The sequence below is a fragment of the Odocoileus virginianus genome, chromosome 4 (assembly GCF_023699985.2).
Source record: "Odocoileus virginianus isolate 20LAN1187 ecotype Illinois chromosome 4, Ovbor_1.2, whole genome shotgun sequence".
Taxonomy (NCBI): Eukaryota; Metazoa; Chordata; class Mammalia; order Artiodactyla; family Cervidae; genus Odocoileus; species Odocoileus virginianus.
In genome coordinates this window covers 68,007,362-68,079,450 of record NC_069677.1, presented here as the reverse complement: position 1 = coordinate 68,079,450, position 72,089 = coordinate 68,007,362, and the positions used below count along the sequence as shown (strand labels likewise).

At 44.2% G+C, this 72,089-nt stretch overlaps 1 protein-coding gene and 1 non-coding gene across 4 annotated transcripts; one reads left to right on the top strand and one right to left on the bottom strand.

Moving 5' to 3' along the window:
* Positions 1-37,049: 37,049 nt before the first annotated feature.
* Positions 37,050-71,710, bottom strand: RBP2 (retinol binding protein 2). Of its 3 annotated transcripts, none has more exons than XM_070465900.1 (5): positions 71,517-71,710; positions 63,420-63,542; positions 47,537-47,715; positions 38,820-38,921; positions 37,050-37,304 (listed from the first exon to the last, which is right to left on the bottom strand). In XM_070465900.1, exons 2-5 carry the CDS (start codon positions 63,490-63,492, stop codon positions 37,254-37,256), a joined length of 405 nt encoding a protein of 134 aa, XP_070322001.1. In that variant the 5' UTR covers positions 63,493-63,542; positions 71,517-71,710; the 3' UTR covers positions 37,050-37,253. The 3 variants fall into 3 exon arrangements, with proteins under 3 accessions (XP_070322001.1, XP_020760740.1, XP_020760739.1); XM_020905081.2 differs by lacking the exon at positions 71,517-71,710 and adding an exon at positions 70,759-70,812; XM_020905080.2 differs by lacking the exon at positions 71,517-71,710 and adding an exon at positions 70,573-70,796.
* On the top strand, positions 43,544-43,677 carry LOC139034931 (small nucleolar RNA SNORA33). The gene has a single exon (XR_011487500.1). It is a non-coding gene; the product is annotated as a small nucleolar RNA SNORA33 (small nucleolar RNA).
* Positions 71,711-72,089: the final 379 nt, after the last annotated feature.

Sequence of the window (72,089 nt, the reverse complement as noted above, 5' to 3'; positions counted from 1 at the left end):
ATATTATATATTATATATTTTATATTATAACATAAAACAGCTTCAGGGCAACCCCTCTAAAAATCCCCAAACAAGCTCAGTCCCTTCAGTCAAGTCCAACTCTTTGGGACCCCAAGGACTGTATCCCACAAGCCTCCTCTATCCATGGGGATTCTCCATGCAAGAGTACTGGAGTGGATAGCCATGCCCTTCTCCAGTGGATCATCCCCATCCAGGGATCGAACCCACACCCCTTATGTCTCCTGCATTGGCAGGTGGTTTCTTTACCACTAGTACCATCTGGTAGCCCTAAAAAGTTGGTATCTGGTCCTAAAGTTGTTAGCCATATTCTCTCTTTGCATAAATACTTTCAGCCACTAGGCGGTGCCTAAGTACTTCTCAGTGGCCGCATTTTTGTTCTTTAACCACAGGGAGTCAGCTCTAAAAGTCTTTAAGTGAATCTTTCTCAACCTACTGCAGAGTGAGCAGATCATTTCCTTAGCTGATTCAGATGTATTATGATGTGCTGGAAAACCTGAGCATTCTCTCACCCTGTGGAGATTAATTACCTTGAAATATTCATTGGATTAAATGTATTTAAACATGCACTGTTAAAGCTCAGTGCTGCAAAATGCCATACTCAAGATCTATACTGTGGGCATTAAATAATTAACTTTCCTGTGGGAAAGCGAGGGAGAGAGAGAGAGAAGAAGAGGGGAGGAGAGAAAGAGAGGGAGAGACCGAAAGAGAGGGCTTATCTAGTACCAGGCCATGGGTGAGACTGATAGTCGCCAAGTCTAAAACTTTCCCAAATCGGCTAAATTCTGGATTTCCCAAATCGGCTAAATTCTGGATTACCCTAATATTAGACTCATGTGAGCTTGGGAAAAATACTTAACCTCCCTAAGCCTCAGCTTCCTCATCTGTAAATTAGGAATGATAGCCCTCAGAAGTATTAATGCCTAATATGTGGAAAGCCCTGGGCAGCTTTGTCTAAAACATTGTAGGCACTCATACAACACAAGATTCAGGGTTTTTGTTGTTGTTGTTGTTGTTCCTTTAGATGCAGAAAAGGCCTTAGTCCTGACTCTGTGGCACTCTTCATCTTCCTTCCCTGTGTTTCCCCTTGGCTCTAGGAGAAGCGTTGGAGAATGATTGTTAAGTGCACAGACTCAGGAACTATACTTCCCCAGTCCATGGTCCAGATCTACCACATACCCGCTATGTGAACTTGGGCAAATTTCTAAATTTCTAGTGCCTCAGTTTCTTTATCTATAAAATGGGATAATAATAGTACCTTACCTCAGGGTTGTTAGGCAGATTGAATGAGTCATCACCACTCAAGTCATGAGAGCATGCATGCTGCGTAGTTAGTGCTCTCTAGATGTTGTTATTCCTATTATTTCAGGTTCAATTCAGGCTTCACAGGAATCTGTCTCATAGTTGGCCTTAACATGCAGGGTATGGGGGTGAACTGCCTCCCAGTGTCCCATCCCGTCTGTCTCAGGGCCATACGAAGATCTTAGAACTTCTAGAAGCCCCTCTGCAGACCTACCTTTTGCATGTGGCACATGCTTCCTGCTCTGAGCCTTCTCTTTTACTCAGTAAAATATCCCCGCTCCTTAGCCTGGTTTGTGACTGCTGTAGAAAATGGAGCAAACCAGCTAATTCACACTAAGATGCTAATGGCTGACTATAAGCTCCAAGGGAACAGAAGTCCCATATGTCTTATTCACTACGTATCCCTAGTACCTGGCAGGTGTCTGAAGGTAGAAAGTGCTTAACAAATATCTGCTGCATGACTATCCTTAGTTGAAAGGCAGGCATCTTGAATCATGGGATTCAAACACTTAGTTGAAAGGTGTGCATCCTGAATGATGGGTTCTCAGACATCTTAACAGGCTGGAGAGGAAATTGGGAAAGACAGGGAATTCTTACCTGTGTCCCTCAGACTGCAGTGTCTAGGGGAACTTCTACTTCACTTAAGTACACAGCAGTATTTTTTTTAAAAACTTTTTATTTTGAAATAAATTTTTGGAAACAGAAAAGTTGCCAAAATAGTCCCCATCTCTCAGTTCCCCTGAAAGTAAATGCTAACACTTTATCTAGACATAGTCCAGTGATCAAAACCATGGACTTGACATTGGTACTATGAACGTGATGATTAGTGCTATTAATTTCTATTAATTAAACTATAGGCCTGATCTGAATTTCTTCCACTAATGTAGAGCTCATATTACATTTAGTTGCCAGGCCTCCTAAAATCTTCTAATCTGTAACAAGTTTCTTAGTCTTTCCCTGCCTTTGGTGACTGTGCCACTTTAAAGAACACTGGTCAGTTATATTGTAGATTATCTGTCATTTGGGATTTATTTGATGTTTCTCACTATTAGATTGAGGTTATGGATTTTTGACAGGAATAGCTCAGAGTGATGTGACCTTCTCAGCATATATATCTGGAGGTATATGATATCAATATGCCTTATTACTGGTGATAATTAACCTTGAGCAGTTGGTTGAGGGGGTGTCTTCTGGGTTTTTCTGGTGTAAAATTGCTATTTTTCCCTTTATAATTAATAAATATCTTGGGAGAAACACTTCAAAACTATGCAAATATTCTGTTTATCCTCAAACTTTCTCATACTAATTTGAGCATCCATCAGTAGGTTTTGCCTGTAATAACTGTTGCTGTGGTGTTTTCCTAATCATGATCTTTTACATTTATTTTTTTAAACTGAGGTATAAATTGATTTAAAAGATTTTTTTACGGTTTTCATTTCTTCTACATTTATTTTTTGGGAGTCTTCCCTATAGAAGAGTCATCCCTTCTTCTCATTTAATTTACTTATGCAATAAAAATTTATATTAACGTGGAATCATGTGTATTTATTTTATTTTGTAATACAGTCCTTACTTTAGTTATTTCTCATTTTGTTTCAGTTTTGTTAGATGGGGTTGCCTTTAAGTTGATTGTGCTTCTTATCACATGCTCCATTTTTTTGAGCCTTCCCATAAAGTCATTTTGATCCCTGGGTCAGGAAGCTCCCTGGAGGAGGACATGGCAACACACTCTAGTATTCTTGCCTGGAGAATCCCAGGGACAGAGGAGCCTGGAAGGCTATGGTCCATAGTGTTGCAAAGAGTCAGACACAACTGAAGCAATTTAGCATGTATGCATGCAAAAGGTCATATTTGGTAACCATAGAGATCACCTGGGCATATCCCATATTGTATACTGGGAGGAAGGTCCAAGAAAGCAGGCTGCTGTTAGGGGTGGTTGGGCTTAGAAGCCAGGTCTGCTGGATGCCTGTCCTGTTCCCTGCCAATGGACCTTTTGCCTCTCCACATTTCACAGCCTTTGTTTACCAAGAAATTCATGTAACCCCATGCATCCCTCCCACTTCTGATTCCCAGGGCTCAGCCAGTCCTGGGGAGGCTGGGAGGCATGGCTCTCTCCACTTCTACCTGGCAACTCCTGGACCAAAGTGTCGTGAAGGACTAAACTTCTTTGGTGGCTCTGCATCTTCCCCCAGCTCCTGGCAGGCAGTCAATACTTTGGGAAGGTAAACCTTTAGATTATCATTATTGTTGTTGTTATACAACTGTAAAAGTGTAGCATCTCACTTTTCAGCTAGTGTGGACAGCCATAAGCTGAGAAGCTACAAGTTGGCTGAAGGAAACAGGCATGCAAGTGGGGCTTATCTTCAGAGACCCTGAGATCATTTGAGCAAACGAGATTATACATATAATCACTGTCCTTTCATAATTTGAGGTTAAGAGTCATAACTCATTTAATGTGAACGTTTAAAATATGTGAAAATATTTTAAGATTCTGTTTTGGTGTAGTTTCTTTTTTTTCAGTATCAGGAGCCTCAAGAATAGAAGGACTGACAATTGGATATCTTTATGTAAAAGCACAATTCTTGACCCTTATGTGACTCTATATACAAACATTAGCATAAAATGGATCATAGACTTGAATGTAAGAGCCAACTAAAAGACTTCTAGAAGAAAATATAAACTAAGACCTTAGCTACCTTGGGTTAGCAAAAGTTTCTTAATAGGACACAAAAAGCATGAATCATAAAAGAAAAAATGATTAAATTGAACCTCACTAAAGACAGTGTCTTCAAAAGACACTATTAAGAAAATGAAATATCATGGTCTAGTCTGGTAGAAAATGCTTACAAAGCATATATCTAACAATAGATTGTATTTAAAATACATGAAAGCTTTCTCATAACTCAATAATAAAACAAGCAACCCAATTAAAAATAGGCAAAAGGCTTGAACAAATACTTTACTAAAAAATATATACAGATGGCAAATAAACACAATAAAAGATGCTCAACATTAGTCAAAAACATAGTGAGGAGGGAGGAGCCAAGATGGCGGAGGAATAGGACAAGGAGACCACTTTCTCCCCTACAAATTCATCGAAAGAACAATTGAACGCAGAGCAAACGTCACAAACAACTTCTGATCGCTAGCTGAAGTCATCAGGCGCCCAGAAAAGCAGCCCATTGTCTTCGAAAGGAAGTAGGACAAAATATAAAAGATAAAAAGAGAGACAAAAGAGCTAGGGACGGAGATCCGTCCTGGGAAGGGAGTCTTAATAGAGGAAGTTTCCAAACACCAGGAAACCCTCACAACTGGCAGGTCTGAGGGAAGTTTTTAAATCTCAGAGGGCAACCTAACTGGGAGGGGAAAAATAAATAAAACCCACAGATTACGTGCCTAAAAGCAACTCCCAGCAGAAAAGTACCCCAGACGCCCGCATCCGCCACCAGCAAGTGGGGGCGGAACGGAGAGGAGCGGGCAGCATTGCTTAGGGTAAGGACTGGGCCTGAGTGCCCTGAGGGCAATCGGAGGGAGCTTTTGTGAGTTACCAACTTAAACTGTGGGACAGCAAAAGAGAGAGAAAATTAACCGGCCCGAACACATTGCCAGCCGTTCACTGAACAAAGGAACCGAGCAAGTCCAGAGGAGCTAGCCAGCTGCGGACCAGCCCAGCCCCCCCCCCCGGAGGCAGGAGGCAGGAGGGAGGGGAAAGGGGCAGGCTTGGCCCCAAGGACTGCATCCCCTACCACACTGCAAACAGGCCTCCAGTTTCTAACCAAAGACTTCCTGAGATTCTGGATGGTCAACATCCGCCGGGAGGGTCGCGGCTAGACACGGGGCGCACGCACCCGACCGGCGCAGGCGGGGACTGGGGCTGGGGATGCGGAGGGGAGAAGGCATACACACCCAACTGGTGTGGATGGAAACTGAGGCTGGGACCGCGGAGGGGAGAAGGTGTGCCGCACCCGGGGAGAGTGCGCCCGTCAAGCTCCTGGCTGCCTGAGCTGCTTGGGCCGGGGAAGGCACAAAACACAGGTGCAGCCGAGTCCGCGCTTTTGTGGAACACCCGAGGGCTGGAACCACGTGCAGCGCAGGGCACGCTCCATATAGAGCAGCCGGGAGCCTGAGCAGCGTAGACGGGGAAAGCAGCGCCAGACCCTCCCCGCAACGTGACGGAACTAGCAACCTGAAGAGGAGACCACCTCCACCTGCCTGTGTCAGGACGGAAATTAGGCACTGAAGAGACTGGCAAACAGAAGCCAAATAAACAAAGGTAACTGCTTCAGAAGGGACCGGTGCAACAGATTAAAATCCCTGTAGATAACACCGACTACACTGGAAGGGGCCTATAAATATAGAGAAGTGTAAGCTGGAACGAGGAGCTATCTGAAACTGAACCAAACACACACTGACCTCAACAGCTCCAGAGAAATTTCTAGATATATTTTTACTTTTTTTTTTAATTAAAAAAATTTTTTTTCTTTTCTTTTTTATTTTCTTTTAAAATTTCCTATTACTCCCCCATTACTCCTTAACTTTCATTTTCATAGATTTTTACAATTTTTTTAATTAGGAAAAAATTTTTTTTCTCTTGCTTTTTTTTCTTTTTTCTTTTTCTCTTATTTCCTTTTAAAGTCCTCTATTACTTCTCTACTACTCCTTAATTTTCATTTTCATTTCACTATAACCTTGCAAAAAAAAAAAGAGAAGCCCTATTTTTAGACCGAACTTCATATATATTTTTAAATTTTTTGTGTTCTTGTTTTTGTTTTTAACATTGTATTTTTAAGAGTCTAACCTCTACTCTAGATTTTTAATCTTTGTCTTTCAGTATGTGATATAAATTTTGGACATTTAAGAGTACAATATTCAGTTCCCATTTTTATTCAGGACTGTGTTGATTACTCTCTCCCAATTTTGACTCTTCGTTTTCTACCTCAGAACACCTCTATTTCCTCCTTTCCCCTGCTCTTCCCAATCCAATTCTGTGAATCTTTGTGGGTGTCTGGGCTACGGAGACCACTCTGGGAACAGACAGCTGCATAGATCTGTCTTTCTCCTCTTGAATCCCCCCTTTTCTCCTCCTGCTCATCTCTATCTCCCTCCTCCCTCTCCTCTTCTTCATGTAACTCTGTGAACCTCTCTGGGTGTCCCTCATGGGGGAGAATCTTTTCACCATTAACATAGAAGTTTTATTATTAGTGCTGTATAGTTGGAGAAGTCTTGAGACTACTGGTAGAGTAAAACTGAAATCCAGAGGCAGGAGACTTAAGCCCCAAACCTGAGAACACCAGAAAACTCCTGACTACACAGAACATTAAGTAATAAGAGACCATCCAAAAGCCTCCATACCTACACTGAAACCAACCACCATCCAAGAGCCAGTAAGTTTCAGAGCAAGACATACCCTGCAAATTCTCCAGCAACGCAGGAACATAGCCCTGAGAGTCAACATACAGGCTGCCCAAAGTCACACCTAACACATAGACCCATCTCAAAACTCATTACTGGGCACTCATTGCACTCCAGAGAGAAGAAATCTAGTTCCATGAACCAGAACACTGACGCAAGCTTCCCTAACCAGGAAACCTTGACAAACCAATCGTCCAACCCCACCCACTGGGAGAGACCTCCACAATAAAAAGGAACCATAGACCTCCAGAATACAGAAAGCCCACTCCAGACACAGCAATCTAAACAAGATGAAAAGGCAGAGAAATACCCAACAGTTAAAGGAATATGAAAAAATGCCCACCAAGCCAAACAAAAGAGGAGGAGATAGGGAATCTACCTGAAAAAGAATTTAGAATAATGATAATAAAAATGATCCAAAATCTTGAAAACAAAACGGAGTTACAGATAAATAGCCTGGAGACAAAGATTGAGAAGATGCAAGAAATGTTTAATAAAGACCTAGAAGAAATAAAAAAGAGTCAATTAAAAATGAATAATGCAATAAATGAGATCTAAAACACTGTGGAGGGAACCAAGAGTAGAATAATGGAGACAGAAGATAGGATAAGTGAGGTAGAAGATAAAATGGTGGAAATAAATGAAGCAGAGAGGAAAAAAGAATCAAAAGAAATGAGGACAACCTCAGGGACCTCTGGGACAATGTGAAACACCCCAACATTCGAATCATAGGAGTCACAGAAGAAGAAGACAAAAAGAAAGGCCATGAGAAGATACTTGAGGAGATAATAGCTGAAAACTTCCCTAAAATGGGGAAGGAAATAGCCACCCAAGTCCAAGAAACCCAGAGAGTCCCAAACAGGATAAACCCAAGGTGAAACACGCCAAGACACATATTAATCAAATTAACAAAGATCAAACACAAAGAACAAATATTACAAGCAGCAAGGCAGAAACAACAAATAAGGGATTCCCATAAGGATAACAGCTGATCTATCAATAGAAACCCTCCAGGCCAGAAGGGAATGGCAGGACATACTTAAAGTAATGAAAGAGAATAACCTACAACCTAGATTACTGTACCCAGCAAGGATCTCATTCAGATATGAAGGAGAACTCAAAAGCTTTACAGACAAGCAAAAGCTGAGAGAATTCAGCACCACCAAACCAGCTCTTCAACAAATGCTAAAGGATCTTCTCTAGACAGGAAACACAGAAAGGTTGTATAAACATGAACCCAAAACAACAAAGTAAATGGCAACGGGACCACACCTATCAATAATTATCTTAAATGTAAATGGGTTGAATGCCCCAACCAAAAGACAAAGACTGGCTGAATGGATACAAAAACAAGACCCCTATATATGCTGTCTACAAGAGACCCACCTCAAAACAAGGGACACATACAGACTGAAAGTGAAGGGCTGGAAAAAAATATTTCACACATACGGAGAACAAAAGAAAGCAGGAGTTGCAATACTCATATCACATAAAATAGACTTTCAAATAAAGGGTGTGAAAAGAGACAAAGAAGGACACTACATAATGATCAAAGGATCAATCCAAGAAGAAGATATAACAATTATAAATATATATGCACCCAACATAGGAGCATCACAATATGTAAGGCAAACGCTAACGACTATGAAAGAGGAAATTAATAGTAACACATTAATAGTGGGAGAATTTAACACCCCACTCACAACTATGGATAGATAAACTAAACAGATAATTAACAAGGAAACACAAACTTTAAAAGACACAATGGACCAGCTAGACCTAATTGATATCTATAGGACATTTCACCCCAAAACAATCAACTTCACCTTTTTCTCAAGTGCACACAGAACCTTCTCCAGAATAGATCACATCCTGGGCCATAAATCTAGTCGTGGTAAATTCAAAAAAATTGAAATCATTCCAGTCATCTTTTCTGACCACAGTGCGGTAAGATTAGATCTCAATTACAGGAAAAAAAATTGTTAAAAATTCAAACATATGGAGGCTAAATAACACACTTCTGAATAACCAACAAATCATAGAAGAAATAAAAAAATATCAAAATATGCATAGAAATGAGTGATAATGAAAACACAACAACCCAAAACCTATGGGACTCTGTAAAAGCAGTGCTAAGGGGAAGATTCATAGCATTACAGGCTTACCTCAAGAAACAAGAAAAAAGTCAAATAAATAACCTAACTCTACACCTAAAGCAACTAGAGAAGGAAGAAATGAAGAACCCCAGAGTTAGTAGAAGGAAAGAAATCTTAAAAATTCGGGCAGAAATAAGCACACAAGAAACTAAAGAGACCAGAGCAAAAATCAACAAAGCTAAAAGCTGGTTTTTTGAAAAAATAAACAAAATTGACAAACCATTAGCAAGACTCATTAAGAAACAAAGGGTGAAGAACCAAATTAATAAAATTAGAAATGAAAATGGAGAGATCACAACAGACAACACTGAAATACAAAGGATCATAAGAGACTAATACCAGCAGCTCTATGCCAATAAAATGGACAACTTGGAAGAAATGGTCAAATTCTTAGAAAAGTATAACTTTCCAAAACTGAACCAGGAAGAAATAGAAGATCTTAACAGACCCATCACAAGCAAGGAAATCAAAACTGTAATCAGAAATCATCCAGCAAACAAAAGCCCAGGACCAGATGGCTTCACAGCTGAATTCTACCAAAAATTTATAGAAGAGCTAACACCTATCTTACTCAAACTCTTCCAGAAAATTGCATAAGAAGGTAAACTTCCAAACTCATTCTATGAGGCCACCATCACCCTAATTCCAAAACCAGACAAAGATGCCACAAAAAAAAAAAAAGAAAACTACAGGCCAATATCACTGATGAACATAGATGCAAAAATCCTTAACAAAATTCTAGCAAACAGAATCCAACAACATATTAAAAAAATCACACACCATGACCAAGTGGGCTTTATCCCAGGAATGCAAGGATTCTTTAATATCTGCAAATCAATCAATGTAATACACCACATTAACAAATTGAAAGATAAAAACCATATGATTATCTCAATAGATGCAGAGAAAGCCTTTGACAAAAGTCAACACCTATTTATGATTAAAACTCTCCAGAAAGCAGGAATAGAAGGAACATATCTCAACATAATAAAAACTATATATGACAAACCCACAGCAAACATTATTCTCAATGGTGAAAAATTGAAAGCGTTTCCCCTGAAATCAGGAACAAGACAAGGGTGCCCACTCTCACCACTACTATTCAACATAGTTTTGGAAGTTTTGGCCACAGCAATCGGCCAAAGAAGTAAAAGAAGTAAAAAGGAATCCAGATAGGAAAAGAAGAAGTGAAACTCTTGCTGTTTGCAGATGGCATGATCCTCTACATAGAAAACCCTAAAGACTCTACCAGAAAATTACTAGAGCTAATCAACGAATATAGTAAAGTTGCAGGATATAAAATTAACACACAGAAATCTCTTGCATTCCTATACACTAACAATGAGAAAACAGAAAGAGAAGTTAAGGAAACAATACCATTCACCATTGTAACAAAAAGAATAAAATACTTAGGAGTATATCTATCTAAAGAAACAAAAGACCTATACATAGAAAACTATAAAACACTGATGAAAGAAATCAAAGAGGACACAAACAGATGGAGAAACATACCGTGTTCATGGATTGGAAGAATCAATATTGTCAAAATGGCTATTCTACCCAAAGCAATCTATAGATTCAATGCAATCCCTATCAAGCTACCAACGGTATTTTTCACAGAACTAGCACAAATAATTTCACAATTTGTATGGAAATACAAAAAACCTCGAATAGCCAAAGTAATCTTGAGAAAGGAGAATGGAACTGGAGGAATCAACCTGCCTGACTTCAGACTATACCACAAAGCCACAGTCATCAAGTCAGTATGGTACCGGCACAAAGACAGAAATATAGATCAATGGAACAGAATAGAAAGCCCAGAGATAAATCCACGAACCTATGGACACCTTATCTTCGACAAAGGAGGCAAGGATATACAATGGAAAAAAGACAACCTCTTTAACAAGTGGTGCTGGGAAAACTGGTCAACCACTTGTAAAAGAATGAAACTAGAACACTTTCTAACACAATACACAAAAATAAACTCAAAATGGATTAAAGATCTAAATGTAAGACCAGAAACTATAAAACTCCTAGAGGAGAACATAGGCAAAACACTCTCCGACATGAATCACAGCAGGATCCTCTATGACCCACCTCACAGAATATTGGAAATAAAAGCAAAAATAAACAATGGGACCTAATGAAACTTAAAAGCTTTTGCACAACAAAGGAAACTATAAGAAAGGTGAAAAGACAGCCCTCAGATTGGGAGAAAATAATAGCAAATGAAGCAACAGACAAAGGATTAATCTCAAAAATATACAAGCAACTCCTGAAGCTCAATTCCAGAAAAATAAACGACCCAATCAAAAAATGGACCAAAGAACTAAACAGACATTTCTCCAAAGAAGACATACAGATGGCTAACAAACACATGAAAAGATGCTCCACATCACTCATTATCAGAGAAATGCAAATCAAAACCACAATGAGGTACCATTACACACCAGTCGGGATGGCTGCTATCCAAAAGTCTACAAGCAATAAATGCTGGAGAGGGTGTGGAGAAAAGGGATCCCTCTTACACTGTTGGTGGGAATGCAAACTAGTACAGCCACTATGGAAAACAGTGTGGAGATTCCTTAAAAAACTGGAAATAGAACTGCCATATGACCCAGCAATACCACTTCTGGGCATACACACTGAGGAAACCAGAATTGAAAGAGACACGTGCACTCCAATGTTCATGGCAGCACTGTTTATAATAGCCAGGACATGGAAGCAACCTAGATGCCCATCAGCAGACGAATAGATAAGGAAGCCGTGGTACATATACACCATGGAATATTACTCAGCCATTAAAAAGAATTCATTTGAATCAGTTCTAATGAGATGGATGAAACTGGAGCCCATTATAAGGAGTGAAGTAAGCCAGAAAGATAAAGAACATTACAGCATACTAACACATATATATAGAATTTAGAAAGATGGTAACGATAACCCTATATGCAAAACAGAAAAAGAGACACAGATGTACAGAACAGACTTTTGGACTCTGCAGAAGAAGGCGAGGGTGGGATGTTTTGAGAGAACAGCATCGAAACATGTATATTATCTATGGTGAAACAGATCACCAGCCCAGGTTGGATGCATGAGACAAGTGCTCAGGCCTGGTGCACTGGGAAGACCCAGAGGAATTGGGTGGAGAGGGAGGTGGGAGGGGGGATCGGGATGGGGAATACATGTAACTCCATGGCTGATTCATGTCAATATATGACAAAAACCACTACAATATTGTAAAGTAATTAGCCTCCAAGTAATAAAAGTAAATGAAAAAAACAACAACATAGTAAGATACTACTACACACCCACTAGATGATTAAAATTAAAACGACAATACCAAGATTTGGCAAGAATATGGAGCAACTGAAACTTTCACACACTGTTGGCATGAATGTAAAATCATAAGGCCACTTTGGAAAACAGTTTGGCTCTACAGAGTTAAACATATACTTAATTTAATTTCAAGAAATTTTACTCCTATTTACCCAAGATAAGTTTATCCAAACATTTACCCAAGAGAAATGAAAGCATAAGTCCTCACACCATTTGTATGTGAATGTTCATAGCAGCTTAATTCTCAGTAGCCCAAAACTGGATGCAGTTGGTAGCAGTAGCCCCAAACTGGATGTCCATCAGCTGGTGAATGGATGAAAAGCTACTATATGTCCATATAATGCAATGCTATGCAACAATTAAAAAAAGGGATGAACACACAAAACCTGAGTGACTCTTAAAAATATGGGGAGTGGAAGAATGCAGACACATAATTGCACTTACACGGTGGTATTTCTTTCCCTTGCCTCTCAATGACATATATCTTAACCCTTCCCTCTGCCTCTACTCAATAAGAAATATAAGCATAAAACTGAGCTGGGTTAAAACATGTCTCCTGGCCAGCTTTTACACAACAACAGCCCTCAGTAAGGTTTGTCTTCAGCACACCTTGGTCACTAATATCCTGTGAAACTTTGGACAAGCCAACTTCTTTCTCTGGGCATCTTCTCCAGAATGAAAGACCTGGGCTGGATAATTGCCGTGGGCTCCAATTTCAGCTCTTCCATCAATCCAGGAATGAAGAAATGGCAGAAGTCAAGAAGGAGTTGTATATAAACATCAAAGGGAGGAGACAGATTCTCTAGAGACCTGGATCTGGGCCTGTGGTCCAGCTCTGAATGGAAAGGGGACCTCCAGGAAGAGTCAGTCTAGAGTCTAGAGGAGACAGATAGTGATTTTAAAGTGGTTTGTTTCCCCTCCTGCACAACCCCCTACCCTGAAAAGTGTGGGGGGTGGGTGGGGACATTGTCCTTTCTCAGAGGAAAATAATTTCTCAGGACTCAGTCCCTGAGGGTCTAGAGGCACTGACCTGTTCTCTTCCCCAGAACGGCTGACCAACAGTAGCTTCCAATGAACAATGGTACTTGGCAGCAAACCACCTTCTTGAATTTCTAGTTCTCCCGAGAGTTCCATCAAGATGAAAGCAGTGAGAACAACAAAGACCAATCTAACTTAACTGCCTATTTTTTGCTGGGGACTGCACATTTTGTATGTCTTTGCTGAGTGGGAACTGCATCATCTTGTTAGTTACAAGTTTACAAGTGGTCATGTAGTTTTGAAACAGTCAATGAGACCCAGAGGGAAGCCTTCCAAGACCTTGTAGAAAAAGTTCCTGGTTCTTAAAGAAAGAGCCACAAAAATAGACTACTTTATTTCAGTTTGACAAGTCTGGGTATGACATCTAGAATTGTTGTTATTGTTCAGTCACTAAGTCATGTCTGACTCTTTGTGACCCCATTGACTGTAGCATACTGGATACCTCTGTCTTCCACTATCTCCTGGAATTTGCTCAAATTCATGTCCATTCAGTCGATGATGCTAGCTAACCATCTCATCCTCTGCCACCCCTTCCCCTCTGCCTTCAATCTTTCCCAGAATCATAGTCTTTTCCAGTGAGTCTGGAAGCCATCAGGTAGCCAAAGTAGAGGAGCTTCAACTTCAACAGTAGTCATTCCAGTGAATATTCAGGGTTAATTTCCTTTAAGATCGACTGGTTTGATCTCCTTGCAATCCAAGGGACTCTGCGGCCATAATACCCCTACATTGAGAATAAGCCAACACAAAAAAGTGCACAGAACAGAACAAATCACAGAGCAGCCCAGCTCCCTAGATGAGTGGGCATTTCATTTTTCACTGCAGAGATAAGGCACTGCTTCCTGGGGTCCGACAGAGAGGATGGGGAGACACCTGGGAAAGCACTCCCTGGATGGCAGTTTATTCCCACAAATGATGTCTTACTCATCATGAACAATACAGATGACGAGGAGCCAAGTTGATATTGCAGTACATACTCAGCAAAGGCATATCAATTTGGGGAAAGATGTTATGGGTTGAATTATGTCCCCATTTCCTACTCCTCAAATTTACATGTTGAATTCTTAGCCCCCAGTACTTTAAAATGTGACCTTATTTGGAAATAGGGTCATTACAAACATAATTATTTAGAATGAGGTTATACTGGGGTAGGGTGAACCCCTACTCCAATATGCCCATTATCCTTATAAAAAGGGGAAACTTGGACACAGACTTGCACACAAGGAGAACAGTATGTGAAGATGAAGGCAGAGATTGCAGTGATGCAGCAGAAGCCAAGGAACATCAAAGATTATCAGCAAACCACTAGAAGCTCAAGGAGAGGCTGGGAAGAGATTCTTCCTCATAGCCCTGAGTAGGAACCAACTCTTCAGGCACCTTGACCTTGGACTTCTAGCCTCCAGAATTATGAGACAATGAATTCTTCTGTTTAAGCCACCCACTTTGTGATACCTCATTGTGTCAGCCCTAGTAAACTAAAACAGAGGTGGACTAAATGTTGGGGAGTTGATCACCATATCTGCCATCAAGGAATGAAAATTACAAAAATATCACTACTATCATATTATTATGATATTATGATAGACTTAAAATATGAGATAAGCAGAGTCATAAGATAGAAACCTTTGGAATCCAAAGGTGTGTTCAAGCTGTATCCATGACTAGATATGTGACCTTGGGAAAATCAACTTAAGTTCCCTGATCACTAAACTGTAAAGATCTCTACTGAACTTTAGATGAGATATCAATTATTAGCATGGAGATATTCAAGATATTTCTCTTCCTCAGCCCACCAAAGAGAACCCACTCCCTCTTAATTTTCTACCTGGTTTCACTTTATCCTTACTTCAATCCTTCCCTCCTCCACCTCCACACCAAGAGAGTAAAAAGAGTTGATAGAAAGAAGGGAGGAGATGAAAAAAAAGTTTCAAAGTCTGGAGGTAGAGAGACATACTTTTGAGGGCATTTTGGCTAGTGACGGGCTTCCGAGAGAGTGGAATGTAAGAGAATTAGGAAACAGAGAAAACAGATTTCCCAGGAGACTTGCTGTGGATTATGGATTGGATTCACCTTTGTTTTTTTCTAAAGGTTCTAGTAAATAATTTAATTCCTGAGCTCTAGAGAGAATATGAAGTTGGATCGCAACTCACCTTCCCAGAATACTTAATGAAAGAATCACAGAATTAAAACCAACCTTCCTTAGCCACCCACACCATCCTTGCCCCGAAAATAAAAATCAGCATCAGCCAATCAAGGAAAGGGGTACAACTTCATGCCCAAAAGTCCAAAGAGTGGTGGTCAAGGAACATGACTTGACTGGCCATGACTCGTAAACTTTCCAGAAGAACATGAGTGAATAAAATTCTGAGAATTCCCAAAACTCTTGTTCCCCATCTGGAGCAAGACTGACCAAGGCAGGGCTGCCAATTTACATATAGAATCTCCAATTAAATTTGAATTTCAGATAAGCAATAATAGTTCTTTATCTATGCAATATAATTTTAATTATATTCATAAAATTACAATGTAATTTTTATTCTATGCAATATTTAGAACATACCTATGCTAAAAATTACTTTTTGTTTATATGAAATTCAAATTTAACTGGGTGTCCTGGCATCATCATTATTATTATTGTTAAATCTGGCAACATTAGACTGAGATCATGAGCAGATACTCTGTAGAGTATTAAAAAACAAGCCCCTAACTACCCTAGAAAGATCTCATTGGCAATAGGACTCAACATTCCTTAGGTTCCTTTATGAAGAAGGGATGAAACTGATAGTTTCTCAGTCATGTCTGACTCTTTGCGACCCACAGACTGTAGCCCACCCAGCTCCTTTGTCCATGGGATTTCTTAGGCAAGAATGCTGGAGTGGGTAGCCATTCTGTTCTTGAGGGGGGGTGGTCTTCCCCACACTGGGATCAAGCCCAGGTCTTTTACATCACAGGCAGATTCTTCGCTATCTGAGCCACCAGGGAAGCAGCTGTAGGAGGGACCATTCTAAAGCCTTAGGGGAGATGCCTATAGCTTGAATAAACTCCCAGGAGAGAAAATTAAAATCCTCCAGCCTTCATGGAACTCATCCATGTGTTCTCCTCCCTATTGCACCCTGACGACTGGAAAGACTTGCATTACCCCAGCTTCTAAAGCTTGGAGAAGACAAACAGCCTTTGGGTATAGTGGGAGAGAATCTACAAATGAACTTTTGTCAGAGGTGCCTACCTTATAATGACCAAAAAAAAAGAAAAAAAAAAATGAAAGCAAGCAACATGAAGAAGGCAAAGGAGAGATGAACAGTACCTAGAAGAAAAATCCAAGGAATAAAAGAAAATTCCCTCCTGCCATTTTGAGGCAGCTGTTTTTGTCTAGTTGGCTGTTCACCTTTATAACAATGAAAGAAAAAGACAAGAAGAAATTGTCTTAGGTCTCTGATTAGCCCTCTGCTTCTGGCAATTCATGCTTAAGGAGAAAATCAAAGAAGGGTCCCTCAGCAAACAGAAACAATATATATTCAGGGATATTTGTTCTACTGTTGTTTATAATAGTAAACAAAAAAGATTTATAGAGTCAAAAATTGGTTGAATAAATGGTGGAAATTCATACAGTGGAATACCTTGCAGTGTTGAGACTAAATATTGGGACTTGCATTTTTAAAACATTTCTGAGTGAAAATAATTAGGATATGAGCAACATGTAAAACAAGACACTCTCTGCCTTGTTTTTGGACCTGCTCAGCGGCTTGTGGAACCTTAGTTTCCCAAACCTGGGCCCTCAGCAGTGAAAGTGTGGGGTCCTAACCACTGGACCACCGGGGAATTCCGAAGGAAGACCCCTTTGATGCCATTCTACATATTTGCAGTTGTGTGCTTATGTTTGGGAAAGTGCCCAAGAGAATGTTTTCTAAGATATTATCAATGGCTGTCTCTGGATGTTAGGATTTCTCATTTTCCACTCTCATTTCTCATTCTCTGCACTTCTCTGTACTAAGTTGACTTTTTTCTTTTACACATATATGTATTGATTTTATTTTTTAAAAAAGCTTGTACACTCTTCTGCCTTTCTTGAGCTCAGGGGATTTGCAAGGTCCCTGTAGCCATCTGGGATGAGATGGACTAGACAGAATGAGACCAGGTCAATGTTTGCTTTGTAGTGAGTTTGCCAAACACCTTGTCTGGCCTTAGGACAGTTCTATAGCCCCAAGCCCTTGGGGAGTTTCAGCAACAGTTGCTTGACCTAAAGCTACTGATGGCCAGCTAGACAGGCATCTGTTGCAACATTGGACTTATGGCAGATGAATTGTTTTGGGAAGTAGAATGGGGTGGCAAAAGAGAAAGAACCCAGAAACTGTTGGGCAGGTAATCTTGGGCAGTTATGTCTCCTCTCTAGCCTCTGTTTCTCAGTTCATGCTTGCATGTGTGTGTGCTAAGCCGCTTCAGTCATGTCCAGCTCTTTCTGACACTATGGACCATAGCCTGCTGGGCTCCTCTCTCTCCTATGCGATTCTCCAGGCAAGAATACTGGAGTGGATTGCCATGCTCTCCTCCAGGCTATCTTCCCAACCCAGGGATCAAACCCATGTCTCTTATGTCTCCTGCATTGAGAGGCAGGTCCTTTACCACTAGCATCACTTGAGAAACCCTTCTCTGTCCATAAAATGCACTTAATAGACCCTATGCTCGGAGAAGGCAATGGCAACCCACTCCAGTCCAGTGTTCTTGCCTGGAGAATCCCAGGGATAGGGGAGCCTGGTGGGCTGCCATCTATGGGGTCGCACAGAGTCGGACACGACTGAAGCGACTTAGCAGCAGCAGCAGCAACAGACCCTATGCTATAGGGTCATTGTAGGAATCTGATAAAATAATATACATGAGAGGTACTCAATACAAGTCAGTTTCACTCTTTAAAGTCTTTCCATTATGGCGTTAAAATTAGATTCTTTTTATTTTATTAATAATTGGACACTAGGTTGAGGGCAAATTTATGTGGAAATGTTTGTGGAGGACAAATGCTCTCCCTATCCTCTGGTCTGTATCCACATATCTAGCCTTAAACACACTTTAGGATTTCACTCCTGGTGGGAGACTTTCAACTCAATTATTTGTTTCCAGAACTTGATTTCCCTGTGCATTATCTTATTTGATATGTGGGAAACAAGAGATTTCTACTATAATTTCTATGAATAGACTATGATTAAACAGTTGTCAGGAAATCAGAACAAAAGAGGATGCTTTGCACTGAAAAGGCTCACAATCAATGTTGAGAGGTCAGAATGGCATTTGTCATCTGAGACAAGTGAGCAGTGTTTCCATTTCTCCCTCGGGGTGATAGACTCTTGTTTCCCACCTCTTCATCTCTGGATTTCAGCTCAATTAAACAGCAGAGCCAGCCTGCTGACCTGGGCAGAAACACAAGTTGAGTACATTCGGCTCCTTGTAGCTTATTCAGAACAGCAATTTGAATTTTAAAACATAGTTAAGATGACTGAACCACATTGTTTTTGGAGGGACAGTCTGTCTCAGGCAGGGTAGGGTGAAAACATTCTCTTTGAAGTCAGCTAACTCAGGAACCCAGCAAAACAGAGTTGTTCACGTGATCAGAGTTTTGGAAACATTTAAAACAAAGATTTCCAGGTGGCTTCATGGTAAATAATCCATCTACCGCTGCAGGAGATGTGAGTTCGATCCCTGGGTCCCGAAGATCCCTTGGAGAAGGAAACGGCAACCCACTCCAGTATGCTTGCCCATATAGTATGGGCAGAGGAAAATCCATGGACAGAAGAGCCTGGCAGGCTACATACAGTCCATGGGGTCACAAAGAGTGGGACACAACTGAGCATGCATACAAAACAAAGATTATTTTATGGCAACTATTATATCAAAGCAGTGAACTCAAAGGGCTGAGTTCTAGTTCAGGCCCCAAGCCTGTAACCATGGGATACAGGATTCATGCAAATAACATACCTGCACATTGTCTAGGCTATTTCTCTCTCAGAGGACAATATCTGCATTTTTCACTGAGGTTAGGGCTTCCCAGGTGGCTCTGTGGTAAAAAAAAAAATCCACCTGCCAATGCAGGAGACGTGGGTTCAATCCCTGGGTCAGGAAGATCCTCTGGAGAAGGAAATGGCAACCCACTCCAGTATTCTTTCCTGGAAAATTCCACAGACAGAGGAGCCTGGTGGGCTACAGTCCACGGGGTCACAGAGAGCTGGGCAAACTGAGTGACTGAGCATGCATGCAGTGATTAAAAATGATGGATACACAAGTGAACCTAGATGTGTACCTAGGCCAAGGGCTTCAGAATTAAAAATTGCATGAAGGTCCAGGTGATAACTTTACAAGTCCACGTCCCTCCGCCAGGTAAATTTCACCTCTGTCCAGTGGATGTGCACTTGCAGGGGGGCTTGACAATACTTTGACCCTTGTCAATATCCTTGGTGTGGGAATTGGGGATTGAAGCTTCTAGGGGCAGTGTCTTGGATTGAACACGATTAGGAAGTGATGACACTGATGAATCAACCACCATCAAATGGTCAATCATTGAGACTGAGCTCTTCAGAATTTTCCTCTTATGGGATTAGTAACTTGGTCCATACTGTGAGTGATTATGTGTATGTGTGTGTGTGTGTGTGTGTGTGTGTGTGTGCATGCATGCACACACATGCACAGACATTAAGTGGACCAAGAGAACAGAAATAAAAGATTCCAAACAATTAATTGCCCAATTAGCTGTCCTCACAATTATGGGAATGTGACATTTAGTTAAAAATGCAATGATTGTTTAAATTAAATTGCCCATTTTGAAAGCATCCTCCTGGCTCAGTCACCATGCCAACTGGTTCTTAGAGTGGTGCCTTTGCTTATGAAATTCAGGCACAATAGTCTCCCTCACACCAAGCCCTGTTCTGCTTTCTTAATTAACAAGGTTGAAACCAGGGAGGGAAAGGCATGTGGTTGGGAACTGGGGGTTCAGCTAGACTCTCTTCAGGGATTTCTCAGGCTTGGGGGTGGTCTGCCTGGCCTCTGAATCAGAGGAAATACTGCAGGGGAAGGCAGGACCTGGCCAAAGATGGGCTGATCAGGGATGCTGCTGTGCAATCAGCTGAAGCTTTCTTTTCTTTTTAAAAAAATTAAAAACTATGATTTGGCCACATCAGGTCTTTGGCAGCATGCAGACTCTTTGTTGTAGTTCATGGGCTCAGTAGTTGTGCCTTGAGGGCTTAGTCGCCTTGTCAAACGTGAGATCTCAGTTCCTCCACCAGGGATGGAACCAATTTTCAAAGTACGGTGGTAAATGAGCAAAAATAAAAAGACAAGTGAATGTAAACAATATCTAAGGTTCTAGAGAGTTAACAACATTACTGATTGAAATCTGGCTGGATTCTTACCAGAATTTCCCATTCAGTTCAGTTCAGTTGCTTAGTTGTGTCTGACTCTTTGTGACCCCATGAACAGCAGCACGCCAGGCCTCCCTGTCCATCACCAACTCCTGGAGTCTACCCAAACTCATGTCCATTGAGTCAGTGATGCTATCTAACCATCTCATCCTCTGTCGTCCCCTTCTCCTCCTGCCTTCAATCTTTCCCAGCATCAGGGTCTTTTCAAATGAGTCAGCTCTTCACATCAAGTGGCCAAAATATTGTAGCTTCAGCTTCAACATCAGTCCTTCCAAAGAATACCCAGGACTGATCTCCTATAGGATGGACTGATTGGATCTCCTTGCAGTCCAAGGGACTCTCAAGAGTCTTCTCCAACACCACAATTCAAAAGCATCAATTCTTTGGCGCTCAGCTTTCTTTATAGTTCAACTCTCACATCCAAACATGACTACTGGAAAAACTAGAACCTTGACTAGATGGACCTTTGTTGACAGAGTAATGTCTCTGCTTTTTAATATGCTGTTTAGGTTGGTCATAACTTTCCTTCCAAGGAGTAAGTGTCTTTTAATTTAATGGCTGCAATCACCATCTGCAGTGATTTTGGAGCCCCCCAAAATAAAGTCAGCCACTGTTTCATTGTTTCCCCGTCTATTTGCCATGAAGTGATGGGACTGGATGCCATGATCTTAGTTTTCTGAATGTTGAGCTTTAAGCCAACTTTTTCACTCTCCTCTTTCACTTTCATCAAGAGGATCTTTAGTTCTTCACTTTCTGCCATAAGGGTGGTGTCATCCAGAAGGAGACAGAACCTGTAAACTTTTCTTCCTCTTCTGTGTTTGCAGGTGTCTTGCTTGTAGACTGACCTGTTTGCTCACCCAGGGCCCATCTCTTGGATACACAAGAGTCTCAGGACTTTTTGGCATCCTTTTTCCCCTGCATCATGCCCACCCATAAAGAGAGCATGACCTAAATACAACGGGGCTGGTTGTTCCCACATGTATCACTTTCACATCCCTGAGCTCAGGGTGGAGGGGGGTGGTCAGGATTCTGAAGGGCCCTGAGACCTCTTCAGGGAAAGCTCTGCACCCAGTGAACAATGAACAAATGCAAGCTTATGTGGCAGTGTGCTCCTCAAAAAGCCCCATTGGCCAAAACTTTTCCTCTCCTGCACTATGAAATGTTCTGTTGATGTATAGGACTGGAACCAGCACTTGCTTAAGAGTAAGGGGAGCTTTGGATCTGGGTTTACTGCAGGGTCTGCTGCTTTGCAGCTGGAGGCACTTAGACAGGTTACTTAAACTTTCTGAACAGCAGGGAGCCTCGTCTATAAAGTGGGGACCAAAAATGTTTACTGAGTTATTGTGAGGACTCAGTAAGGGAATGGATGGGAGAGGCACAGCACTGTGCCTCAGATATAAGTACTCAGAAATAGTAGCCTTTATCACTATATAACATACTATTATATAGTATATTACTATTACTATATTACTATTTCTTTCAAAAGGCTAGCTCAGTGTCAAAGTTTTAACTCCAGAGAGGATCCATCAATCTATAGCCTTACACAGGCCCTGGGGCCTGGAGGCCCAGACACAGGTCCACTGGGCCCACTCCATGGCCCACCCATGGTGGACCACATGGCCACCAGTAGGGTCTTTCTAAACATGGAGCTATAAAAACATGTCTTTTGTAGTACTTCAAGCCCTTCAGTGGCTGCCACTGACCCTGGGATAGGAGCAGGGACTTCCTGCAAGGCGGAGGGTCCCTCTGAGTCATGTGGACCTGGGTGGGTCTGGAGTAGAAGCAAGTGTATGGGCCCAATGAGGGAGCCTTCTTGGGGGTCTGGGCCTTCATGCATCAGGGCCCAGGGTTCAATCCAGGTCTAGAGAAGACTCAGGAACAGAATGGGAGCAGAGATTTGGGGCAGGCATTCTAGGGCCTAAGGCAGGCTGGCAGGAGGGGTGGCCTGGGTAAGGGCAGGACCTGAGAGTGACCGTTGATCCTGGCGGGGGTTGGGGGGGTGGAGGATGGTGACCTTGCTCTGTCCCACCACTGTGTGACTGCTTTGCATCCTAGTGTGTGTGGAGAAGTGTGGCAGTTTCCAGCAGCATGCAGGATGGCTTCAGTGGCTAATGTGAGAAAGATACCATCACTGCGGGCAGTTAAGATGTTTGAGTAGCAAGTCAGAGAAACTCCAGTTCACATAGGCTTGAAACATAAGGCTATTTTTTTTCCTCACAAATTTAGAGGTACAGGAGAAGGCAGGCTTTAGATGGAACTGAGCAGGACCCCGTGGGGCTCCTGGGCGTGAAAGCCTTTCTGCTTCTCTGCCCACCCCTTCACCCCACAAGGTTTCCTTTCTCACAGGTAGGCTTCATTCAGCCTTCATAACCTTCCCTGAGTTCCAATGGGCAGGTTCAAACAGTTGTTAATCAGGGAAGGGAGGGGATGTGGGGACACGAAGGAGAAATAGTGCAGCCTTGGGGCAGGGTCCTGGTTTCCCATCAAAGGATACACACAGCAATATCTTTGAGTTGTTTTGCAGATACTGAAACCCCCATCAGGTGGGAGAAGTTAACTTGTGCTGCCCATAAGCATGCAGACCCAGACTAGTTGGAACCAGAAGGTTGATGATGCTAACTCCCACGTACCTCACCACCAACCAATTAGAAGAAGGTCCATGAACTAGTCATGCCCTCTTTGAAACCATTTCTATAAAACTCCTCACTCCCCACTCCAGGTTGGTACACACAATTTTAAGGGCATTAGGCTGTAGTGTCTCCCTTTGCCTGGCAAAGCAATAAAGCTATTCTTTTCTACTTCACCCCAAACTCTGTCTCTGAGATTCAGTTTGGAGTCCGGATACAGAGGCCAAATTTCAGCTACACAGGTGATGGACTACAGGTGGCTCAATGATGACGTCAAGAATGCAGGCTGTCCTTGTGTCTGGGCTCTGCCATCCTTGCTGTGGACATCCTCCCAAGATGTTTTTTTTTCAGAATCTCAAGGTGGCTGCATGGAAAATGGCTAGTCTCTGCCTTCTTGTGAGGGTGGGGGATGAGTGAAAGAGCACCCTTCCCCAATCATGAAATATAAATCCTTTCAGCCTGACTGGGCAATTTAGGGTGCCCCAGAATCAATAACACAGTTTCCCTCCGGAGCTGAGTGGGTCTCAGAACAAACTTGAGACTGAACTAGGAGGGGTGCAGGGCAGAACTGTGGATTGGGTGGGCAAGCAACTCCCCAGCATGTTCTAACAGACACATGCCTCACTGTAGTTCACGGGAAGTACTCCCAGAATTTTAAGACTGTGACATCTTCTAGCTTCTTGGAGATTGTTAGGCTATACCCAGGAGGGCTACAAGAGCTGTCCAGCTTCAAGACCAAAGAAAGAGCCCAGAGTTAGCAATACAGATCTGAAGCAAGGACTTACAGCAACACCCCACTGTGTGCAGTGGAGGCAGGACATGGCAGCAGTTTTTGTTCCCCAGGGGAAGGGGAGATTGCCAGTTATAGGGGAATTGATGTCAAGTGGGCTCATTAGTTACCAGGGAAGCCAGCAGAGGGGCACACTGCTCACAGCCTCTTTGATAAGAACAACCACTAGCTAGGGCCTTAGGCAAACACTCAGGAAGGTCAATCCTGTGCGGAGGGTGTAGGTTCAGCAGGCGCTAGTCGGGCAGGGATGTCTAGAGAGAAAGAGAAGGAGCATCTTGAGTGGCCTGATTGTACAAAGACCGGTGGCAACCTTGAGAAGTGGGCAAGGATTAGTCTACCTACCTGCCACAACAAGGCTCAGAGAGATTAAGAAATGCACTCATGGTCACATCGGTAGAGATGCATCAGCGGGTCTTTTCTCCCCTCCCTGCCCACTCAGAGCTCCTTTGTGGTCTAGTGCCCCATGGAGGCCCAGAGACAATTGAATTTTTGCTGTGTATATGACTGGTACATAACAACGCCCTCTGGGACCACCCCACCACCTGCATATCCTGGAACTTTGGTGCTAGATTTGTCCCAGCCCCCAGCCCTTAACCTTTAGCCAGCAGCTCCCCATCACCTAGCTCTTCCTCTGCTTCCTACCCACAGGTCCTGCGTTTTCACATTTTCCCTTCCCACCTCTGAGTACCTTTGTCTCATGACTCCCCACTGTCAGTTAATGACAAAGTCCTTCTAGTGTGGGTGTGACAGGAAGGGGACGGGAAGGAGAGAGAGAAGGACATTCCTAAGCAGGGAGGCTGGGGCAGCTGCCCCACATCCCCACTCCAGGCTACGTGGCAGTGAAGCCCATCTGAGCAGATCTGCGCTGATCGGTACGGGTGCTCTCAGCTGGACCATCAGTGCCATCAAGGAGAAGACACTGACTCATCCATTGGAAGATGTGGTTCCTTCCACGAAGTTTCCCTGTTGATGTTTGGTACAAAATAAGGGATTGGAAACTGGACTTTGGACAAGCTGGTTTTCAAAGTACTCAAGGAGCAGGGCCCACCTGTGGGCTAGTGGGGCCTGACCTTTGCCACCTGGAGGGGTACAGGAGGATGGGTGTGTATGGTCTTTTCCTTCTTCTTATTCTGATGAGAGCATCAGAATCAGGGACTATCCATTCCACCCCCTGCCCTGTACCTTCCAAATGCCAACAAGAGGCTGCGGCCTCCTCTGGTCATCGAGACGTCCACCCTCTGGGTCAGCGAGTGCCTGGTTCTTTCAGGCTCTTTCTCTCGTTTTCCAAAGAGTCTCCCAAACTTGGATGGCCCTCACCAGGAATTTCGGGGCACTCTGGGGTTTCTCCTGCCTTTTGGATTTCCCAGGGCCGGAGCAAATGTGGTCCCCAGAGGAGCAGGGAGAACTACATCTGAGGTCCAGCTCTGCTGTAAGCATTGGAATGACCTGGGAAAAGTCACTTGGCCCTATTGGGCCTCAGTTTTCTTCTCTGCCAAGAGGATCTTGACACTACCTACCTTTTCTTCCTGGTTTTCACTAAGATCGCACACAACTACGAAAATGCTGCAAAAACTGAAAGATGCTTCACGAGTGTCAGGTGGCCCTCCTAGTGACCCCACTGCTCTCCCTTGTGATTTCTCCCTATTTGGAAAGAAGAGCATGGGAGCGGGCAGCAGGTCTTCAATGAGGAGGTTATTCTCCTTAAGCCGAACTGTAATTGGGAAGCGTGGAGTGAAAGTAGGGAAAATCTGAATTCGAGTCCCAGCGTCCTCATCGCTAAGACATCTTAGCAAGTCCATTCTCTGGCTTCTAGCAGGGAAGGAGTGTCAGATGACCACCAAGTCACATCTTAGCTTCAGTTCTGTGAATTTTATTGAAATCCCTACCCTTACAGCCAAAGTTATAACCAGGTCCAAAAAGAGCTCTATTGAAGTGTAATTAACATATAGCAAACTGGGGACCTGACTTCTGGCCAAGGGACTCGAGTTTTGACCATGGAAGGTCTTCTGTAGCCTCACCTGTTAGAGAAAATGTAGCCACGTCCCTGCAGATGCCTCTGCGGTCCCAGAACCTCACCCTGATTAGAGAAAGTAGCACCACATTTTCTAATTATCCCTGTAATTCTGACAAGGCCATTGAGTCCAAAGGGATTTGAAGTTGTTCTAATCTGGCTGGGCTCACGTCACATGGCATGGGCTTTCAGATTGCCCATTATTGGAAGTGTATTAACATTCCTCAAAGGTCTTAATGGGGCTAAGAGGGGCCTCCAGGCCTGCAACAGGGAGAGAAGGAACTCAAACAGGGCAAGCACTTAAAAATAGGAATTAGGGACTTCCCTGGCAGTCCAGTGGTTAAGACTCCGAGCTTCTCCTGCAGGGGTACAGGTTTGATCTCTGGTCAGCTTCCCTCATAGTTCAGTTGGTAAAGAATCTGCCTGCAATGCAGGAGACTCAAGTTTGATTCCTGGGTTGGGAAGATCCCCTGGAGAAGGGATAGGCTACCCACTCCAGTATTCTTGGGCTTCCCTTGTGGCTCAGCTGGCAAAGAATCTGCCTGCAATGCAGGAGACCTGGGCTTGATCCCTGGGTTGGGAAGATCCCCTGGAAAAGGGAAAGGCTACCCACTCCAGTGTTCTGGCTTGGAGAATTCTTGGATCGACTCTTGAATCACAAAGAGTCGGACATGACTGAGTGACTCTCACTTTTCTTTCAGAGAACTACGATCCCACATGCTGCATGGTGAGGCCAAAAACAAATAAATAAATAAATACTTAACTTATCATCTGATCTGTAAAAATCCTTTTTAATATAGGAACTAAATCTTGGAAGTCCCGCCTCTGCAAAAAAGTAGGTCTTGTCTAACTTCCGTGGTCCCTGAGCGAGCCAAGAAGCCAGAGGGGATGTGGGATGAGACAGACAGTGGCAGTACCCGAAGCCCATCTGTGAAGCTGGGGTAAAGCCGATTAATCCTATACTTAGGTTACAAGGGAAAAAAAAAAGAGCCTTCCTAGATCATCAACCAGGGAGTCGATCACTCTGTGTTTGCTGAAAATAATGTTATAAGAAATAACTAATGCTGCAAGAGAAGTCTCCATAAGACCAGCTTCTCATCCTTGGCATTTTTGGCATCTGGGGCCATAACGCTCTTTTTGGGGGCCATCCTGTGTGTTGTAGGGTGTTAGTGTCCCTGGTGTCTCCCCATTAGATGTCAGCAGCAACGCTCCCTTAGTTACAACAACCAAAAATGGTCTCCAGAATGTCCATTCTGAATGTCCCCTGGAGGGCAAAATTTTTCCTTTCTGGCTTTAAACAATAGTCTCATTTTATTCTTTAAAAACAGGAATTACAGACTACTGTCTTAGATATGTTGCCTGACTGTTACCTGCCAGGCTCTGGGTTAAGGGCCTTATAGATAAGATCTTGTTTATCTGTGGATGGTGGATTATAAGGGCTTTTTATTTTCTTATCATGCCTCCCTGGTGGCTCAGTGGTAAAGAATCTGCCGATGCAGGAGACCTGGGTTGCATCCCTGGGTCGGGAAGATCCCCTGGAGGAGGAAATGGCAACCCACTCTAGTATTCTGCCTGGTGAATCCCATGGACAGAGGAACCAGGCAGGCTACCGTCCATGAGGTCCCAAAGACTCAGATACAACTTAGCGACAAAACAACAACAACATTATGGAAAACACATAAATCAATAGCATCTTCTTTTTTAAACCTCATTGCCTACAAGATCTTAATTCCCTGACCAGGGCTCAAACTTGCAGCCCCTGCAGAGGAAGTACAGAGTCTTAACCACTGGACCACCAGGAAAGTCCCAGCAGCAGCACCTTCTGATTTCTCTAGTTAATTTGCAGGTTCTCCCTCTATCTCCTGCCCCATCCAGCAAGGAGGAGGAGCAGTGTTGGGCAGGGAGAAGAGATGCCTGACTCTGTCACTTCCAAATCAAGAGTGTGCTTTTGGAATCCTTCTCACTCTGTTTCAGCTGCATTTATAAATGTGGATAATGATGCCTGCCTTGCAAAGCTGTGAGGCCAAAAATGTGGGAGGAGGGAACGTGGCTGCTTGGCTTCCCTCTGTCCCACCAGTGTCCACCTGCTGGTCCTGGTGGATGATCAATAACATTCCTGGAATGAATAGGTTGATGAAGAAAAATGTTTGCATCTATCATAGGCCCTGGCACCAGGGTGTCTGATAAATACTTCCTGACTGACCATGTCTGCGATGCAGACAGGCAAAGGGCAGAGGCAGCAGCAGGCATCGGAGGCTACAGAGAGCTGTATGCAAACCAGAGCTGCCTCTGCCCTTGAGGAGTTAGTGATCCAGGAGGATAGGAATGACAGAGAACAAGAATCCCAAATTGCTAAGCAATTACCAATTTGAAAAGTGCCACAAAGAAGGGGTTCAGAGTCACTCACATCCCACACTCACCTGGACACATGTAGGTACACCTGCTAGAGCTGTTTTGTGGCCTGTGGGATTATGGTTAGCCAAGGATCTGGGCTCTGGGGAAGTTTTAGAGAACTTTCCATTGCTTTTAAAGTTTAAAACAGTGAACTTTAGTAAAACGTTTCCATTGAGCTTCTAAGTACTTAATAGGAGTTAAAAGTAAGGTGAATAGAATAGTCTGTTTTGTTTCAGTTCAGTAAGTGCTTTCTTTTTATTAGCTTCATTGTCCTTTTAGATTGGGGTTAAGGTTTGTCTACATTTGGAAAAGGTCACGTTTGCCCAAAGAGTGATGGCCGTCAGGAGCCAGGCAGCCGCAGGCACTGGGGATGCCAACAGGAGCCTAGGCTCTGCAAGGCTGTACCCAAAGCTCCGCCACCCCCACCACGTCCTGGCTGTCACCCTCCCTGCCCCGCCAAGCCTCAGTTTCCTTTTGTGTGAAGTGGGGATGGAACTGCTGTGTAACGCTGTGTTGAGGATTAAGAGGTCTACCAGACATATGGAAAGCGCCTGGCACACTCGTGGCACAAGGAGGGGTCAGCTGCTGACGACCCCTCCCCTCTTCCCTGTACTGCAGAGATGGCCCGAGTCAGACCGGAAGCTCCTGAAGGGCGGGGCCTGGGTGCCACTCCCCCAGTGCCCCTCATGCCCATTTGCTCTCAGATGCCTTCCCCTCCTTTCCCTGCGCTGCTCTGCCCTGCAGGGAGCTCCATTTCCCAGGCTTGGCAGCAGGCTTTGGGCTACTTTCTACTTGTGGGAGGACTGATGGGAGACTGGAAAGTGGAAAGAAGGAGAAGACAGGGTGATTCTCCATCTCTTCTTCCATCTTCTGATTTTGGCCTTCTCTGATAGCTCCTCCTGCTATGGTCCAGCCCCGCCTGGCAGCTGGCTTCTGGCTTCTGATAACTATGTTCCTCCTGACGCATCCATCCCTATATCACAGTATCCCTATAGGTGGTACTGGCAGTTTCCTGCTATTGCCAAGCTCCTGGATGCTTCACATCTCCTACTAGGCTTCTAAGCTTTCTGCCTTCTGTGTAAGCAGTTCCCTCTACCAAATCCCCTTCATGAGAAATGCCTGGCAAGGCTGCTTCCCCGACAGGAGTAAACCGACTCATCTGTGTCTCCAGCCTCTGACCCTGGCAGGAGCTCACTAATCTCTTATTGGCTGAATGCATTTTCTGTTAGAATATTCTAGACAAAGGTGCAATTTGACCATCTTTTCCAGGTTTTCTCCTTGGTGCCCCTTCACTTTCCATTAGCTTGGCAATCCAAGAAGCATGAGGAGCAACTAAAGTGAGTCCAGCCCCAGAAAATCTATGACCAAATCTTGGAAGTTCTTGAAAATTCTATCTAGTTCATTTCATTTCATTTTCTTAAGCCCCAGCTTTTAACTGCATCCATCTACATAACCAGTGTAATCAGTGAGACAAAATTAAATATCCCTAACCCCTGACCTTCTAACCAATCACAAATCATGAGGGAAAAGAGTCAGTTCAAGTGGAAAAATCAGTTCCAGGGAGCTCTGTACATCAGTCCTGTCAGGCTCTTCACAGAGGTGGGACCCAACTCCCCAACCGGGAGAATGCAAACATGTGACTTCCAGTCTTGTCTTGTCCACAGACTTAGTCTTGGAAGAGACATAGTGAATGTTAATTTAGGAAAAATAAAACCTGATTTCAAATAACAAGGAAGAAATGGCCTTTGGTCTCCTGAGCATCCAGGGGTCCAGAGCCTACTGGGATGGGTCTGGACATCAAGGAATGGGGAGAGCCACTCTGTGCCTGCCAGGGGCCACCTCCCCCATGAAGGGTCTCTGACTCTGGTGACAGACCCACCTGGGTTCAAGTTCTGCTCTATGACTTACCAGATGTGAAGTTCTGGGTAGTGTTGGAGCCAGTCAGAGCTTGTTCCCTCTTCTGTAAAATGGGATCTCCTGTCCTAGTCTTAGAAAGTGTTCTAGCACTGATGAGGTACTTAACAAAAGTGCCTATATCCTCTCTTTGAACACCAATTAAGGAGCCACATCTATTGAGCGCCTGTAAGCACACCTGCTCTGTATTGACTTGCCAATTGCATTTAAAGAAAACTTCCTATGCTTATGGCTTCCCAGGTGGCTCAGTGGTAAAGAATCCGCCTTCAATGCAGGAGAAGCAGGAGACTCAGGTTCCATCCCTGGGATTGGGAAGATAGATCCCCTGGAGAAGGGAATGGCAACCCACTCCAGTATTTTTGCCTGGAGAATCCCATGGACAGAAGAGCCTGGCAGATTACAGTCCAAGGGGTCACAGAGGGTCCGACGTGACTGAAGTGACAGAGCAGGCACTCATGCTTCAGGGTGTATGCAGGGGAGCAAAACTAGAGAAATTCTCTGGGGTGTGTCCCAGTTGATGCTACTCTGCCTGGTTAGTCAAGGTTGCGTCTGCATCTCTTTTCTGCCCTTACTCAAGGTGAATAGGGACTCCATCCCAAGTCCCTCCTCCTCTCTCCTCCTCTCCCCTCCTGTCCCCTCTTCTCTTCTCCTCCTCCCCCCTCCTCTCCCTTCCCCTCTTCTCTCTCTGCCCTTCCCCCTCCCCTCTCCCATCCTGTCCCCTCCTTTCTCTTCGCCCTCTCCCTCTCCTCCTCCCTCCCCTCCCTCCTGGTGTCATCATCACTTCCTGGCCTCAAGAGTGTCTTTGCAGCCTGACCCTCTTTCAGCCCCAGCCCGGCGTCCTGCCCCAGCAGGGAGGTAAGATGTAGGGGGTGACCCTTGGCCCCTGGAGCGTGGCAGTGGGTGATGGGAAAGGCACGCGTGCTTTGCAATCACTGCTCTTCACCTCCTGTGCAGCAGGCCTAACCCAAGCCCGCGACCTTCTCTCTGGCTCTCTCTCCCTGCGGCTTCTAAGCTGCACTGAGGCTCCTTCTTCTCCCTTTTCCCCAAACTCACACCATACTGTGGCCCCACTTCCTCTCAGAGCTTCGTGCAATCACCACCTAGTACAGGGGCCCCTCCCAGCATCTTTCATCTTCCTCACTTGCTTCCTGCAACCACTCCCTGGCCCTAACACAGGTCCCTCACTGCTTCTTCATATGAATGACTTATTGCAGCAGTCTGAGTCCCTTTCCTCACCTCCATCCTGCCTGCCAACCGTGGCCGAGCATTGCTGCTGGCCTGTGAGTTGAATCACATCACTTGGATCTCAGAAGCCTACATTGGCCCCCATGATGCTCCCACTGAGGCCCAGCAAGGCCTTCAGAACCTGCCTTGGTTGAATAACTACCTTCTTCACCCAGCTCCTCACTTACCATCACAGGTAGGTGTGGCGCTCCCACCACCCCGATCCCTCCTGCCTTTCTGCCTCCTGCTTTGGCCACTTCCTTCTCTGCTGTGCCCTGTCCCCATCATCCACCATCACCCTCCAGGGTCTGAAGCCCTCCCCTGTCACAAACCAGCTCCACAGAGTGTGACATCACTTCTGTTACAGGGCTCAGCCACAGGGCAGCAGTCCGGATACCACACAGCAGAAACAACTGTGTGGGTGGTTGACATGACCTTTGGCCACCTGCAGAGATGAGCCTGGCTTTTGCTTGATAGTGTGTATGTAAAGTGAATCAATCATGCTTTACTGAACAAGATAGGGTTTTTCAATGTGCTTGCCAAGCACCTGTGGGTGCTCACCTGGGGAGCTTATAACAACACATATTTCTGGACTGTGCCTATAACCTCGGAGTCAGAATCTTGAAAGGGAGGGGCAGGAATCTGTGTTTATAATCAAAGTCCTCTTGGTGATCTTTACATTAGAGGACTATAGTCAGAATCTTAGGGTTAAAGCTTCTAGAAAGCAAATAATTTTAATGAAGGGAATCACTTATTATATATGTATGTATAAATATGTGGAACTGGGATGGAGAATGTGTATATATATGTGTGTGTGTGTGTGTTAGTCACTCAGTCGTGTCTGATTCTTTGTGACCACATGGATTGTAGCCTGTCAGGTTCCTCTGCCCATGGGATTTTCCAGGCAATAATACTGGAGTGGGTTGGGGTTGCCATTCTCTTCTCCAGGGGATCTTCCTGACTCAGGGATTGAACCTGGGTCTCCTGCATTGTAGGCAGATTCTTTACCATCTGAGCCGCCAGGGAGGTTCATATATGTATATACATCTGTATATTTACAAACACATATTTGTCAAAATGTCATAATACAGTTGACTCCCCACATCTGCAGGTTTTGAATCCATGAATTCAGCCAACCGCTGGACTAAGTTTGGGATCCTCAGATAAAGAGCACTGAGGATAATAATGATATTGGCTGTTGTTTCAGTCACTGTGCCAAGATCTTATTCAATCCTGACTACTCCTCACAAATCACAGTCCATATTCCTCACTTTGCTGATAGACAGAGGCTCAGAGACGAGAAGTAACTGCCAGACCATCACACAGCTAGAGAGAGATGGGGCAGGATTTGATCCAAGGGCTGACGTGGAAGTCCACACTTGAACCACTTGGTAGCACTGCCCATTTGTGAGCTGAGATTTTCATGTGACAAGTTCTCTTTAACTTTCAAGATTCAGCTCCCAGGTTTATAGTTAACCCCAACCTTATTACACACTCTGAAGGCTAGAGTCCTGAAAGCCTGGGTGTCTTTCCCACCAGCATGACCCCTTCCACTCTGTCCCCATACAGCATTGTCAGTACCGGGGTGAGGCAATCCTGTCATGATTTGGTTTTGAAATAGGCTGAAAGAACAGAAATAAGAGGCAGGCAACTTGCCCTACCTCACTCACAGTGAGTGCAGGACTGGGCGACTGGCCCAGGTCCCAAATATTTCCCCTGGCTTTAATATAGGAACCTCTAGGGACTTCCCTGGTTGTCCAGTGGTTGAGACTCCACACTCCCAATACAGGGGACATGGGTTTGATCCCTGGTCAGGGAACTAAGATCCCACATGCTGCATGGTGTGGCCAAATAAAATTAAAGCATAAGTAAATAAAATTATAAAAAATAAATAAAATGGGTACCTCTCATTTGACCACTTCTGATGAGTTCAGATGCATTTTAGTTGAAAAAGAATGATTAGTAGCATGAATACCGCCAAAGTCTTTCACACCATATATAAAGTAATTCAGTTACTCTCCATTTGTGGGAAAAAAAAATATACTGAGAAAATCCCACTTGGGAAATGAGGGTTTTTTTTTTCCCATTTATTTTTATAAGTAAGCCAGAAAGATAAAGACCAATACAGTATACTAATACATATATATGGAATTTGGAAATGAAAGTTTTAAATGAAGTCATTTGTTCTCTCTCATTGAATGAAGATGTACAGTGTTTCCAAAACACCCTGTGGACAGGAAACACTGCAGGGTGAAGGAGTGCTGGGGTTTAAGGCCAAGATACTTGTCTGAAGGACTTTGTAGGGCTTTAAAATACTAATTCTCACTGTGTGTTCTTTAGATGAGGATGTAGCTCTCAGCATTTCTGAAATTCATTTGACCATGAAGATTTGAGCAGAATCTTGGGGGCCTAAGATTCCCTAGAATACACTTTGCAAAAACTAGGATCAAGAATTACTAATAAATATAACCCCTTATGTGTGAAGAATACTTTTCAGCTAGTCCCCAGTGATCTCATTCAACAGGGTTTTCTTGGGGCACAAATGAGAGGGTCATTTGAGGCTGTAGTGAGCAGGGGTAAGACTAGCAGTGAGGAGGTCATTCAGTAACACAGAGAGGCTCCTGGGAAGCTGGGGACAAGGGCCCCCTTCACCATTTCCTCCACTTGGATCCTGGCCTGCCCCAGGAGATGGACCTGCACCTCCTAAGGAGGCTCCCTGCCCCCAACAACCATGGGGAGGACTCCCACCTCCCCTGGGTCCCCAGCCAACCTGAAGCTCCATGGGTCACTTCCTTGCACATCACATGGTTTTAGGGGAGCACAGATTGCCAGGAGGCCCATGTCACAGTCTCCTGTCACAAGGGCTTGAGCCAAGACTGACCCTGGGTCACTCAGGCAGCTGACAGCCTTTCTCTCCATCCCCAAACCCATTTAGGATGTTTGGGATCGATGATCATTCAAATCATACCAGAGTGTGCTAACAGCACCTGCTACCCCTCCTGGCATGAGCCTACTTTTCAAAGGCAAGGCTTGTCTGATCGTGGGATTCCAGGCCTCATTACAGAGGAGTGAGGAGATGCCTTCCCAGGACCCCATGAATGGTCCACCTTAAATCCATCCCTATTAACTACTCTGCTGTTCCATGTGCACTATTCCATTTGTGTATCGAGCAGGAAAATACAATGCTGCTCAGAGTAACGAACCCAATGTTCTGGAAGCACCGGGAGGCCTTGGAGGTGCTGACTTCTTGCTACTTAGCATTTACTCATGTGGACCCCTGGGTTTGTAGAGGGAGTAACTCTACATAATGACTGGAGCTAGGAAAGCCCTTACACATACCAGGTCCTATTCCAAGCAATTTGTTTGTATTAACTTACTTAATCCTCACAGTGACACATCCCAGTGCAGATGTTATTTTTATCTTCTCTGTTTTATGGAGGAGGAAAACAAGATTAGAGAGTCAAATGATCTGCCTATGGTGACCCCAGTAAGAAGTGCCGCAATAGGACCTGAACTCAGGTTACCTTGCAGAGCTTCACGACCTCTCTGCCGGCATGCTGGTCTGCCTGGAGCTGTAGGGCTGACCTGAACCAAGAGCAGCTGGTACTGCTGACCTGCAGAGGCTTTTAGAGGTAGTTCCACTCAGGCATCTCCAGGGAAAGAGCAAGCTGGAAGGCATCTGCTTCTTAAAATAGAATCTTGAAGACATAAATGTGCTATCCAAAGGAATGAATCTCAAATAGCCAATGTCCAAGAATTAATAGGGGCTGCTGTGTTGGTCAGAGAATGTTTCCAGGTAAAACAACCCCACACAGAAACTATCAACAAACAAACAAGGTTAAACTAAATTAAAAAATAGACAATAACAAGAGCCTCACAGAAAACCACCATATAGCCAATCACTTCTGCTTATGAATAAAACTGACAGTTATAGAAAAAAATGGGAATAAATTAAAGGGTTTCAACTAAAAAATAGACAATAACAAAAGCTTCACAGAAAACCACCATGTAGCCAATCACTTCTGCTTATGAATAAAACTGATAGTTCTAGAAATAAATGGGAATAGATCAAAGGGTTTCAAAGAAGAGGAGTGATTTTTGATTTGGTTTAATGCCAGCTTTCAAGGAAGGAAGCGTATGTCTGTTCCTGTTACACACTCCTGTTTAAAACCCATCCAGATGTCTTTTTTTTTAACGTTCAAAATCCTCCAAGCCAGGCTTCAGCAATACATGAACCATGAACTTCCAGATGTTCAAGATGGTTTTAGAAACAGGGGAACCAGAGATCAAATTGCCAATATCCTCTGGATCATCAAAAGAGCAAGAGAGTTCCAGAAAAACATCTATTTCTGCTTTATTGACTATGCCAAAGCCTTTGACTGTGTGGATCACCATAAACTGTGGAAAATTCTGAAAGGGATGGGAATACCAGACCACCTGATCTGCTTCTTGAGAAACCTGTATGCAGGTCAGGAAGCAAAAGTTAGAACCAGACATGGAACAACAGACCGGTTCCAAATCAGGAAAGCAGTCCGTCAAGGTCGTATATTGTTCCCTGCTTATTTAACTTATATGCAGAGTACATCATGAGAAACGCTGGGCTGGAGGAAGCACAAGCTGGAATCAAGATTGCCGGGAGAAATACCAATAACCACAGATATGCAGATGATACCACCCTTATGGCAGAAAGTGAAGAAGAACTAAAGAGCCTCTTGATGAAAGTGAAAGAGGAGAGTGAAAAAGTTGGCTTAAAGCTCAACATTCAGAAAACTAAGATCATGGCATCCAGTCCCATTACTTCATGGCAAATAGATGGGGAAACAGTGGCTGACTTTATTTTTGGGGGCTCCAAAATCACTGCAGATGGTGATTGCAGCCATGAAATTGAAAGAGGCTTGCTCCTTGGAAGGAAAGTTATGACCAACCTAGAGAGCATATTGAAAAGCAGAGACATTACTTTGTCAACAAAGGTCCATCTAGTCAAGGCTATGGTTTATCCAGAAGTCATGTATGAATGTGAGAGTTGGACTATAAAGAAAGCTGAGCACCGAAGAATTGACACTTTTGAACTGTGGTATTGGAGAAGACTCTTGAGAGTCCCTTGGACTGCAAGGAGATCCAACCAGTCCATCCTAAAGGAAACCAGTCCTGGGTGTTCATTGGAAGGACTGATGTTGAAGCTGAAACTCCAATACTTTGGCCACCTGATGCAGAGAGCTGACTCATTTGAAAAGACCCTGATGCTGGGAAAGATTGAAGGCAGGAGGAGAAGGGGACGACAGAGGATGAGATGGTTGGATGACATCAGCGACTCAATGGACATGAGTTTGGGTAGACTCCGGGAGTTGGTGATGGACAGGGAGGCTTGGCGTGCTGCACTTCATGGGGTCACAAAGAGTCAGACACAACTGAGTGATTGAACTGAACTGAACTGAAAGAGAAAAAAGGTTTATTCAGGGAGGAAACACATTCCATAGACATAGTGTGGGCCATCTCAGAAGCAGGAGAGGTCCAGATATCTTAAGGGGCTCTGTCAGGACCAGGAGGGTCCACATGGCTGCTCCCCAATGCTGGCAGAGAACTCTTCACAGGGAGTGTGGAGTGCACGCTCAGAAGGCCCTCCTCAAACCATCACTTCTTCTTGAACACTTGACGGCACACCTGGTCGCCGCACGTCAGCTCCTGCAACATCAAAAAGCAGGTGAGCGACTAACAAGCCAGGCCTTCCTTCCACCCACCCCCAGCCCTCTGGGTGTCCGAGTCAGAGAGGAGGGGAGATGGAATAAAGAGGACAGTTAGTCATTTCAGGCAAAAAGCATTTCAGAGACCCAATCAGCTGGCGTGCCCTGCAGGTAGCAGTAATTTGATTTTGACACTTGAATTGAGCTTGAACAGCTATAAAAATGAAAAATGCAAAGAAATTACCCTCTTGGGCGGGATTTCTCCTACTCTCATGATTAAAGCAACATCGCTTAATTTAAGAAAGGCAGTGAAGCCACAGTGAAGGGAAGGATCTGAAAGGAGAGTGTTTGGAAGGGCTGGTGAGGGGTTTTCTGGCATCTGGTAGATTGGGCTGCAGAGGGGCTCCTCCATGCCTGCCTGGGTAGAAAAGATGCTGCCTTTCATCCGGACAGAGGGAGTCCCCAGGCCTTACCAGCATCTTATGACCCTTTGAGGGGAAAGGAAAAACACGAGGGTGGGACAACCACAAAAATCTTTCCAGTTGACAATGAATCCATTGTCTTAGCCATAGGAACCACCAGGGTTTGTACTACAATTAAAAAAATCTATCATCCAAACCAGAGCACGTAGGGGAAACCATCGATGGACAACATGGTGACTCCCTCCCATTCATCACTGGTTGACATTGCCTCTGAAATAAAGATCTCAGGTGAGTCAGGCTGGCTCTGAAGGACACCCTGTGAGTGTGACCTGAATACTGACACTGGGGGCAGGTATCTGCCTGACTCTACAGGTGAATGAATGAATGAGTGAAGAGCCATCCATTGAATGAGTCATTCAGTTAACAAATGAGTGACTGAATGCATGAAGGAGTGAAAGATTTTTCACTCTTTGAATGTTGGACGCATCAATTTTAAAGACTGAAGTGTGAAAAATTAAGCTATTTAGACAGGCGTAATTTATTCAAGGAAATCAGCAATCGTTCCAACTGCTCTGTTCTGGTGCCAAATTAACATAAAATATTTTGGGATCAGGTGGATGTACCTTAGGATGAGAGGAGAGTGCCTGTGATCTACAGGCAGTTCCCAGGCCCAGCTGCCCCCAGTACAACTTGTCCCCATGACATCCCACTCCTATGGTGACCCCTCTCCTCCGAGGCTCACATCATTGAGGCCTGCTCTCAGCCTCCTCCAGGGCCTCTTAATTCTGTGCCTTACATTTCTCCCTAGCTGGTCTTTAACAGACTCTCTACATTTCTCCTTGGATCTCAGCTTCCTAACTCAGCATTTTGAACTTTCCTTTTAATTGCAGCCATTCACAGAAATAGCCATATAGAGTTCCTCCTGGAGTCCCCTGAGCCAGAAAGGAATGACTTTCTAACTGTATGACCACACTTGTTTGGCTGGAGCTTAGGGGAGGGGGGAAGGCCATTTTCCTTGTCAAAGTGCATGGCGAGGTGAACCAGCAGTTGGCAAAAGCAGAGTAGAGGGAAGCTGGGTGGACCCTGAGACTTACCAGATAGAGCTTGTCCCCCTCAACCCACTGCTTCCAGCCTCGGTTCTCCTTTTCCCCCTTCTGCACGCACACAAGGGCATCGCCTTCCCAGACCACCAGAGTCTGTAATGAGAGGTTTCCAGGCAAAATCAGACCCGTGGTCTTGATGCGGACTGAACGCATGTAACCTGCAGCTGTAGATCCTGCAGCCACTCCCGGGCTCCTGCTTGGCTCCAGGGCAGAGCCCTCAAGCCATAGCCATGCCAGCCTCACCCTCCCTACCCCGCCCCCAGCCTCCTTTCCACACACTCTTCATTCCAGCCAGACCGGCTAATCACGGCTAGTTCTCTTCTCTTGGAAAGATTTCTATTCTTCCATTTTACCATATGGTAAAGAAAGCATTCTAGATCAGTGGGGGAAAATGATGATGAATTTAACTATGTTGCCATGTAAAATTTCTGGGAGGGAAAAATACCTCAATGTCAACAGATAAATAACAAACTGGGAAAAGTAGTTGTAACTCATATCAGACAAAGACCTGATTTCCTTATATACAAAGTGAAAGTGAATGTCGCTCAGTCGTGTGACCCCATGGACTATACAGTCCATGGAATTCTCCAGGCCAGAATACTGGAGTGGGTAGCCTTTCCCTTCTCCAAGGGATCTTCCCAACCCAGGGATTAAACCCAGGTCTCCCACATTGTAGGTGGATTCTTTACCAGCTGAGCCACAAGGAAAGCCCAAGAATACTGGAATAGGTCGCCTATCCCTTCTCCAGTGGATCTTCCCGATCCAGAAATCAAACCAGGGGTCTCCTGCATTGCAGGCTGATTCTCTACCAACTGAGCTATCAGCGAAGCTAAAGTGAAAATGAAAGTCACTGTTTGGCTCATTGTGATCCCGTGGACTATACAGTCCATGGAATTCTCCAGGCCAGAATACTGGAGTGGTTAGCCTTTCCCTTCTCCAGGGGATCTTCCCACCCCAGGGACTGAATCCAGGTCTTTTGCATTGTGGGAAGATTCTTTACCAGCTAAGCCACAAGGGAAGCCCTCCTGTAAATCAATGAGGAGAAGATCATTAATCTAATAGGAAATTTAACATAAGACACCAAACCAACAACTTATAAGGAGAAAAAAAAACACCCTAAGAGCCTATTATACAGAATGAAGTAAGTCAGAAAGATAAAAATAAATATCGTATGTTAACACACACACACACACACACACACACACACTCACACACACACACACAGGAATCTAGGAAGATGGTACTGATGAACCTATTTGGAGGGCAGCAGGGGAGACATAGACATAAAGAATAGATTTGTGGACACAGGAGGGGAAGGAGAGGGTGGGACGGACTGAGAGTAGCATGGAAACATAGACATCACCATGTGTAAAATAGATGATCAGTGGAAATTTTGCTGTATTTTGCAGGGAGCTCAAACCTGGTGATCTCTGACAACCTGAAGGAGTGAGATGGAGTGGGAAATGGGAGGGGGGGTTCAAGAGGGAGAGGATATATGTTTACCTATGGCTGATTCATGTTGATCTGTGGTAGAAACCAACACAATATTGTAAAGCAATTGTCCTCCAATTAAAAATAGATCAATTTAAAATATAGGCAAACAAACAAAACAAAAACAAAACCATCCTAACAGGTGGCTTTTAAACATAAAAAGCATATTCAACCTCAGTTAAAATAAGAGACATGCATATTTTAAGGTTGTTTTTCAGATGCAATTCATCCTGTGGTCAAAGATCAAACAGTCTAATAACACACTGAGTTGGAGGGGATGCTGAGAAACATGGGCCCTCATACAGGGCCAGTGGGTATATAAATCGGTATGAATATTTTGAAGGGCAATTTTACATTACCTTTGAAAATAAAACATTGACCTAGAAATTCTACGTCTGGGAATTCTCCCTGCAGGAAACACATTGGAGGACTGCCCACTGAAGGGCGAGAATAAAGGCAGGGAAACTCCCTAGTTAGCAGTGGACTGCACGGATGACTATAAAGCTAACCTTGTCATCTAGAACTAGGAGGTGGACTTTCCCTTGGTCCTGAGTTTCCTCCAGGCAGCGCAGCTCACCAATTAGCACAGAGAAGGTAGCAGATATGCAGAGCTTGTGATGGACAACCTGGCTAAGTTGACCAGCAGGTTGGAGATGCCACAAGAGGCTCTAACCTCTTATTAAATTTACATATTTACAAAGTTCACACTCTGCCCCACTTCTCCTCTTTCTGTTCCCCTCTTTACCTGTCTTATTACGTACCTAGAGACAATCTGTACTATCCCTAAGTGGTCCTCCAAGGCCACCCACCTCTGTGCCCACATTAGGCTTGCGTGTGAAGTGATGATATCATTCCCATCCAGGCAGTGGTAGTGTATGGGTACTATCATTCCTCAAGGATGATCCTGATGTGAGCTGGTTTTCTTCCAAGTATGTGCAAACCATGTTGTGCCTCTATGAATGATATTATGCTAAGGACCAGACATTTATTTTCCTCCCTATCTTGCAAACCCAGTTGGTGATAAACAAACCTGTGTGTTTATTTTAATTCACTGTCCTTGCAACTTCAGGTCTATCTTTTTTTTTTTTTTTGGTATAAATCTGTTTTCAATAGATTGTTAAATCTACCTATTTCTAAAATAATATTTGACCTTGACCAAATTATATATTTTATGTACAATTTTATTTCTCCTTATTTAACTCCTCAGCCCATCACAGCATTGTTTGTTACAGCAAGGGCCTGAAGCCTCATAAATCCCATCAGTGGGCGACTGGTTGAATACAGTGTGGTTCCTCCCTGTTCTGCAGTCCTTGGAAGGAGGAGGCAGTTCTATATTATGGAGAAGTGCAGTCTCCATAGTGTATAGTTTAAGTTAAAGAAGCAAGGAGGAGGGCCATGTGCATGAAAGAAAGAGGGATTGGGGATGCACGCATATGTTTTGAATATGTTCTCTGCAAGGAGTCAAGAAAATCTTTAATAGTGGTTGTCCCTGGGGAAGGAACCGAGGGGCTGGGGGGCAGGATAGGAAGGAATTTCACTTTTTAGTGTTTAATTTTTTTTAACATGTATATATATTAATATTCCCCCAATTAATTTAGCAATACAATTTTACATGTTTAATAAAGAAAATATATCTCCTCTTCCTTCAGGGCCATCCTAAGCCTTACATTTTTTAATGTCTTGAAAGTGAAAGTGAAGTCGCTCAGTCGTGTCCAACTCTTTGCGACCCCATAGACTGTAGCCTACCATAGACTGTAGCCTACAGGCTTCTCCGTCCATGGGAATTTCCAGGCAAGTGTACCAGAGTGGGTTGCCATTTCCTTCTCCAGGGGATATTCCCAACCCAGGGATTGAACCCGGGTCTCCTGCATTGCAGGCAGATGCTTTACCCTCTGAGAGAGAAGCTTAATTCATAGGTTGCTCTTTTTGTCCTTTTGGAAGGAATTTATTATCTGGAATATTCCAGAGATCCCTCCCAAATAGACAAGAAAGAACTCACATCTTCTGTTTGGGCAAGGACAGAGTCTTCCAGTCCTCTAGCCCATATTGTCTTACACATCAAGGACACCTAATGCATGTTGACTGAATGAATGACTGTCTCCAATAGACAACAAGCTTCATAAAAGAAGAGGTCATGGCAGCTGTTCATTTCTTCAGCCCCAGACTCAGCATAGTCATCAGCATATAGGACATCCCTGAGAAGCACTGTTGAATAAGTCTGTGATTAAATGATTTTGTTGAAACAGAATCTTGAGGATAAATCCACATGGGGAAATAAATGAGTATGTGTATATATTTTCATTGATAGTTCTTGACAATGTCTTAGTCACCCCACCTTCTTGCTTTAGTTCTGGTATCACTGGAGTGTACATGTGTCTATTAACATGGACACTAGATGGTAATTGTCCATCTACTTGTCTGCTACTTCAAGAGGCTGTAAGATTTTTGAGGGCAGAAAAGGGGGTTCATTATTCATTATTTATCAATAGCTCCTGACCTAGGTCTCACAGGTAGTAGGGGCTTAAAAAATTTGTGGAAGGAACAAAGGGGAAAAATGTTGGTGCATGAGGGCATGTCCCAATGTTTTCTTTTAATAACTCATGTTAGGGAACAAGATTAACTAACTGACCCCAGAATAAATTAGTTACTAATGATTTGTGGTAATACCTATAATACTGTAGCCTCATTCCTACATGAAGCAAACAATCAGAAGGAAGAAGAAAATAGTTATATGAACTAAAATGCCACCATTCAATTTGCTTTGAGTTGTTGTCCTGTATCCATGCATTGGAGGAGGCTTTAAAAAGAGATTCATTTGCCTTCACAGATCTTGAGTTTGAGGAGATGGATATAAGAGAGGAAAACCACTGGTTCTGGGCCATGCTGAAGAGGGAGAGTAGTGTTCCATGAAGATGAAGAGGATGACTTGTAGGCAATTAAAGAAGGAAGTTGGCCTCACATTGCAATTTCTCCATTACCATGTCCAAAGTGAAGTCATTCAGTCATGTACAACTCTTCGGGAACTCATGGACTATAGCCTACCAGGCTCCTCTGTCCATGGAATTTTCCAGGCAAGAGTACTGGAGTGGGTTGCCATTTCCTTCTCCAGGGGATCTTCCTGATCCAGGGATTGAACTCAGGTCTCCCACATTGCAGGCAGACTCTTTACCATCTGAGCCACCAGGGAAGCCCACAAAGTTAACATCATTAAAATCAGCCCATGATAGCCAGTCAATGAATCTGCTTACCTGAATGTGTTTCTGCAGAAACATGTTTAGAAAAAGCTGGTGATAAGGAAGCCATGTTATGAGACTTTAAGACACTGACCTCATTAAGGCCCCTGATAATGGCCACAAGAAAACAACAACAATAACAACAGCCTGTTATGGTAAATTAGATACAGGTACTGTGTCAATGTTAAAGTTATAGAGGTTGGTAACTACACTGTGCTTATATAAGAGAACATTCTAATTCTTAGAAAATATACCCTCAGTTATTTAGGGGTAACCCATAAGATTCCTCAGGAAAAGAAGTGTGTATATACTAGAAAGAGTAAGAACAAATGATAAAGCAAATGAGGCAGAATGTTAACAACTGGTCACTCTTGGTGAAGAGTGTGTAGATACTCTTGGTTATACTCTTGAAACTTTTTTGTAAATTTGAGTCTCTCTCAAATAAGTTTTCTTTAAAGGAAAGTAACAGCTTTTAAAATTAGGAGCAGTGAAAGACACTATTAGCATGTTAAAACCCTTGTCAGTACATCTGTTCTCTAGTAAAGGTCAGTTCTGCCTCCTGCCTCACCCAGGGGGGACCCCTCCTGGGGAGCCTATTTTCCCTGGGCTCTCATGGGTCCTCTCAAAATCATGACTCTAACCACCATCTTTATATCTGTTTTTCCCTACCATTAATTTTTAATTGAGATATAACTCTGATAAGATAAAATTCAGCCTTTTATAGCATATGATTCAGTTATTTTTAATATATTCACAGGGTTGTAAGGCCATCGCCACTAATTAAATCTAGAACATTTTCATCACCCCCAAAAGAAACCCAGTACCTATTAGCAATAACTACTAATGGCAACCATTAATGTCTCTATAGATTTGCCTATTCTAGACATTTTGTATAAATGGTACAATATGTAGCCTTTTGGGTTTGTCTTCTCAGTGTAATAATTTCCAAGTTTGTCCATGTACGTGTGAATGTACTTCATTCCTTTATATGGTTGCATGACATTCTGTGATGTGAACATCAATTACTGCTTCATAGTTTTAGTTTACTTTGGGTAGCTTGTGTATTTTATTTTTTAAAACTTTTTGTTTTATATTAGAGTATAGCCAATTAACAATGTTGTGATAGTTTCAAGTGGACAGCAATGGGACTCAGCCATACCTATACATGTATCCATTCTCCCCAAAACTCCCTAGCTTGTGTATTTTTGATGGGGCTTTAAATTCTGAGAAATAAGTAAGTGTAGGAAGCTAGTAATTTATATAACCCACAGGAAGGAAGAAGGTGGTCCCTGAGTCCCTCAGAAAAGAGTCAGATGCACGATTAATGTGGTTTCATCACTCCTGCCCTTGGACATCACAGAACTGGGCCCTGCAACCCATCCCCAACCTCTCTCCTCCAAACTGCTGAATGAGGAGATTTTCAGAGGGGCTCATACAAATGACCAAGGAGTTAAGGCAGTGGCGTCCTGGATCCTGGAGAATAAGAGGATGAGGAGTAGAGGAGCACTACACGCAAATGTGCACTTGCATACAGAGCAATTTCTGCGTGCACTCGGGTGTGCTATCAAGTGTGAGCAATAGAAATTAATCAGAGACATAGACTCACCCACTTTCTCCCCTCCCTCTTCAGCTAAACGGTTGTAGTTAGGTCACAAGAAGAAGGTAGTGACAAGGGCACCTGGTCTGTGCTGTATTTCTCATGGGAACAGCCCATGCTGGAGGCTGGGAAAACTCTGTCTAGGTACTTCTCAGCAACCCCCATTGTGTGTGTGTGTGTTTATGTATGTCCATCAGCCCTAGCTTTTTGCTGCAGGCAAAACATCAACCAGAAGTGAGAAAATAAGAGCTGATTTGGGAGAGAGGATGGATGTCTCTCAGAGGGGACAGTGTGTGGAAGGGAGAGGAAGAGGGTAGGCATTATTGGATGGAGTCCTTTAAGAGTCACAAAGGATCAAAAGGACATGATCTATTTCAGCAAAAGTGAGTTCTCCAACATCAAAGGTGATAAAAGAATGAGTCAGAGGACAGGCCTGCTTTTCAACAACCCACACCCAAAACTGAGAAGCGAGGAGAAAATGAATCATTTAGAACTGATTAAGTTAAAACAGGAGAGGGATGCAAAAATCCTGAGACAAATCTTCCTATCAGTTCTGGTGTCTGATGATTTGGCCTTGCAGCCACACAGTTCAGAAAAGCCTCGAAGATCCAGCAAACCCTTGGGGAGAGATTCCACAAGGGCTGATCTTCGGGTCTCCTGCCAAGACTGCTCTGATAGAAGCATTTCCAAAGTGCTTTCCATTTCCCACTTTTCTTCAGCAAGGGGCATTAAACGCCATTCAACCCAGACTGAATGACTGAGATGATCAATGTCTCAGGACAACTTGATTGAGAAATAAAATCTTGCTTTTTTGGCTTTAGAGTCGTCCTCAGAGAATGATGACCTCTTTTCCTCTACACGCCAGGAGAGGAGCCAGAGCTCTGGGGGAAGAGTTGAGATCTCCAACTTTGAAGGAGCTCCTGGAAGCACCAGAAAGAGTGGGACTCTGGGATGAGAGGCTCTCAGGGGGAAAGGCAGGCTGGTGGGTCCTACTTCCTTGTGACCCTCCAAGAGGCTGGCCTTCTGTAGAGGTGAGAGCATGGATAACTGGGCACAGGAGCCTTAGTCCAGCCCTCCTCAGCTTGGGAGTCAAGAGAGATGTCCTGGTGGCTGCACTGGCACAGAGGGAGTGGGTACCATGAGGCTTCAAGCTGACCACTCCTATATGAACTGCATGGACTTGTGCTGGACTGTGCAATCTCAGGGCACTTGTATGATGCTAAGATTTGGGTGTGGGCATCCTTAAATTGGATTTCTCCTCGTTTGTGTTTGTTGGGTCTACTCACATGCAATTAGATTTGGAAAACCAAAGACCTTCACACTGATCGTGAGTGTGGACATGACTGAGATTGGATTTCTCCCCATTTGTGTTTGTTGGGACTACCCAGGTGTAATTGCATTTGGAAAACCAAAGACATTCACACTGAGCATGAGTGTGGACAGTACAAGAGTTAGTCACTGGGCTGTGATACCACCAGGTGACCCAGGAGGAGAGAAAGACCTGCTGTTGGCCTCATGTTCCTCACCACCACCCCACTTCTCCCTGCTACTACCAATCTTTGCCTTATTCCTGAGGGCCCCTTGGGTGAGGGCCTGCCTCTTCTGCAGACTCCAGTTCTCAGGCTTGGAGATCACTTCCCACTCTGCACTCAGTTGTCTGCTTGCCTTAGGTGCCTCCCTATATCCAAACAGTACAAGAGGTTAGAAGTCTGCCTTCTGATGCACAGAGGGTTTCCTCGATTATGTCCTGCATGTTAAGGTGAGGCTGAGACTGAAGACACAAACTTAGCAGAGATTTCTCTGAGTTACTAGGATTGGAGAAAGCCTGACTTCATCTAGTCTACTGATTTTTGGGTGTGATTTGCACTGCAATTTTCTAAAAGATAAATAAATCAGTTGGGATCATCTAAAATGGAGATATTTCATATAAGAACATATGAATGCTCAACAGCTCCTGAAAAGAATAAAAATTCTAGCAACATGAGGGCTTCATCTTCTATGGCAATGCTTGGCTGCTGCTGAGGAGGGCTGCCCTGTGATGAAGCTACGCTATTCAGTTGGCACCATTATCATCCTTCCCTATGACTCCCCCTGGCCTTCTTCCCTTTGCCTGTCAGGCCCACGTCAGTCTATAAGTCAGTCTCTTACTCTGGATACTTGAGAGGTCAGTATCCTTTAATCTCTCCCTGGCTTATAAGCTTCACGCAGAGGCCAGCCTGATTCTTCCCACTAAACTTTCAATACTTGCTTATCCAGCATCACTGAGTCCATTCTGGTGCCCCTCTCCTGATGCTTCGCAGGTTGTTTCAGTCATTGTTCCATTGTAACGCCAAAACCCAGCCCCTGCACCAGGAGCATGCCAGTGAAAACTCTAGCCCAGTCGGTACCTGAACTTTCCGGTCGTCCAGGCCCTTTGTATGCTCTTCAAACTCCACCCCGACCGTGAAATCCACATTATAGTTACGGAATGTGCTCTTGGTTTGCGTCTTGAACTTATCGCCGTCTTGCTCAATGATCTTCGTCTGAGTCAGATGGACGGCGATCTTGCGGGTGGCAAAATCAATATCTGTTGGCACAGGGAGTCGTGAAGGTTATGAGGTGCTCAGCCAGACTCATTCATTTCTTTAACAAGGCCAAGCACTCAAGACCAGAGATGCGGATCTCAGGCCGGCCACTTAAGTGGGAAGCGAGAGCTGTCTTGTACACGGCCAGCCCGGACATCTCAGCCAACTGTCAGGAAACCCAGGGTCTCTGGGAGCCTACTTGGGAGCCCTGATGGGAACAGGAGGTAGCAGGCAGGGCTCACCCCAGAGCTGAAACTCCCCAGGGCATGTGTGTGCACACGTATACACACACAGGCATACATGTATACAACATGCACACACCTCTCCCCCACAGCAGCTCCCTTCTATCTATTGACATATTGGTTTCCTCCTAAGAGTTTGCTGAACAGAAGTCTTTGTGGTTTAAAACAGAAAAAGGCTGTTTAAAAGCAACCAGTCTAGATCCTGGGTAAAGACAGCACTTTCATTCATGCTCTCCAAAAGGAAGCATACGTACAAACTTCCATTTTATAGCAGCTTTAGGAGGTTGTTCTGCCTTAGTCATGGCCCCCAGCACAGCTTAGACATACATCAGATACTTAATCAACACTTGCTCAGAGCTTTCTTTTGTTGTCTTTAAGGAAAAGATGAATAATTGTTTATATTTTTATTACAAAAAATTTCAAACAAACTGAAGTACAAGGAACTCAGCACACTCACCATGCAGAGTTCACTACTGTTCAGTTTTTGTTGTATCTACTCCATTTACACCTTTTCTTTGCCTTGATAGTTTAAAGAAAATCTTATTCATTTCCTAGAGACTATTTGTAAGTAAAAGGGAGCATGCCCTTCAATAGTGTGTTTCATTTCCTAAGCCTTTCATTTTACAGCAAGAATCTGAGTGCTGAGCCTGCCTCCTGCTAAACTCTGTACATAAAATGGCAGCCAAGCCAAAATGTTACTGTCCTGTGAAAATGATGTAGAAACAGAGGATAATACCAGAACTGTTACATTCCTAGCCTTGTTACAAACATCATTAAGCTTTTGGTCTCTAGCCAAATCTTATCTGACATTTGACCTTACTGCCTGTGAAATTTCATGCTTCCCTGATGGTAAAGAATCTGCCTTCAATGCAGGAGACCTGAGTTTGATCCCTGTAAGGAAGATCCCCTGGAGAAGGGAATAGCAACTGACGGTTCTCTCCAGTATTCTTGCCTGGAGAATCCCAGTGGACAGAGGAGTCTGGCAGGCTACAATCCACGGGGTCACAGAGAGTCAGACACGACTGAGCAACAAACACACACACTGTGAATTCTCCAGAATCTTTGGATGTCAATCTAAATCTTTAATTATTTTTTTTAGAGACAGTTTACCTAGAAGATTTCAAAACACGCTGAGATTGATTCTGTCATAACCCAAGGTAATAATGACTTCAAAAGTAAGAACAGTTCAAATTCACTGAGTGCTGTTTCTCTGAGAATTCCAGCCTCATCTCTATGGTAGTAGCTGATTAAACTTCACATTGTATACTATCTGGTGGGGGATAAATACTATTGTGCCCACGAGTGAGACCAGCAGTTATCAACACATCATGGAGTAACTGTCAATTTAGAGAATGAACAGCTCCAGTGGTTTCTTCCCCACCCTTTCTGCTATCCTTCCCTGGATAGCAGTGATTCACTTCCCTGAAGTGAAGCATCACTTCACTCACCTTCTCCCCCCATTTCCTTTCCGACCCATTTCTTTCTGAATCCCTCTTTGGTCACTACCGCTTTCTCTCTCACAAAGGACCAAGAAGAGGTCCAAGCTGGATGCCTGGACCACAGCAGAATCCAGGAAGGATATCAACTGGATGGTCTTTGGGATCCTAAGTTGTATAAAGCCAGGTTTTATCATAAGGGGTTTCCCCGGTGGCTCAGATGGTAAAGAGTACACCTGCAATGCAGGAGACCTGTAGGTTCCTGGGTTGGGAAGACCCTCTGGAGAAGGGAATGGCTATTTAGTCCAGTATTCTTGCCTGGAGAATCCCATGGATAGAAGAGTCTGGTGGGCTATAGACCATGGGGTTGCAAAGAGTCAAGACATGACTGAGCTACTAACACTTTAATCATAAGGGAATAATTTCAAGTTGTGTTAGGCAACCCAGAAGATAAAAGGATTACATACCATAAGTTGAAAGAGACAAAAAGGTTCAAGTTGCCCTAAACTGGTACATGAATGCCAGCACTTTGCTCAACTATTGTTCATTATTAATACTATTTGTTGAGAACTTGCCACATCTAAGAATTCACCAATGGGAACCAAAACTGGCTGCCCATCTGCATCACCTGGGAAGATGTAAAAAGTATAGATTTCTGGGCCTCATCTCAGACCCTGAATCTCTGGATAGTTTTAGACCTTGGATTCCCTTAGGGGGTTGCTTTTTGGGGAAAGACTTCAATAGTTTAAGAAATTTGAAAGCTGCTATTTAAGCATGAGGTAGGAAAAGTCAAAGCTAAGCCCAAGGACAGGGTCCTCATGCATAGGTATTATGCAGAAGGCAAGTCATCTCCTTGTTTTGCACTTAATGGGGCGATGATTGAGGAACCGCACCCAAGACAAAAACTTTGTAGCATCTGAACAAGAGACTCTGACGTGAAAACCGTGGAGCATGCGCAGTAAAAATGTACAGATTGCAGATGATTGGATGAAAGACAAAGCAGCCATGGCAGCCTCCTCATTCTTGTGATCAAGAGGATTTCTTCACCCAACACAGGCGCGGCAATGGTGTGCACGGAGATGATGTCAAGTCATCTTCTAGTAACTCTGGCCACATTGTAATATCATCATAATATGATTAGCATTGCAGTTTTGACCCCACCCCCGCGCCTGTGGGTTTCAAGTAGGTGCTATGGGAAAGATTCAAACTGGAGCCTGGTGGAAGTCCAAATAAGGAATTACAGATGATACAATCATAGGAGAGGGAAAGGGGAGTCACTCCCACCTAAGCCTGGTAAGATTAAGCCCATATTCACAAACTAAGCTACCCCTATTCACACCCCTCTATGTAAGAACATCTGTGCTCTTCTTCTTTAAGGATGCAGCTTCAGCTTCTGCCCTAAATAAACTGCTTCTTTGTACACTCTTCCACAGTACACTCATATTGTGCTTCTAATAAACTCTGTGCTTTCTTTATAATCTTGATCTCTTTGTTGAATTCTCTCCTCAGAGGGCTAAGGTCCTTTCACTTGCAGAGATCTCTCATGGCATCTCACTCACAAATCTCTCTGATGACATGGAGGCCCAGAGACGTTAACTGTCTTGTCTAAGGTTACACAGTTGAGAAGCAATCAGAGGGTTTGGCATTCGGATGGATGTGTGGAAGATCAGGTTGGGAGGTGAAAACAGAGGTTCTGAGCTTAGGGAACCAAGGTAGAACCAGACAAATTGGAGAAAAAATTTTACATGGGCACTTAGGAGCTAAGTTTTAGGTAAGGTGACTCTAGGGGCCATCCTGTCTGAGAACCTTCAGGGTGATAGTTAAGACACGCCTTGGAATCAACCAGGAATAGTGCCCCATGGTAGAACCTTCCCTGGGAAACTTCACTCACCTCATTCTCTCACAAATGAAATTCATCACACAGATGAATATCAATTCTATATTATCTCCATTTTACTAATGAGGAACCTGGCTTACAGAGGCTGTGCTGCTTGTCTTGGATTATACAGTGAGGAAGCAATAAAGGTGGTAATAGAACCTGTAATTGATGGCCTGTCTCCAGAGCTAGCTCTGTGCTCCACAAGCTCTGGGCTGGCCCATTGCATCACAACAGACCACTCCAGTTTGTGCACTTTCAGGGGCTGCCCAAGATACCAAGAACTTCTGACTCTACATTTCCCCTGGAGCCACAGGGCTTCTCAATCCAACTATGTGAGCCCTCCCTGTTTGGAGCAGTTGATGTTCCCCAGAGTTCATGTGCACTGTCCTCACCAGACAGAAATTGCTTACTAGGCCTACGACTCTACAGGAATTCAGAACTGGAAGAACTACACTCCAACCCTGGACGTTTTCTGATAGCTTCAGCCTTGTGACTTACAAAATGGTACCTGGGCACTTTCAAGCCATACAGCCTGGGTGTTTGGGGGGTAGGTGTGTAGGCCCCAGGGTGTGGGGGGAGATAAATGCCCTCTCTGCCACTGTGAAGCCCCTGGGCATCTCGGCCAGCATTCACAGAGCCCAGGGTGCCTCATGGTATTTGCCATGGGTTCAGTCCATAAAAGACTAGTGGTCAAAATTATTTTCAAATGGGAGCTCATGATCAACTAAGTTTGAGAAATGAGGAGTTAAAATCAAGACAGGCTGGCTGTTTTCTATGCTGAAAAACTTCAAGGAGCCTTTAACCTGGAAAAGATTCTTTGTAGCTCCAACAGCAGGGTACACGATGTAGCCTCTCCCAACTTTGCGTGTGTGCTAAGTCGCTCAGCTGTGTCTGACTCTGTTCGACCCTATGGACTGTAGCCTGCCAGGCTCCTCTGTCCATGGGATTCTCCAGGCAAGAATACTGAAGTGGGTTTCTGTGCTCTCCTCCAGGGGAACTTTCTGATCCAGAGATTGAACCTGCTTCTCTTACATCTCCTGCGTGGGCAGATGGGTTCTATACCACTAGCACAACCTGGGAAGCCCTTTCCCAACGTTAGGTGGCTGTAGAACCCTCTATGGTGGGATTTCCAGCTGGTCAGGGTTTCACAGAAGGAAGGAAGGGCTGACAAAACTCCTCCTGAGGTCTTTATCTCTGTCTCCTGGTCCCTGCAGTTGTGAAAATATCCCCTGTTCAATTTTTCTCCCTTTAAGGCAACAGTTGTCTTGTTTGGAAAGGAGGACTAAGCAGGACCAAGTGGTCAAGTATTTCTGATTTTAAAGTGAATCCTTCCTTAAAATTGCTAAAAGCTGAAAAAGAGTCTTCCACCTTCCAGTTGGTATAAACATGTGCTTATGCTAGGCAGAGGCTAATATCACCCTCCGACTCATGTTTCTCTCCTTCTGCCCCAGAAATACAGCCTAATGAGCCAGGTGATGTCTGGGAGTCTAACTTTAGCCACATCCCTGGTCACTAGGGTCCAGATCTGGAAGCAGCACAGAGCAGCAGCTGTAAGTGAGTTATTTACTAACTGCATCAGGCTATTTTGAGGATTAAATGTGATGGTGTAGGAGAGTTCTGCCTGGGAGCCGGTGGCTATGGTAATGGTTCCTTAAGTGGTAGCTGCTGACATCATTGAAATCAGTCCCCTGACTGCACAGGCTGGTTTCCTTGGAGTCCTTTGCATTTTTCCAGATACTCCCTGTACCTCTTTCCCTGAATCCCTGCCCCTCTCCACCCAGCCTCACCTGCTCCAGCACATTCTACCCTTTCTTGCCTCCTTCCTCACCTGCTTTCCAGGCCCAGAATTTTAGCTCCCAGGAGGCACTACCTGACATTCTCCTGTTTTTCGTGGGGTTCGTTGCTCTTTTCTCCAAAGTCTCAACACTGTGAGGCCAAGGATGATGTTGGCTTTTTGCTCTGTGTCCCCATAGAACCAGGCCCAGAGCTGGGCACACAGTAGGAGCTCAAGAGATACTTATGGATTGGTTAATGTGGGCACTGTGGTCTAGGACAGTGGTTCCCCAAGTAAGACCCCTGGGCCAGCAAGCAGGTACATGAAAACCTTTTAGAAATGTATATTCTGTGATCCACCCTAAACCTATAGTAGAGGGTTGGGTCCTTCTTGTTTTTACAAGCCTTCTAAGCAATTCTGCACATGTCCACAATTAGAATTCCTGGTGTAAAAGAGTGAGGGTGAGATCTGGGCAAAGATCCTGTCTCTGATCTCCCAGCTGTGTGACCTCAGGGAACTCACTTTCCTGTCCTGAGTCTGTTTCTCACAGTAAAGTGGGGAAAGAAAGCTCATCTCATAGCATTATTTATGTAAGGATTCCATTAAAATGATAGGAAAGTGCTTTACCCAGTGCCAAGGAGCTGGTGGGTATTTGATGCAATTGGCCCCTTCTCTTTGATCTTTTCTGTTCTGATCAAACAGTGGTCAGGAAGGCCTGGTGGTCTAATGGTTAGAATTCCAGGGTTTCACTGCCAGGGCCAGTGTTCAATCCCTGACCAGGGAACTAAGGTCCTGCAAGCCACACAACATGGCCAAAGATAAATAAAAATATTTTTTAAATGCTTAAAAAACAAAACAGTGGCCAGATCAGCATTCAGATCCTATTTATGCATCTCCACAGCCATCTGACATTCCACACAGACCAAGGGTCCTGGACTCTGAAGGAACAGTCAGAATGCTGACTAATCTACGCTCTCCCTCCCTCATACAGCCCTGGCTTCCCACAAGGGCATTTAATCCAGCCTGATCAGACCTTCGTTTGCATGGACTGGTTTCCTCACACCATAGTTTGGCCAAAGGGTAGAAACTTGAGTTCCTGCTCTAGTCCTTTGTGCTGAGTGAGGTCCAGGCTATGCTAAACCCTGTTAGAGTCACAGGTAGGAGACGAGGAAATAAAACCACGGATCATGTGTTAACCTGATGAAACAGAGGGGAGGGTGTCACACAAAACCATGGCTGACTCTTGAATGACACAGGTTTGAACTGTGCAGGTCCACTGATATATGGATTTTTTTCAATAGTAGCTACAGAACTATACCATCTGTGGTTGGTTAAATTTGCAGATGCAAAACCATGGATACGGAGGAACTACATATATAGGGAGGGCCAACTACATGTACTGTGCACAGTTTTGACTGCGTGAAGAGTTAAGACCCTTAACTTGCCCCCACTGCACACCCACCCCCCTGCCCCTATTGTTCAAGGGTCAACTGTACTAAGGAAGAATTGGGAATTACAGAGAAATTTAGAAATCTAAATTTAAGTGGTCTTCAGAGAGCAAGTCTATTTTTACTCTACAGATATGGAAATCAAAGCTCAGAGAATTTAAGTGACCAGTTCAGAGGTACCCAGCTAGGAAGTGCTCCTGACTCTTTGCCTACAAGTACATTCTGTTTATCATTTACAACTAAGTCTCCCCAAACAGAAATTATTGCTTGTCCCTGGTTGTTCAGAGAGGTAGATTGCATCTAAAAATGTCTATTGCCAAGAGAACAGGTTTGTCCTGGAAATACCAGCCCCAGTCAGTCTTTCTGACCAGAGCCAGGGTATCTTATTAGAGGCTCTATGCAAATTGAATCAAACATCGTTTCTTCTCTGGATTGAAAAATAGCTTGACCTCTTGGCCTCTGTTTACCATGTGCGCCAGCTAGTTAATCATGTCACCTCTGCTCCACCCCAGGGAAGGGAGCCAAACATTCTCTTGGTGGATTCTCGATATTTCTAATCAAAAGGAAAGGTTTAACTGCTGCTGTAGAATACACAAGCACACACACACAGAGATTACAAAAATACTTCCTTTTTGTACTTTGCAGGGAAAATTATTTTCCTGATATGGTATTTGAACACCAGGGTTATCAAATATATTTGATCTGCTTTTCTGGATTAAAGGTATCTCTGAGCTTGATTTATAGCCAGGTGAAATGAATTTCTATCTCAGAGGAGAAGGTCCAAAGGCAAGCTATTTCTGAATAATATATATGGCTTGTAGCTGCTGCAGAAGGAAAAAAAAAAAAACCACTGAAGTGACTTTATTAAAGCATACTTTTCATAACTGCATTTTGAACAATGCAAGCCATAAAGTTGAAATATGAGTATGCTACTCAACATTAAAATGCTTTGTAATGTGCTTGTGGAAAAAGCTAAAGTGGTAGGCTAAAAGGGCAGGCGAGCTTTGTAAATTAAAGAACAGAGATGCACACGGATTCATCACATGAAATCTGAGACCCATTCCAAGTGCAGCTTCCATGGACTTCAAACCTGGACTCTTAATTCACAAGTCATCAGCACTTAGGCAGTTGTGAGAAGCAGAGTGAAAGAGCAATCTTCTCCATCTTTCCATGCCATTTCCTCCTCGGGACAATCCATTAAGAGAGGAACTGTCTTTGCCCCCTCCTGCCTCCTCCTCTCTCACCCTCATGGACTTCTCCAAATATATTCAAAGCCTTCCCTAGACAGCAGAGGCAGGCTGGAGACCCTGGGGACCCTGCAGGCTCCCTTGTACTTTTTATCTCTATGCAAATTGAATCAAACACTGCTTCTTCTCTAGGTTGAAGAAATGGCTTGGTGCCCCACCCAAAGTCTGGTCCTCACCACTGGGATGGAGGTCAGGGAGGAGGAGTTGCCAGTACAGACCAGGGAAGACCCATAGCAAGGGACCAAACTTATCTTCAGCTGGGTTTTTCCAACAACACTGTCCCTGTTTGAAAATCCAATCAAGTAAAGATTTTGGCAAGTGTCTACCTTCATTGATTTGTGAACACCAGCAGCAATTTAAATGTCGTGAAACTAACTCTTTGTTAGGTCATCAGACATTCATTCATATATTCATTTATTCATTCATTTCTACCCAGGGACTCTGAATTATTCTCTTGCAGTGTTTCTGTAGTGTGTCTCCAGTGTTCTGAGCGTTTCTCCTGCCTTCTTTGGAGGTCCCCATCCTGACGAACCTTGCTCACTGTGAAGCTCTCTCTCCCCTAACTCCATATTAGTACCCTCACCTGGGAGAAGGAAATGGCAACCCACTCCAGTATTCTTGCCTAGAGAATCCTGTGGATAGAGGAGCCTGGTGGGCTGCTTTCCATAGGGTCGCACAGAGTCGGACATGACTGAAGCTACTTAGCATGCATGCATGCATTGGAGAAGGAAATGGCAACCTACTCCAGTGTTCTTGCCTGGAGAATCCCAGGGATGGAGGAGCCTGGTGGGCTGCCGTCTATGGGGTCGCACAGAGTCAGACACGACTGAGCAACTTAGCAGCAGCGGCGGCACCTGGGACAGTGCTGCAGCAAGGGCTTGGGGGCTAGAAGCAGACACACTGGGCTCATGTCTGAGCAACACCATTTTCCATCCAGAAGTGACCCCTGGAAAGTTTCTCCACTTTCCTGACCTTCAGCTTCTTCACTCCTTAAGATGGAAAGCATTCCTTTGGCTTTATCCCTGACTCTACCCTGAGTTCTAGATCTTATATCAAGATGCCAATTTTAACACTCTCTTTGGATGCATCACAACCATCTGAAATCAAAATAAGCAGCTCAGAATTCTTAATGCATCGCCCCCTACCCAGCACCCCATCCAAACTTACTCCTCTCCATGTTTCCCCATGTCAGCTGATGGAGTTATGGTCTTCCCAACTATGTAGGCTTCAACCTGGGGGCCACCTGCATTTCTTCCGATTCAATTTTCATCTGAAAGCCCTGTTGGCTTTATCTCCAAAATATTCACTGAATCTCTATCTTCTCTTCTTTAGTCCTGGGTATCGCCCCAACCCAACCCACCAGCATTTCTTGCCTGAATAACACAGAAACCTCCTGAGTGGGCCTGCTTGTTTCTAGTCTTGCCCTCCTGTGATTCATTCTTCACACTGTAGCCATAGCAAACCTTAAAGAATATAAATAAGATGGATTAAGTCTGCCCATCATAAGGCCTGACCTACCACTGGGTTCAGCACATGCCAGCACACCAGTCTTTGCATGTTTCTCGAACACACCCAGAGCCTGTGTACTTGTTGTACCTGAAGCATCGCTTTTCAGCATTCAAGCCTCACCTCCAGGGTCACCTCCTCAGACAGCCTTCCCTGCTCACCCATCACTCTCCCCCTAAGAATTCTTTTCTATTTTCTTTAAAGTACATCATCTTAAACTGCTACTCTCTCTCCTACTAGCATGCATGCTCCACAAAGGAAGGGAGTTTTTTGCCTCATTTACTACACTTCGCTAATGCCCGGTGCACTTCCTGGTGTGCCATAGGTGCTCATGCATTTGTTGAAGCTGAATTAATTAAATGAATGAAAAAATATATAGGAAGCTCATGATAACATGATACTTATCATGGCATGAGAATTATTTGTACCTGTGCTCACCTCTGATGTTACACTTTGGTTCCTTCAGAGTGTAAGGCTTTTGAATCTTGTGGGTAATCAGGAAATGCTTCCTGGCATAGACCATTCAGGTGGGAGCTCCTTGACTTCAGTCTCTAAGGCTACTGCCATCCTGGTAAAATTTTTCAGAGACCCACTAGGACTTTTTGCAGTGGCCACTGCTCTTTTAAATCTATGCATGAAAATTTCAGTGAAAAGATGCTCTTCATTGAAGATGATCCTCACTTTTTTGTATGAATTAAGGGAATTGTATTTTTCCTGATGTTTACAATGTTTGGAATAAAAATTTCCCAAAAGATTCTAAGTTCAATGTTAACTGGGTATTTTCAGAAGAGATGCCTTCCATTATACACTCCTATTTTCCTGATTAAAATTACATGGTGGTGTTTTGTTTTCTAGGCTCATTCTTGCCTCTTCTCCACTTAGCCACCAAATCTGGTCTGTTTCCTGCTATGGACAACCCCCTGGCTGCCCTCCTTGGCACCGCTCTTGCATCTTCCCAGGGCCACTGTAACCACTTCTTCAGTTCTCTGACCATCTCTGCTGGCTGTCAGGGCATTCATGGACTCTCTCTTCTCTCTACAGTTCTTCCCAGGATTCTCTTCTTGCATGATGTCCTTGGGTGATGTCCACATGTGATACATCACTTCATGATCCGGCCCTGGTACCTCTTTGACTCTTCTTGCCCCACTGCCTTGGTAATATGACTCCTGCTTCTCTTGGCCACAAACATCCTTATCAATTCAAACTTGGCATATGCCCACAGGGCCAGGGCTAGCTCTATCTCTGTGTGGAGCACTCCTCTCCTTCCTTCCAAACTCCACCCAGAAGTACTTAGGAAGACTTCATGCATGCCTGCTCTGTCACTCAGTCACGTCCAACTCTGGTGACCCTATAGGCTGTAGCCCACGGGCTCCTCTGTCCATGGGATTTTCCAGGCAAGAATACTGGGGTGGGTTGCCTTTTCCTCCTCCAGGGGAACTTCCCGACCCAGGGATTGAACCCAAGTCTCCTGTGTCTCCAGGATTGCAGGCTGATTCTTTACCACTGAGCCACCAGGGAAGCCCGAAGAATAGGCATCTACAATTTTAGCTAATTAGGTTTTTAAAAAATTATTATTATTTTATTTGGCTGTGCTGGGTCTTAGTTGCAGCATGTTGGATCTAGTTGCCTGACTGACCAGAGATTAGACTCAGGCCCCCCTGCATTGTAGTCACAGAGTCTTAGCCACTGGACAACTGGGGAAGTCCCAGGAAGCCTTCAATGACACGTCTATTGTAGCTCTCCAACCAGCACCCACCACCACACAAGCTTAAAAAAAAAACAACTATGTAAATTTCAAATGTATAGCATCATAATTCAGTATCTGTGTAGATTGCAGAGTGGTTCTCACCACAAGCCTGGTTACCATCCATCACCACACAGCTTACACGCTTGCGGTCACCATTGTTCTATTGTCACTATAGTCCTTTCAGACCCAAGGGACAGAATCACCTGCTGTCCCATCTGTGGCAGATTATACTTTCTTAAATAGCTGTTGCAACATAGTGTTGCAACACTATGTCTCATCCTACTGGATGTTCTTACAATGTGATTTTGACATTTTGAGAGGCGGGGTCTATGTACCTTTCCTTTGAATATAGGTGGACTCAGGACTGCTTCAACCAATAGAATACAACAGAAGTGATGCTATGTGACTTCTGGGTTTGGGTCATAAAAGGTCATTCAGCTGCTGCCTCCTCTCTCCTTGCACACAGCCAGGGTGATGTGAGGAAACCCAGGCCATGAAGGACACCACGAGTAGACCATAGCCCTGGCTGAGGTCTCAGGGGCTGGCCAGCACCGAATGCTAGACACAGGAATGAGGAAGCCTTTGAGCTGGCCCAGCCACTGGAGCGAGAGCCTCCTAGCAAGACCTCTCTAGGTGAACCTGGTCAGCTCCCACATCTACGAGAGGCAATAATAAGATCACTGTATAAGACAATAAAGCCTCTATGTTTTGGGGATGATTTAATCACACTGTAGTAGAAAATAGGAATGCAACTTGTACACGGCTATAGCTTGACTGGCTGCGCCATTTTCAGTTCTTTGAGAACAGAGACTGGGCCTGGGCCTGCCTCAGATGGCACAGTCCCTGGCTTCCACGGGCAACGTCTAAAGCTTTGGTAGAGAAGCTGAATGATCCCCCATGTACATGCAGTGCTGGCTTCACTCTGGAGCAGAGTGGATGGACTCTCCCCTGCTGTCCTGTCACAGCACTGGGACCTCACTTTGAGGGGTCTGCCCCTTAGACTGAAGATCGCTCCTCCATTCTCTGACCCCCTGATCCAAGTTGAAGGAGGACCTCAGGACATGACAGATTCCTCAGGGAAGAGGAGTTCACTGGCTGCTCTTCTCACTGTCAGGAAAGAATCTAGGGCCTTAAGGAACACCAGGAAACAAGGTACCATTGACCCTTGGCACTCACTCTCTGAACAGCTAATGACCTGGCTAATTTGGGGCAAGCCCAAAGGTTGCCCTGACATGTCACTGCTGAGGCTGGCAGCCAGGTCATGTGGGGAGGCTGGGTGTGGAGTGAGTTGCCAGCTGGGAACAAAGCCAGTTTGTCCCCCAACCCCCTCCCCCCCCCCAAAAGAGGAATACTTCCTTCCTCTGGAATTGGCTTCCAGGTTCACAGAGAAAGCCGACTCGCTGGTGCTAGGGACTAAGGTCTAAGAAAGCAAAGGCTCTTTGTTAGGGGATGGAGTTATACTTTGTGTTATTTCCATTTCTGGGGACTTGGGAGGATCTCCACATATGTTCTTCCCAAATGCCAAGGGCCTCATGCTCCAAGGGGCAAGAAAGACAGGCTTTGACTTGTCCTTATTGGGGCCGTAACCTTTGTCTTGTGAGGTGGATGTGGAGGGAACTGTATGGATCTGCTGGGTTTCTGTTAGCAGATTCAATTGCAGGGTGGTGAGCAGGGATGTGCAGCCCCACTCAGCTGCTTCTGGCTGAGCCCTTGAGACCTGTCTCCAGTCACTGCCAGTGCCTGCCTGGCCCACTTGTGTCCCCGCGGGCAGATGAGCCGGGTCAGGGGTCCTCTCTTGCAGTGGGAAGGTGACTCTGGCAGCGGTGTTTCTGCACAGAGTCATGGGTTCAAGCTGGGTCACATTCCTAGGACACCATAGGAACACTGAGGCAGCTGGGCAAGCTGAGGCACGGGGCACATCTGCATTCTGGGGTTAGCTGGTACCATTCCCTGTGGTGTTAGTCTCCACCAGGAATTGTGAGCCCACCCCTCTGCACTGCAGAGACTGGTACAAAGAGGCCAACCCTTTGGCTCGCTAGAGTGAAATCAACATAGTAAGATGTTGAATGGAAAGTCATGACTGCAAATCTAAGAAATAAGAGGTGTCCAATGCCAAGGAGAACCAGAAAGACCACTTCCTCCAACACCTCCTGCAACAAGACAGCCACACTTCACATTCATGATCCAAACACTCCTCCTCCATCAGGAGGCTGTAAGTTGAGGTGAAAGAGTTCAGTGAAGGCTTTTAGAAGAGGATTGTTTGAAAGAGCTGATAGGGTGCCCTGCTTCCTGGCACCACCCCCCCCCCCAGAGGGGTCAGGGGATGGTAACAGGACTGCATGCCTTTCACCTCCAGCCTAGAAAGAGGGGCTCCAGGGGCCCACCCTGTACAGAAGAAAACTAAACTGAGACTTGATTTTGTACCTAAAGTCACCAAAGGACTTTTTATTATTTAAGAATAAGTGGCAAGGGACACAAAATTGCTTTTTGATTATATTCCCTGAATTGGGCTTGTTCAGCTTGAAACCACCGAATAGCTCTTGTTAAAGTACTTTCAGTCATTCCAAATAACAAGCACATCCAACATCATCTGGAGAAACAGGCAAGGCTGGTATCTCTATTTGGTGGATGAAGAGACTAGGTCAGAAAGGTTAAAAAATTGGTCAGAGAGAAAGCCTCAGCTGAACTTCTGGTTTGGTTTCCTCCTCTGTATGATGTTGTTCAGAATCCTAGTCCCGAGCTCAGCTCCAGAGTATTTACCCACGTGTAGAGACAGGATTCCATTTACTATCCTCACTCAATACAAAAAGCAGGGGCAACAGGGTTAGGGCTCTGGTAGGAGGATTTTTTACCTCCTCCCTCCTCTCCCAAGTATATTGGTAACACTCTGTGTGTGCATGCAGGCTAGGTTGCTTCAGTTGTATCTGACTCTACAACACTTATGGATGGTAGCCTACCAGGCTCCTCTGTCTATGGGATTCTCCAGGCAAGAATACTAGAGTGGGTTGCCATGCCTTCCTCCAGGGGATCTTTCTGACCCAGGGATCAAACCCACATCTCTTACGTCTCCTGCACTGGTAGCTGGGTTCTTTACCACTAGCACCACCTGGGAAGCCCAACACTGTAGCCAGGAGGAAAAAAATCTATTCAGTGTTGGAAACATGTCTAAAGTCCATGAAGAAATTCCAGTCTCTGAAAATTGCACAACATGTCACATGAGCTCTTCTTATTCATTGACATGGTGGAAGTGTCTTCAAGGTAAAAGTGAATTGTACAGAAAAACCTATGATTCCCATTCTTGATGAGACATTCTATCATCACATCCAAATTATTGGGCCTCAAACCCCACTTGTAGCCATTTTTCTCCTGCTTGGTATAGAGAAGTTCCAGTTGGGAATTCTCTATGTGGAGAGACATAAAGCTAGAAAAGGTGATCCAGAGGCCATCACAGGAATAAGGACAGGCAAGGTTCCTTGTCTGGGGCCTGGCCTACAGTGTGTGCTAAGTCACTTTCAGTCATGTCTAACTCTTTGAGACCCCTTGGACTCTAGGCCACCAGGCTCCTCTGTCCATGGGATTCTCCAGGCAAGAATACTGGAGTGGGTTGCCATTTCCTTCTCCAGGGGATCTTCCCAACCCAGGGACTGAGACTGCATCTCTTGTGTCTGCTGCTTTGGCAGGAGGATTCTTTACCACTAGCACTACCTGGGGCCTACAGTAGCTGCCCCCAAAAGTAAACTCCCCTCCATGGGCCCAGCTCCTCTGGTTTCATGTTTTTTCTGCCTGCCCCACAAGAGATCCCACAAGAGATTAACTCAGTACACATGCTGATGGAGACCCTGGACTGGCGTCTAGTTCAGAAGTCAGGCGAACAGTAAATTGTCTGATCTGTGTGACGAAAGCCCTTCCTAACCTTCTGTGGGCCTGACTCTCTCTCGGCTGAGAGATTTGTTAGCCACTCTTTTTTTTTTTTTTTTGCTTCTCCACTGCAAGACTAACAAAGGAGCAATGCAGGGGTCATCTGTGTATAATATCAGATCCAGCTGGTGGTGATCACAAGGAAAGGAGACCTGTTGTGTTCTTCTCTCAAGTCTGGTTTTCCTTATGTGTGCATGTGTGTGTGTGTGTGTGTGTGTGTGTATGTGCATTCTCCATTCAGTGAATCTTTTCTGTGTGCCGAGAACCTTCTAGACATAGCCTCATTTATTATTGTTCCCAGCTTGCCAACGAGGAATCTGAGCCTCAGCAAATGAGTATGGCCTGCCTGATACTACACAACTAGTAAGAAGTGGGGAGCAAGACTTGCACACAGGTCTGGGGAACTCCACAGTGGCACTGTCAGAGGGACCAGACCACAGTCCTTACAAAGCTGTCCCCTCTCTCCCTTTTTCACCTCCCCTCTCTCCCACCTCCTGCATCCCCCTTACCCAGGGCCTTCATGTAGCCTTCAAAGTTGTCATTACTCTCCATCTCCCAAGTTCCATTCTGGTCCCTTGTCATGGTGGTGGCCTCTGGTTACCGTGGGTGTGTGCTGGATGGCAAGGAGCAAGCTGCAGGGAGAACATGTTAGAATGAGCTAGTTTTATAGTCCAGTGGTCCAGGCTTATGACTTTGAAGATAACAAGCTCAAAGATCACAAGTACAACCCAAAGGAACTTTCCTTTCCTTTGCAAATCTCAGCAGGACTATGAGCAATGTATGCTCAAAACTTGGCACAGCCAGGCATAGGTGTCCTGGTGACCTCATTTTTGGCTGGTTGGGCTCCCACAGAACCCCTGGCCCCATACAGAACACTCTGTCCAGCAAATACCCAGTGCCCACCCCTCATGTACAACAGGCCACCAGCCCCTAGGCTTCAAACTTCAGCTGGAGCCTCTCAGTTATGTAGCCAGCATTTCTGGCTTGGCTGGTGAAGCCAAGACATGAGAACTCACACCTGCGTACCTCTACTCTACTTTGGGCTGGGCACCAGACATCCTTCATCTTGTTTTCTTACAAGAGCTCTGAGCTATGTTTAAACATCTCCATTTTACAGATGAAAGTATCAAGGAGGTGAAATCACATGCCAAGTAACTAATGGTCAGTGACCAACCTGGGATTCAAATTCAGGTCTGTCTGGCTCCAATGCTCTAAGGAAAAGAGTTTTGTTAAAACAGAGTGCTAAAGACATCACTTTGCTCACAAAGGTTCATATAGTCAAAGCTTTGGTTTCCCAGTAGTTATATACAGATGTGAGAGTTGGACCATACAGAAGGCTGAGTGCTGAAGAATTGATACCTTCAAATTGTGGTGCTGGAAAAGACTCTTGAGAGTCCCTTGGACTGCAAGGTAATCAGCCAGTCAATCCTAAAAGAAATCAGTCCTGAATATTCATTGGAAGGACTGATGCTGAAGCTGAAGCTCCAATACTTTGGCCACCTGATGTGAAAAGCCGGCTCATTGAAAAAGTCGCTGTTGCTGGGAAAGATTGAAGGCAGGAGGAAAAGTGGGCAACAGAGAATGAAATGGTTGGATGGTATCACCAAATCAATGGACATGAGTTTGAGAAACTCCAGCAGATCCTGAAGGACAGGGAGGCCTGGCATGCTATAATTCTTGGGATCACAAACAGTCACACACGACTGAATGACTGAACAAGTTCAGCTTGGAAAAGGCAGCTTGGATTGGGGTTTGATTTGAGAACCTTATTCTCACTTGCTTTACGGTAAGGTACCCCAAGGCATCTAAGCAGTACGGTTACTCAAGAAAAGCATGTTTTCAGAGCATGGATCTGCCGAAAGTAAGCAGGACCCAGGGGAAGGCCAGATGGAAGGCATTGGGGTGGGGGGGTAGTGGGACTCTGCTTGAGACCCCAGGAAAAAGCTGAAGATTACCTTGACCAAGGAGGGGTGTGTGGCTGGCATTTGGACAAGGACTCTTGGTTCAGGACTGTTCTTCAAATGGGCTACCCCACTAGGTCAGAAGACAGGTTGACTTACTGCCCTGACACGGTTCTGAGAGTTGCGACCTGAGCCCTAACTACACTCTGAAGAACGGAGGTGTGGACTGAGATGGATAAACCACAAGTCTCCGATTTTAATTATGACACTTTGAAGCTCTAAATCTAAGCAAATGGTTCTGCTGTTGAAACAGGGAAGGACCCTATGGTCCTTGCCCCCTCACCACATCCTCTGGTTGCCTTTTGCCAGAGTAAAACTTTAAACAAAGAAAAAGTTTACTCAGAGAAATGAAAACATAGAAGAGCAAAGGAAAATAGTCACAGAAGACCAAATAATAATAACGTATTCCTTAAGCATAGTCTTTAGTTCTTTCTCAAGGGCTATAGACAATATTCTGAGCCATATCCTGTGAGCTGTCTTAGAGATCCTGAAAACCCCAGGTGAAGAAGTTAACTACATGATGATCGTACTGTACCCATGACATGAGCTGCCATAGTTCTAAGAACTGGCTTCAAAGAAATGGAAACACACCAACCCTAGAACTGAAGATTAACTGTACCTAAAATAATCAACATGCACTGATCAGACCATCGATGACCAATACAAAAATGACTGTCAGAACTGACTGTGCTGTTTTTACATGTAGCCCCCCACTTCTGTCTATAAAAGCTCTTACCCCACTTGTTGCCAGTAGGGGGAGTTGGCCTTCGGACAGATGTCTGCCCTCCCCGCCAGTTGCTGGCAAACTCTCCTCCCCACCAGCCTGGCCTGTTTATTGACTTTTGGGTGGTGAGCAACCAGACCCCACAACTTTTAGTAACAGTGTGTGTGGTTTGGGGGTATAAAAGAGTACATTTATTTTTTTTCTCAGTAAATATACTAGAGTCAGAAAGACACACAGTAAAAAAAAAATGGCCCAGCTGTTGTCCAAAGGCCAATGTAGGATGAAAGGGAAAGAGGAGTAAAGGAAAACTTTAAAACAAATGGAGAATGAGTGAAGGCAGCAGAAGTGGACAGATAAGGGAGCCTTGGGTTTCATCCTTTGAAGTCTGGCCAGAATCTGCTGTAGGCTGAGCATTCAGCCTCCTGGGTTGAAGAGATAGGTATTCGCCTCCAGGTTCAGATTCCTACCCCTACCTGAGTCTCCTGGGGACCCCTACCAGCAGTCCCCAACATTTTTGGCACCAGGGACTGGTTTTATGGAAGACGTTTTTTCCGTGGACTGGTGGTACGGGGATGTTTTTGAGATGATTCAATCACATTACATTTATTGTTCACTTTATTTCTATTAATATTATAGCAATTCCATCTCAGATCATCAGGCATTAGGTCCCAGAGGTTGGGGACTCCTGCCCTATAGGCCTTCCTTGCAAGAAAGTAGCAAAACAAGCAAACAAAAAAACCTGTGCTAGTAGGAAAGGAGGTTGACAAAAAGAATGGGTTTGCCAACTGCAAAAAGCCAGGGACTTGAGTTTTATAGGTCTTGGGGATGGGGGTGGGGAGCGTTTACACTGTGTAAGCAGGAAGCTGAAACTGAGAGGCTTGCATAAAGTCAAAATGCTTGATGGATTAGTCCCTCAGTGAGAATGTGAAAGCCAAAATCTGCCTAGAGGCAACAAGAAAGTTTGTTTATTTAGATTGGGTTCTCTGTGAGTTGGGCTTCCCAGGTAGCTCAATGGTGAAGAATCTGCCTGCCAATGCAGGAGATACAGGAGACACGGGTTCGATCCTTGGGTTGAAAAGATCCCCTGGAATAGGAAATGTATTCATTTCAGTATTCTTGCCTGGAAAATTCCATGGATAGAGGAGCCTGGTCGGCAAAGAGTCAGACACAACTGAGCAACTGAGCACGCATTCTTTAAGTTAAAAAAAAGGTTCTTCCCTCCTCTGACTCCGGTTTAGGGTTTGAATTTATGCTTCCTAGTAGCCAATATATTAAAATAAATGGAATCTTAAGCTTGCAATACTTGTAGGCTGCTGGAAAGAAGTAAATGCAAAAGCTGCCTGGAGGGGCACACCTTCAAACCAGCCCAGCCAGAATTCCCTGTGATAAAGCCATGCCAAATGTGAGCTCATAACCCAAAATTACAAAACACACATTAAATTAATCCACCAGAAAGCAAGCATCAGCAGAAACATACAATCCAATTAGAATTGCAAGAGCTTCAGATAATAAAAATAATCAAATAAACTATAAATAAGTATATTAAAATTAAATAAGCTTAAAATATCTAAAAACATAAAAAAGGATAAAATGATTTTTTAAAAAGATAGATTAAAAATAATAAGAGAGTACTAAAAATTTTAAAATACAGTCCTTAAAATTTAAAATATAACAGAAGTTAAATAACTGATCAAACACAGCTGAGGAGAGATATGCAGGATGTGTGTAACACAGAAAACACTGGTGGAAGTTTAGAACATCAAAATAAAACTTTAAATATTACGGAGAAAACAAAAACAACCATATAGATTACTATAAACAATACAATAATCAAATTGATATCACACTTCTAAATAACTCTGATGGAAGATAACAATGGAATAATATCTTAGAGTGATAAGGGGAAATACTTTAGTATAAAAATTACGAACCCAGCAAACTTGATTAAAATGTGAGGATTTTAAAAACTAAAAGAGTTTCACATTTAATAGCCTCAAACTGGAAATAACTCAAACATCCATCAACAAGTTAATAAATACATTGTGATATATTCACAAAGTGGAATACTGCTTAACAGTAAGAGGAACAATCTCCTGATATATATATATATATATATAACAGCTTGGATGAATCTCAAACATTGTGCTGAGGGAAAGAAAGTTGACACAAAAGATCACATATTATATGGTTCCATTTATATGACAGTCTAGAAAAAAACAAATCTTATCTACAATGATAATAAGATAGGTCAGTGATTTGATGTTATGGGAAGGGAAGTAAAGATAGGAAAAGGCACATGAAAAATTTCTTGGGGAGGTAGGATAGAAATGTTCTATAGTTGAGATGGTGATTGTAAGAATATTGCCAAACTCTACAATTACTATATATTCCTTTTTATTATATGTAAATTTTACTTAATAAAAATAAATACAACTGTTTTTATTCATGAATTCATTCATGATTGTTTATATAAAAAATATTTAGTTTCAACCCAAACTAAAATCCTGTGTTTTGATCACATGAGTAGTTAGCTGATTGACATGAAGTAAGCAGGTACTAAAGGAGGCTAGAACTGTTGATTGACTAGTTGTTTATAAGAAATGTAGGTGGGAATATCTTAAAAACTTAAGAGGAGCCTCTAGAGCAGTGGTTCTCAAACTCCAGACAACATCATATTCATTTGGAGGACTTATAAAACCATACATTGTTGGATACTACCCCTAGAATTTGATTCAAAGGGCCTGGGGTGAGACCCAAGAATTTGCATTTCTACTAAGTTCCCTGGTGGTGCTAATGCTGCTGGTCCAGGACCACAATTTGACAACCACTGTAGAGAGTAATGGGGGAAAACAAGGGAAACAATGGAAAAATAAAATCTTTAAAAGTTTTGGAGCTGGGTACACCCAGTGTTGAATCCAGTTTCACTACTTCCTAGCAGTGGAGTATTTGGAACCTTAGTTGAGTTTCAGATTTATTTTTTGAGTCTTGGGGTCATGGTAAGAATTAAAGGAGGTCATAAACATAAAGCTCTTGGCAGAGTCCCTAGCATATAGCACAGGTTTATTCCAAGGTAGTGGCAATGGCAGGGGTCATAGCTCAAGCACCTAGCAAGTATATGACAGGTCTTCAATGAAACACAGCTTTGGCATGATCTTCCTTCTCAGAAGAGGATGGGGGCGGGGGTACAACAGGAGAAGGTTCTAAGGGGGAAAAGTGAGGGACAGTGGATGAAAGAAAGCAATTGTCATTCAACAACTCAGCTAGTATTGTCCTCTACACCTTCTATTCACGGACCACTCTTCTTAGAGGGCTCCCCAGGTGGCACTAGTGGTTAAGAACCCACCTGCCGGGAATGCAAACTAGTACAGCCACTATGGAGAACAGTGTGGAGATTCCTTAAAAAACTGGAAATAGAACTGCCATATGACCCACCAATCCCACTCCTGGGCATACACACTGAGAAAACCAGATCTGAAAGAGACACATGATACCCAATGTTCATCGCAGCACTGTTTATAATAGCCAGGACATGGAAGCAACCTAGATGCACATCAGCAGACGAATGGCTAAGAAAGCTATGGTACATATACACCATGGAATATTACTCAGCCATTAAAAAGAATACATTTGAATCAGTTCTAATGAGATGGATGAAACTGGAGCCCATTATACAGAGCGAAGTAAGCCAGAAAGATAAAGACCATTACAGTATACTAACACATATATATGGAATTTAGAAAGATGGTAACGATAACCCTATATGCAAAACAGAAAAAGAGACTCAGATGTATAGAACTGACTTGTGGACTCTGGGAGAAGGCAAGGGTGGGATGTTTCAAGAGAACAGCATTGAAACATGTACATTATCTAGGGTGAAACAGATCACCAGCCCAGGTTGGGTGCATGAGACAAGTGCTCAGGCCTGGTGCACTGGGAAGACCCAGAGGGATCGGGTGGAGAAGGAGGTGGGAGGGGGGACTGGGATGGGGAATACATGTAAATCCATGGCTAATTCATTTCAATGTATGACAAAAACTACTGTAATGATGTAAAGTAATTAGCCTCCAACTAATAAAAATAAATGGAAGAAAAAATAAAAAAAAATAAGAAGATGATAACAATAACCCTATATGCAGGACAGAAAAAGAGACACAGATGTATAGAACAGACTTTTGGACTCTGCAGGAGAAGGCGAGGGTGGGTTGATCTGAGAGAATAGCATTGAAACATGTATATTATCAAGTGTGAAACAGATCGCCAGCCCAGGTTGTGAGACAAGTGCTCAGGGCTGGTGCACTGGAAAGACCCAAAGGGATGGAATGGGGAGGGAGGCAGGAGGGGGGATTGGGATGGGGAACATATGTAAATCTATGGCTGATTCATGTCAATGTATGGCAAAAAACCACTACAATATTGTAAAGTAATTAGCCTCCAACTAATAAAAATAAATGAAAGGAAAAAAAAGGAATCAAGAAGGAGGATTCAAGAAAAAAAAAAAGGAACCCACCTGCCAATGCAGGAGACACAAGAGACTTGGGTTTGAACCCTGGGTTGGGAAGATCCCCTGGAGTAGGAAATGGCTACCCACTCCAGTATTCTTGCCTGGAGAACCCCATGGAAAGAGGAGACTGGCAGGTACAGTCCATAGAGTCGCAAAGAGTTGGACATGACTGAAGTGACTAATAGGTATGCACTCATCTTAGAATTGGCAGCAGAACTCTAGTTTCAAAAGTTCTGTCTTAGGGCCCCTTCCTGGAGGAGGGCATGGCAACCCACTCCAGTATCCTTGCCTGGAGAATTCCCATGGATGGAAGAGTCTGGCAGGCTGCAGTCCATGGGGTTGCAAAGAGTCGGACACGACTGATCGACAAAGCACAGCACAGGGCTCCGTAAGTCTCCAGTCATACTAACAAATCACATACTTGGATGTCCCATCTTCTCAGGTGCCTGGGTGTCTCCACTACTGAATTTGTTTACCTGATGCTTTGTAGAATCCTTCAGGTGACTCTGAAGACTGGGAAAACTCATCAGTCATAAAAGTCTAAGTTGAAAGAAACTTTCTTGAGACTACACTAAAAGTGAAGATGTAGACCTCTGGAAGCCTGGATCTGAGATAAATTATTCAGCTAAGAGCACACACAGCAGAGATCCCCAGGTATATACCTGAAGTCCTTCAGAGCATCTGACTGTAGGCAGCTGGTCTCCAGGCTGGCTCTGGGAAGCCAGGAAGCACCCCCGCACCCCCCTCCCCCCAGCCCAGGCCTGCCCAGCTCCGCCCTCTCTCCTTCTCATGAGGCATAAAGACGTGCCCTTTGAAGACAAATGTCACCAACTGGGCGTTGACTGAGCTTCTCTGCAGAGCCCTTTCTTCTCCTCCCCTTTCTGTTGAGCAACACCCTTTTGACTTGCTTGTCTCATCCAGCTAAATGTGCCTATTATGGGAATTAGACTTTCCCTCAGACTTGTCTTCACCTGAAGACCCAGGAGGAAGGGGTCATGGGACTTTCTCCAGCCGCCAGCAGTACTGGGCCTGGCTTTGAAAGTGTTAGTCTCTCAGTCATGTCAGACTCTTTGCGACCCCATGGACAGTATCCCACCGGACTCCTCTGTCCATAGAATTCTCCAGGCAAGAATGCTGGCATGGGCTGCCATTTCATTCTCCAGGGGATCTTCCTGACCCAGGGATCAAATCCAAGTCTCCTGCATTGTAGGCAGACTCTTAACCGTCTGAGCCACCTGGGGTCCTGCTTTAGTTTTATGCAAACTGTGCTTCTTCTCTACTTTTGCTCCCAGAAGGCAGGCCAGGAGAGCAGGAAGTCACAAACCTTCATCCCTCCCAGGACCACAGGGATCAAATTGCTCTGGCCTAGGAATGAGCCCATTTGCAATTCTCTTGTCCTCCACCCCTCCTTCCAACTTACCAACTGTCCAGAGGAGGTCCTGAGGTGGCTGGGGTCACCCCAGACCACCTCTTCCCAAGGGGGCTGTTCCTGTCTTTCTTCCAAGGATTTTTGGATTGCCATTGTCTTCACAACCGATAGAAACTTCCTCCCGCTAACCTTTCCTTCTACCAGACTGAAGGAATGTCTCACATTTCCCAAATTAGGCACAATCTGTTTATTTACTGTCTGTCTCCCTGAGATGAAGAGGCATTTTCTGTTTTATTTACCACCATATCCTCAGTGCCTATGAAATGGCAGATGAGCAAAAAAGAAAAAAAAAAAAAGCTCATGGAGTGAAAATTGCTTGTCTTGCGTGTGAATAGGAGAGGGACTTTCCGAAGCAGAAGACCCAATTTTCTGCATTTTCTGTGGAAGGAAGAGCAGAAAGACTTTGACTACCAATTGAGTTATGAGTTACTAACAATCTTTCTTTTTAAGACTTCAAATTAAATGAAAGCATTGGTGAGTTAATCAATAATGTATTGGTCCATATACTCTCCCACAATTTATCAAATGCCATTTGATGTGTTAAAATCAATGAAGATGTTCCAA

What these genes read in the sequence shown, in the direction of transcription:
- RBP2 (XM_070465900.1), bottom strand. Translation starts at nt 63,492, where the DNA reads ATGACAAGGGACCAGAATGGAACTTGGGAGATGGAGAGTAATGACAAC. An exon ending in AGGCTACATGAAGGCCCTGG is followed by an intron (nt 47,716 to 63,419) that starts GTAAGGGGGATG and finishes CTGTGCCAACAG; the next exon opens with ATATTGATTTTGCCACCCGC. An exon ending in AGGGGGACAAGCTCTATCTG is followed by an intron (nt 37,305 to 38,819) that starts GTAAGTCTCAGG and finishes TTGATGTTGCAG; the next exon opens with GAGCTGACGTGCGGCGACCA.